At 41.8% G+C, this 72,089-nt stretch overlaps 1 pseudogene; it reads right to left on the bottom strand.

Annotated features, from left to right (window-relative positions):
• Positions 1-32,414: 32,414 nt before the first annotated feature.
• On the bottom strand, positions 32,415-48,354 carry LOC101144057 (large ribosomal subunit protein uL29-like; annotated as a pseudogene).
• Between the last annotated feature and the right edge of the window lie 23,735 nt (positions 48,355-72,089).

Genomic DNA, 72,089 nt, shown 5'->3' with positions numbered 1-72,089 from the left:
TGCATTTACATACAGCAGATTCAGTGAATGGTAAAGATAGTTTTTTTTTTAACAATTATTTAATTTTAAAAAAGTCATAACCAAGGATGATAGCACTTGCTTCCTCTCACTTCTCCTTTCAGGGTAGCGTATCAAAATTGCAATTCCAGGCCAGGCGTCAGCCACCGTAATCCCAGCACTTTGGGAGGCCGAGGCAGGCAGATCTCCCGAGGTCACGAGTTGGAGATCAGTCTGGCCAACATGGTAAAACCCCGTCTCTACTAAAATACAAAAATTAGCCAGGTGCGGTGGCAGGTGCCTGCAATCCCAGCTATGCCGGAGGCTGAGGCAGGAGAATTGCTTGCCCCCGGGAGGTGGAGGTTGCAGTGAGCCAAGATCATGCCACTGCACTCCAGCCTGGGAGACAAGAGCGAGACTCCGTCTCAAAACAAAAAAAAAAAAAAAAAAAAGAAAAAAAATTGCAATTCCAATGCATAAGAGCAAATTAGCAGCCCCCATAGGGTTTGTCTTAATAATCTTTACTGAGTTACAACTGACAACAGTTCCAAATAATTTATTATGGGTACAATATGCCAATAAAAAGAATATTGGCAAACATTTATAGAAACTACAATTTCCATTTCTGCCGTGAAGACCTTCCCAAAGGCTCTGGCTGGCTCTGTTCTGTTGAACTGGACTTCTAGCAGCGGGTGTGGGGAACTCACTCCAGGACTGTGCAGCTTCTCTCAGCCCTGACGGGGAGACGGGGTCTGGGCCTGCACTTCAACTGCAGCCCCGCAGGATTCACGACCGCCTAGGGCTGCTGGAGGACCAGGTGGGTTAGCCCACCCCAAACCTGTGTCCCAGTGCCTGAGGCTGTGAATGCAAACTGGCCCAAGAGGTTTCCTGGGAAAGGATTGTCAGAAAACCAGACAGAGACAAGGCTTATCAGCCTGACTCAATGCCAAATGCCAGGGTCAGCAGGGACACCTGATGCACGAGGGCACACACGCTGCTGGCCACTCTGCCCTCGGCTCTGGCCTGGCGCTCAGCCCTCACATGCTGCCGTCAGAGGCCTGAGCAAGGTACTGAAATGGAGGAAATGTACACATTGAAGAGCAGTCTCACTGCCATCTCTGCTGTGCGGTGAGAGCACACGACTTCAATTCAGAAAACATTTCAGCGTGCTGCCACAAGCCAGGCCTGTGTCCCACCAGCTCCCTTCAAAAAGCACGGCTCGGCCCAGCTTTCCATGCTGGGGGCTGACTTCAGGCCACAGCCACAGTGCCATGGCCCTTGGTAGGCATGTCACTAAGGGTGGGGACTTCAGAGGACACTGGGTCACTCCTTGCGGACCGGAAGCCGGATAACACCCAGTTAGCTGGAGCAGCAGAGGAGGAAAATGGTGACCACCTCCTTGTAGTCAAGAGGAATTTGTTGAACACACGTTAAGATCTTCCTGGAGAACTTTTACACTGATTAAGGGGAATTTAAAGGTGCTTAAAAGGGAGGTAGACGGGCTAGGGAAATTCCAGTCATGAGTGTAACCAGGAGCCTGTTCTACCCACAGCTTAGGAGGACCTGGGAAATGTGAGCCACCTTTACCATCACACACAGCAGGGTTTGGAACCTGGAACCCCTGATGGCTTTGTGGATATTATTCAGAGATTTGCAAACCCAGACAGATTAAAAAAAAAAAGAAGCAAAACTACACACAAAAGCAAGAACAAAAGTAAAAAGACTGCGTCATTATTTCTTCCAACCTCTAATTGAGATTTAGCATTTTCTTCCATTGGGAACATAAGCACTTTCATATTCAGCCACTGCATCTGTATTTCCTCTCACAGCTTCTTTTGCAGGAATGGCTTCATTCTACCACCCTTTGCTGCCATATCAGGACGTCGGGAAGCAAAGAGACGTGTCGGCTTGATCAGCACACAGGTCATTCCTAGAGAGATCAGCTCAGTCACCGAGCAGGCAGGAACAGGCACTCTGGAGGGGAGAGGCAGGCCCAGGAAGATGAGTCAAGGCAGGGATTGAAACTGCAGGATGAGGGAGTCAGCGCCTGGGAACCCACAGGGCAGAGTTAGATAAGAAGAAATGCACGCGGAATCTGCAGTTTAAATGGAGCCTGGGGTTTGTAAAGAGGAGTCAGGCGTTCTTTACCTTGTCAGTTCCGACTGCTTTGTGCACAGCTGACTCAGAGACCAGGTGGGGCTGCCCTCCTAGGTGAAACCAGACTGATTAGAAAGGCGGCTGGGGCCTCCAGATCCTGCCGGCCACACCCTCCCAACATTAAGGGTATGCCTCATCCGTGAAACCAACTCTCCTCCATGAAGGAGAAGTGAAATGTCCATTTTAAAGAAAATCGCTTCATAGTTGAGGAGGCATGATTTTTGCATGCAACAGAGGCAGTGTAAAAGGAGTTCTTAATCAATCTTTGTGCCAAGAACCTCTTTAACAGTCTGGTGAAGCCCGTGGGCCCCTTCTAAGAATAATATTTTAAAATCCATAACATAAATACATCGGGCACCAAGGAAACCAGTTATATTGAAACAGCTATCAAAGGAAACCAAATATCTTGAAATACAGTTATCAAAATATTGAAGTAATTGTGATCTAGTACTACGTGTGCCTCTTGATTAACTCTTTAAGTAACAAGATCTAGTATAATTCAGAAGTACATTGTACTAACGGCAATGACATTTTAAGGCATTTGCCAAAACTGCAAGGTGTTGTGGGGACACTCGCATTTTCTGTTGGTGGCCAAGGGGCGTTTCATGTTATACCTTTATAGAAAGAACAGCGTAGTTCCCTGCGTCTTGTGGAATAGTGTGATGATTACAGGGGGAGTTCCACTAGAAAGCAGCATTCATTGATGTTGCTGATGGACTTAAGGGAGTCAAACATTCCATTTTTCAAATTAAGAGCTGTGATACTGGCTGGGACTGGTGGCTCATGCCTGTAATCCCAGCACTTTGGGAGGCCAAGGTGGATCACTTGAGGTCAGGAGTTCAAGACCAGCCTGGTCAACCTGGTGAAACCCCATCTCTACTAAAAATACAGAAATTAGCTGGGCGTGGTGGTGGGCGCCTGTAATCCTAGCTACTCAGGAGGCTGAGGCAGGAGAATTGCTTGAACCTGGGAGATGGAGTTTGCAGTGAGCCGAGATCATGCCACTGCACCATTGCACTCCAGCCTGGGTGACAGAGTAAGACTCCACCTAAAAAAAAAAAAAAAAAAAAAGAGCTGTGATATTAAAAATGGCTTGGATGCATTGTTTTGGCTCAGAGAAGGGGCTTTGGAGTCAGGCCGACTGCTGTCATCCTAGCTCTGCCCTCTGCCCCCTCTGTGACCAGAGCTAAGTTCCTTTACTTCCATGAGCCTCAGTTTTCTCTTCAGTGGTAAGAGCACCGCTCACAGAGCTGTGGTGAGGCACACATGAGACCATGCTCCGAGGTGCTTGGCACGTGCTGAGTACTCAACATGTCTCAACTGTTTTATTTTGTGTTATTTAGATGCAACATACACAGGCTTAAATGAGCAAGAGGAATCCAATGGGATCCTAACCTGCTTAAAAACTCTCGTGTGGGCGTTTCCACAAATGGACCTCACCACGCTCTACCTTACTGTCCCTAGCAGGGGCATCAGTTAGGGTGAGCACAGGCCTTAGGAAACAGGAGATACAGGTCAAGAAGGAACAGAGAGCAGGAAAGGATCCTCACTAAATATTGGAGACCTTGTGGGGGCTGGCTGGGCTGTGAATCCCAGGAGAGGTGAATCATTTGGGGTCAGAGCACAAGGCGAAATGGAGGAGACACTGCAGCCAGCACTGGCATCACTGGAAAAGAAGTTTTACTTTTTAATAAAAATATTTTCTCTAGAATTAGGAAACAGGATGCTGGTAAGGATAATGCACTAATTATTTCTTTTCTTTTTCGCTTTAATATATTCAAAGCAAAAAGTGCTTCAGAGTTTCTTCAAATAAGAAAAAGTTGGGCATAAAGTGTAGGAAATAAACCATCCCCACTCTCTGGGAGGCCAAGGTGGGAGGATCACCTGAGGTCAGGAGTTTGAGACCAGCCTGGCCAACATGGTGAAACCCTATCTCTACTAAAAACACAAAACTTAGCCAGGCATTGTGGCACGCGCCTGTCGTCCCAGCTATTTGGGAGGCCGAGGTAAGAGAATTGCTCGAACCTGGGAAGCGGAAGTTGCAGTGAGCCGAGATTGCGCTACTGCACTCCAGCCTGGGCGAGAGTGAGATCTTGACTCAAAAAAACAAAACAAACAAACAAAAAACAAAACAAACAAAACAAAAAAGCGGAGTAAGGAATAAACCAAATAGGTGTCCCCTGCATTTCAGCGCTTTTGCTTTCTCATGCTTATGAGATTAAATCATCTAAAAACATAAGTAGTGTTAACGGGGGTAACACAGCATGGGGATTTTCTGTTTCTTTTTATTGCTCCTATTGTAGTCGATAAGATTTTATTTAGACCCGAATAAAGCACCTAGTAATTCTGGGGGCCTGGTATAAAAGACACTTTTCAAAATTGAACTTCATCTTCCCCCTGGAACCTTCTCCTCGGAATTTCCCTGTTTCACCCAAGGCCCAGCTATGATCTCCCCGCTCTTCCCTTCAAGTGATCAAAACAAAACTAGATGTCAAACCAACCAACAAACCGAAATTTATTTTTGGCGTGCTCAGGGTTTCCAAAACAGAAGAGAAATCCCTGTTTGTTCGTAGACTCTGCTGCTCCTGTCTTCACTTACCAAGAGAAACAGGCTGGAGAGCGCGCCTTCACCTTCAAAAGCAACACTGCTCTTGGCATCTTTTGCTTTTCGCTTTGTATTCTTCAGACTGTTAGCAAAATGGAGAGCTGAAGAACCAAGGCCTGGCTTTGATCGCTGTCAGAGTCGACACAGGACAAGCCCTCGCCCTGCCTCCTAGCAGCTCCTTATCACTCCCAATTATTAGCCCGTCACCTCCCCTCTCCCCGGGTGCCGTGTGTCTGCGGGAGTCACTGGGAGAGGTAATGGAGGCGTTCACCAGCTCTGTGTGCGCAACGCCAGGGCCGGCTTCCATGCTGTTACGAACAGCAGCAGTTGCTATCAAGGTGATTTCTCGACAGCAAAGGAATCTCATGTTGTGGCCCTGCCCTCACCATGGCTGGTGCCAAGCAAGGGCTGAACTGTTCCTTGCAGGCAGATTTCAAGGAAGGCGTCGACACCTTTCATGTGCCGACGAGGACAAATCCCTGTGCCCAGATTAGATTTCCAGAAACACCTGTGAATCTTGCCCACACACCTGCAAGAAGCTGGTGTTTCTCTCTATGGAATTGTGACGATGACCTGCCTCCTCCATTGTGCGTTAATAAAAAGCAGCAAAAGTGCCATTCATACAGGCGGCAGTTTTCAAAAGAAAGGGGGAGCTTTCGAAGTGCACGGTGGTGTCTCCCAGGCAACACATGAAAGGAAGATTGCTAAGAATCATGTCAATAGTTGTTAGAGTTTTTTTCTTTTTTAAAAAACAACTCACCTACACTTTTTAGTCTAAAATATATTTTGTCTTGTATCCCAAACTACAAAAAAGTCAACATGATTATTTCAGACATAGATTTACAGGAAAGACTGAGGCAACCATATCTAAGATGGAGACACAGGATGGTGAGTTTCCAACTCGTATAGAAGGGTCAGGTCTGAACTCCTGAACTTCTCATATGCTCCTGCCACATTCCCCTGTCCTTGGAGGCAGGAGTTTCAGGGATGGCTGGCCCCACCAGAGCCCCCAACACCACCTGTCTCCCAGTTCCCCTCTCTGATTTGTTTTTGTTACTTGCCGGTGTTAACTGCAGTCTCTTTTTCACAGAGTTGGCTGTGCTGCCCGGGCTGAGGTTGCCGATGGTCCGCTCTGTGCCAGCTGGCAGACTGGCCGGCTGGCTCGGCAGAGCAAAGTGCTAATTGAAAGGCGCCCTCATCACCCAAGGCTCTCAGTCGTCTCCTTGGAATGGCTGGTGCTTCTGACAATCTTATCAGCCAAGGCTGTGGCCCACATTGGTGAACCGGGGACATGCAAACCCCCAGCTTCACTTTGGCAAGAGAGGCCTGGCATTTGCTGCAATGCCAGGAGGTTGGCATGTGCCTGAGGCCACTGCAAATCTGGCATTTTCACTTACGATCCAATTCTGATCACTTCCCTGGTCAAGGAAAACACTTCGGTTGTAATCTCTGCCTTTTCAATGAATCATTTACTGAGGCAGCTGGGTTTGTCTACTTAGATAATTTAGGGGAAAGTTAAAAGAAGTTCTCCATACATGACTTGTTGGCTTCCAACTCTCATTTGACTTCTAAAAGAATAGCTTTCAGCAGCCCCTAAAAGGGAAAGGTTGAAGGTAGCCACCACCCCCCACCCCCGAGGGAAGATGCCATCCACGCAAAGGGCAGGTCAGAGAGGTTACTGGAGATAATGGAATTTCAAAAACATTGTAAAGGAGCTGTCAGGCCGGGGCACGCTGAGAGGGGAATGAGCTTCGGCTCCCAGCAATTTGATGTCCAGGAGTAATGAAATGATGAGTCTACTTCACACAATGGACCTGTCAAGAAAGATAGTGTCGCTTTAGAGGGCCCTTAGAAAGCTCTTCTTAGTGGCCTTCAAAGTATCAATTTTCAGGTGCTAAGTGGTAATTAAAGCTAGCAAGTTATAGTAGCATTCAGTGAAATTAGATCATGTCAAAGACAACAGAAAGGGTCAAGATTCCTGTTCATTCCCATGAAGGGAACATTCCAACCAAGCCGATGTTGACAGTACTGGAGAGTACTTTTAAACTGAAAGGCAGAATGCATCTTTTCCTTTCATAAAATGTTCCGTTCTTGCTGGTTTAAGATTCTCCTTTGAGGGAAGAGTCGGCTTTGTTTATCTTTGATACTCAGAGAAATAGTTCATTGTTGTAAAAAATTATTTCCCCAGTAAGTCTTTTATTTTTTCGTAGAGTTTAATAGCAGAATTCCCTTTTCTTCAAATGGACAGATATGCTTCTTTCATTTGAGAATTAGGTCATATAAACTCTATTAACTCAGAGTGACTCTACCCCTTCCGTTGCGGTTTTCGCTGTGGTTGCTTATGAAGCTCAGAGCTGGTGAAAATGCCATTGTAACAACAACTATGGTCTAACCTTAGTTTTTAGTACAATTATTAGTGATTCTTACCTTGCTTTTCCTGTTTTCCTATTTTAACCGTTTTATTATACCTGGGCATTTCTTCTAAATATTTGTTTCAGGAAATAATTAAAAAGAGACAAACTAAACCAATAAATAAATAAAATACTTAAATAGCAATAAACTTGGCAACAAACTGGGCTATGCTAGCTCCTGCCTGTGAGGCTTCTGGCTGTGGGGTGGCCGATGGGAGGATGGGTCCAGGGCGCCAGTGGACCAGGCTGGGTGTGGACAGGAAGGTTGTTTGTTTTATCAAAGAGAAGAGAGAGATGAAAGCCAGAGGCAGGAGGAGAGCTGAGGTCACAGACTAAGAGAAGGTAGATCATGCATCAAATTGGAATGACAAGGAAAGGTATAAACAGAGATTAGACTGAGACAGCAGTAGCAGAGGAGGTTGAGGAAATGGAACCAGGAACCAGGTGCAGTGTAGGTGACATTTGACAGTTTGGGAACTAAATCTTTCAATGCTAGGCACACAGGGGTATCTCTTTTATGTAAACTATAGTTTGTCTCCTGGTTGGGGGTAAGAAAAGGTGGAGAGGTTGGGGAGCTTCTTAGATGAGCCAGACCAGGCCAGATCACATCTGCATAACACCCTGATGATGACTGATCAGAGAATGGGGCCACTGGGGCAGACTGGGGGGATCAGAGGAGGGCTGTAGTGGCTGCCCATGCCTTCATCATGGGAGTAGTAAAAATGGGTGGATGGAGAGTCCATACGCCATCTATGCGAACCACCAGTGAACTCTGGCCTGCGGGAAGGGGTTGCTTAGAGTTGCCAGACATGTGGGTTTTCACATGAATGTTCCAAGTTATTAAATGTTGCCTCAAGTTTATGAAACTGTGCAGACCTAAACAATGACAGTAAAGACCTGTCTGTGGACTGGATCCAACTCCTGGACCACCAGCTCGCAATCTCTAAATTACAGAGCTGTGCTTTAGAGTCCACAGAACACAAGGTCCAGTCTGAGCTCTGCCATTTGCTGGTTGTTTGACCTTGGACAAGGGCAATGGAAGTGTCTGGCAGCCTGGGACCTCCTCCCTCTTTTGAACTCTCTTCATCTGCCCCCGTCCTGTGGTTTTTATTGGTACCACTGGATGTTTTTCTGTATGTTTATATACAATTGGCTCATGTGTTTTGAGGTCTGGGAAGACAGAAATTGTGGTTTATATTTCTTTGAGTCTCTCCCCTTTACACAACACTATAACTAGCATATTATGAGGGCTTAACAGTATCTATTGCTTAATGATACCTGATTGGATTTCCAGAAAACATTGAGCATTCATTCTCATACCCTTTGTAGCTTATCTTTTTCCACTCTGTAGCACCAGAAATCATAATTCTGAAAAAACAGACTTTGTAATTTTTTCACATTTTGATTGCCTTAGTAAAAATTACGTTACTTTCCAAGCTGTACATCCTGATCATTTTTTATTTTATTATATTTATATTTTTTAGGATTTCCAGTTTTTTATTTTGCCAAGTACAGCATTAAAAGAAGTGATTTAAAATATCCTATTACTATTTACCGTTTTCACTACTTCATAAATGAAAGATATTTTAAAACTAAAAATTAAGAATAAGAATGACAGAGTTAGAAAACAATTCTTTTCCAAAAAATGTACAATTGAAAATATCATACCCATAGATATGAACATTCAGTAAAACCTAAATCTGACCACACATCACAGTATGCATAAATTCATACAGCTTCTAGACCTCGTCCCTAAAGGTACTCATTCAGGACTGAGGATCTATATATTTAAAAAGCTCCTCAGGTGTTTTGACCCTTTTTAAATGATAGTAAGTAAAATACTAAATTATAAATTTTTTTTTTTAATTGTCCCCCACCTACCAAAATTGAACACAACAAAATACGTTGTGACATTCAGGGAAGACAGAACTGTTCAACGTCTCTGAAATCCCGGGTGTTAAGACAAAAAATTTTTTTAAAAAAAGGTTTCCAAGTATGCAGACTACTTATTTTTATTTCCCTCGGTGTAAAAGGTTGGATTTTTCCTGCTTTCCTCTGTTACATATAGCAATTATAGGGAATTATGAAACTTCTCAATTTCTGATAACATAGCTCTAAATTAATAAAACATAGCATTTCTATCTCACCCTCAAGCAGCATTAGCACAGCCCTAAAAACATATTCCTTAGCACACAGCATGTACGCAGTCATTCCTTTAATTTCACTGCAGCTGCTACCATTCCTGGCTCTCTTCAGACTGAAGGTGTCTACATCAGGATAGGTTAGGTAATGCCCCAACAACAAATGGCCACACCATTTATGTGGATTCCACTATGAAAGTTTTTCTCTTTTTTTTTTTATTTTTGAGACAGAGTCTTGCTCTGCTGCCCAGGCTGGTGTGCAGTGACTCCATCTAGCCTCACTGCAACCTCTGCCTCCTGGGCTTAAGTGATCCTCCCACCTCAGCCCCCCAAGTAGCTAAAAATACAGGTGCGCACCACCACGCCCAGCTAATTTTTGTATTTTTAGTACAAAAAGTCTCACTATGTTGCCCTGGCTGGTCTCGAACTCCTGACCTCAAGGGATCGACCCACCTTGGCCTCCTGAAGTGCTGGGTTTACAGCCGTGAGCCACCATGCCCAGCCAAAAGTTTCTGTTTCATTCTGCTTTATGTTCCTTGTGGATTGACCGAATCCCTGCCCCCTATGGCCTTTACTCTGGGATCTCCATCAAAGAAGTGATCTTTTTCTGGAAAAATGGTGGGTAGAGGAAATAGACAGATATGGTGAGCCACAGGCTGGCTCCTAAAACCTCTGTTCAGAAATGACACACATCACTTTCTAATGCTATGTTGCAGGCAAAAGCACGCAGGGCCAGAATTGTGCAATTCTCCCACAATGAGGGTTACCACAAGAAGCGCCCTGCAGAGAGGGTCACCAGAATATTGGCCGACAGTAATCCAGTCAGCCACAAAGTCCTCTGTGCTCTGTAAGGCTTTCCTATCATTCATTAAAATACTGGTCTAAATTGTCAGACATCCATAAGACTTGGCCAACTGAATAGCCAACTCTTTTTTTGTTAGGGACCTCCAAACAACACTGATGTATTTTTTCGGGAAAATAGATTGGTTCAACATCTTTAGGGAGAAAACTGGTGACTGTGAAAATTTCAGATATGCATTTCTACTTCGAGGCATGTATCCTAGACACATTCATGCGGGCGAGCAGCAGGAAACATGAGCAAGTGTATTCATCCCAGTGCCGCGAATGAATAAAAAACTGTAATATATTGATATCATGGAATTTAAGTGAATGTATAACAATTTAAATGAGATAACTATATATTGTACCTTCATACAGTAAAGCTGAAATGGGTACACGATAATTGAAATGAATAGGAGACACATGTATTACCATGAAATAGACATCAAAAAGGTACTGTGAAACCAGAACAGCAGGATGCGGAATTACATAGTGCAGTACAATATTATACATAAGTCTTTTTTAAAAGCCACAGTAACTTGTGTGTGTGTGTGTGTGTGTGTGTGTGTAACATGGTTGGGAAATACATACATCAAATTCTCATGAGGGTGGTTTATGAGCACCAGGCTGGAGACAGGAAAAGGGAAGGATAGTTCACTTTCTTAAAAATGTTTTCTCACTTTTCTTTAAAAAGAATTAAATACAGCAGAATGTTGGCATTTGCAGATTCTGGGTAGTAGCTGCACAGGTGTTTGTTTTGTTATTTTCTCTACTTTTCTGTAGTTTTTCTTAAACACACAAAGCAAAGAATTAGATTTGCAGATGTTCCGCATGTTTTTGTAATCGTATTTTTTTGTGTGCTGCCTCCTCCACCTGAAGTTTTTAAAGTAGACGGCCTCATTTTTTTGCCACAGATTTCAGCCTTTCACCTGGGTGTCATCAGTGAACTCACTCATATTCATCGTCCAGAACGCAACCCCTCCCTTTTTCCCCACTGCCTGAAACTTTAGTTTCAACCCCTGGTCAGGGCTGGGAAGCAGCATTCCCTCATTTCGTCGCTCAGAGTCACCCGGATTTCATCCTCACATTGCATAGAGTTTACCCCAAAATTCAAACCTACTCTTAGGGACTGAAGGGAAATACATCCAGAGTTGTCAGATATATTTATCCATGGCCCAAGGGAGGAAACGATTTCAATCCCTTTATGCCCATCACACTTGCAAACATGTAAATTATGCCCCTTTCCCAGCCTCTCACCAAGCACATGGTCAGGAAGATTCTGGGACTCATACCAAGAAATCACCTCATGATTTAGGAAAATACAGTTTCTCAATATGGTTTTATAGGTAGCCTAAGGGATGCAGCAGGATAAGAATGAAGGCTTATGTGCTACTCACCACTTTAATAAAAATCCACATTTTCCCCCTATATTGAGGTTAGTCAGCAACACTCTGTCTCTGATAAATCTCTCTGGTTTTGCTTTCAATCCATTGCCTGCTCTTAGTTCTGCAACGCACACTGAGTGTCACCTGACGATCCACTTTCCTAAGCCTCATAGATGGTTCTTAGCAGCCCATCAACCCATTAGAGCTGGCTTCTGAACCTTTTGGCTTTGACATTACTGTTGGAACTCCTGCAGGTAGTAACTTCAGTCTCACAGTAAGAAAACAAGAGGGAAGAAGAGTATAATAAAGATGCTTCCTTCACATGTTGGCTTATGTATGGAGGGAAAAAAGGAGTTCGAAATGTGAGCTGTTGGCGCATTCAAAATAATTTTCCCCATCTTTACCTTTGCTATCAACCAGCAGGGCTGTCTGCGTTAACCAAACTTTCAATCAACACAGTGTGCATCTCGGGCATCCAAAACTCCCTGTGAATCTCTGAGACTCTGGAAGTCTCCGGGGCTGTGTCCTTGCTGTACTGCTCTTCTCAATGATGCCATTGACCCCATGGCGCCAAGCACAGCGTGCAAGCCGATGACTTCAGCCAAGCTGTCTCTCCGCAACTTCAGATTTCCATATCTCACCTCGCAAAGCATCTTCATCTAACCGTTGCACAGACACCTCAAATTCAAGAAGGCCAAAAATTCACTTTATCAGTTTTCCAACCCAACCAACAAAGAGCAAAGCGAAATGAACAAAACTAGCTCTATGTTTTGTATTCTCTCCTTCTGGTCAGTCTCACAAACTGGTGAATTTTTCTTTCTTATTCCTACCTTAGAGCAAATATAGGACGATCTTACTTCCTAAAATATGATTCCAGCTGTGTGTCCTTCAGACTGTCATCACCTTTTGCTTTTCCTTGTTTTTTTTTCTGGAGATGGAGTCTCACTCTGTCCCCCGGGCTGGAGTGTAGTGGCTCGATCTCAGCTCACTGCAACCTCCACCTCCTGAGTTCAAGCGATTCTCCTGCCTCAGCCTCCCGAGTAGCTGGGACTACAGGTGCGTGCCACTGTGCCTGGCTAACTTTTGTGTTTTTAGTAGAGATGGGGTATTGCCATGTTGGCCAGGCTGGTCTCGAACTCCTGGCCTTAAGTGATCCACTCACCTCGGCCTCCCAGCATGCTGGGATTATAAGTGTGAGCCACCGTGCCTGGCCAGGCATCACCATCTCTTGTCTTGACTACTTATGATCCACCCTCCTTGACTGCTGCTCCATTCCAACACCTCTGGTAGCCATATAATTTAATGACACCATCTATCCACTGCAAGCATTTTTGCTAGGGTCTCCACTGTTTAGAGGCTAAAGTGTGTGGTCCTTAACAGATCATGAAAATCCCTCCAGGTTTCCAGTGATTTTAGACCTAACCTTCTTCAGAGCGTCCCACCAAACTCCTAGGTTGGGCATGGGTGCCCAGCTCTTTCTTTGTCCTCTGGCAATAAGACTCAACTGTTTTTGTGTCCCTTCACACTAAAACTTCTCAAACATTTTCTATCCTTGGTGTTGCTGAATCCAATGGTTAGTGACATTTCTCCTTCCTTTTTTTTTTAAAAAAAGTTAGGTGTTTTTTTTGTTTGTTTGTTTTTGTTTTTGAGACTGAGTCTTACTCTGTTGCCTAGGCTGCAGTGCAGTGGCTGGATCTTGGCTCACTGCAGCTTTGACCTCCAGGGCTCAAGTAATCCTCCTCCTACCTTAGCCTCCCGTGTAGCCGGGACTACAGGCGCATGCCACCACACCTGACTAAGTATTGTATTTTTTGTAGAAACGGGCTCTCACCAGGTTGCCCAGGCTAGTCTTGAACTCCTAGACTCAAGTGTCCACCTGCCTTGGCCCACCAAAGTGCCGGGATTACAGGTGTGGAAGCCTGCAGGACGTGGACACTGCGGCACTGCTCCTGTCTCTTCCTGTCTGCCTTGATCTTTGGCAGCCTGTTCTAATTAGTCAATCCATAAATGTGCATCAATAAATGAATGAATTAAATGGATGGAGAACTACTGTTCTCTCACAAAGTAATTGGCCTGTGCTCTCCTTAAGCAGAGAAAATGAATAAAAACAAAATTAAAAAAACTTTAAAATCTACTGGTATTTATGGTTAGCTCATGGGGACAATAAGATATTTCAACTTGGAAGTAGTGATCTGGTATTTTCTACCCCACAAAACCCCCCACCCCCCACACTTCACCTTACATATGTGTATCCTGTATCTGTCTTTGATTATCACACAACTTTTGGGCTCCATTTATCACCTAAGCTCCATACAACAGCACAGAATCCTAGAACTTTACAATCGAACCTAGGCCAGCATTCCTCACTCATGCCCCCTTAATCACATGGAACACCAGCCAGGCAATGGCCTCTCCCAAGCTCAGAGTGGGCTTGAGGGCCTCGGAGGTGCAGGACTGAACTGCCTCATTAGAAATTAGAATTATCATGGTCTCAGTCTTTAAGGCTCACACCTTTAAAAAAAAAACCTGCCAAATTTTGTTTACACTTTTTTAAAAGAACAGAAAATGTTTTCTCCCTAAATTTTTGTATAGCTAAAAAGCCAACTGATGTTGGACAGATTTCACCTTCAGTATACTGCTGGAGGGCCAGAACAAGGAGTTAATGAGAATAGCATCTATGAGGCGTGCCATGACTGTTGGGTGGAGCAGAGAGGGCAGGTGAGATCTTACTTTTCATATGCTATTTTTTTCTATCTATGTTCTCAACTTATAACTATGCCAGCTGGGAACAGTGGCTTATGCCTGTAATCCCAACACTTTGGGAAGCTGAGCGGGAGAACAGTTTGAGCCCAAGAGTTCCAGACTAGCCTGGGCAACTATAGGAAGACCCCATCTCTACAAAAAATTAAAAATGAGATGAGTATGATGGCATGTGCCTGTAATCCTTGCTACTCAAGTGGCTGAGGCAGGAGAATCGCTTGAGCCCAGGAGTTCGAGACTCCAGTAAGCCATGATTGTGACATGCCACTGCACTCTAGCCCGGATGACAGGGCAAGACCTTGTCTCAAAAACCACCCCCAAGCCCCACAAATAAATGACAATGCCACCAAAAGCTATAAACTATGAATGTCTATGTTTTGAATGAGAGCCTAGGTAATGACATTTACTCCAAGTCTGCAGGATGACATACTTAAAGCCATCTTACCTACTTGCCTAAACTTGCTCCTTAACCTTGGACTTGTGAGTCCGGTGGGAAGGAATTAGAGCATTTCTCTGCATGCATTCCAGTAACCAGCAAGAACTTACCAAGCTGACCCCCATCACAAGCAGGTTAGAGGCTGGCTCATGCAGCACGCCAGGCAGAATGACAGGTATGCACCCCAAACACCTCCCGTCTTGCTTCTGCAAAACCTTGTCAGTTCACCAAAAGGTTTCACATGATTGGGCAAAACCACAAATTTTCTAAAATTTTTATACAAATACATATTACATTATCTCCTCTGCAATGACCAGCTGAAGTTAGGCGTTGAAAACTTACACAAAAGTAATTTGCTGACTTTCATAAAGTCAACATGTAGAGATTTCTTTTCCTTTCTCAATGTTGATTGTCAACTTGTTCAGAATGAGCACTTCTAGAATAAAGAAAATTAAGCTGTTCCAAATCATCATTGGGCATTTTTTGTTTAAGTGTATTTTATTGCTACTGCTGCCACTGCCATTTTTGCTGTCACCCTTGTTCAGGTGTAGTTTGGAGGCACGGGGCACTTCCAGTCTGGGAAGGTCTATGTTATGGGTTGAGTCATGTCCTTCAAATAGATATGTTCAAGCCCTAACTCCCACGACCTGGGAATGTGACCTCATTTGGAAATAGGGTCTTTGCAGATATGACCAAGTCAGGGTGAGGTTATTAGGGTGATCCTAATCCAATGCGACTGGTCTGCCAAGTCAGAGGAGGAGACGAAAATGCCAGGTGAAGACAGAGATGGGGGAAGCCCATGGGGCAACAGAGGCAGAGACTGGCGTGAGTGCTACATGCCAAAAATCACCTGGGAGGGCTGGAGACAGGAAGGCTGCTTTTCCTGCACTCATAATCTTAACTACAAGCTGCATACAGGAATAACTGTGAAGTTGAAGCCTGGATGTAAATAAATTAAATATTACTTTGTTTTTTCATTCATTCATTCAACAAATATACTCTCAGTGGATGCTAAGCACACCCCAGGCATTTTGTGCATCCTGTTTCTCTTTGCTTGACCCTCTCCTGTGAATGTAAGATGGTGGTGAGTAGAAATAGTGAGAAGGAAGGAAAAAATAGGTTAGTTAAGGAGAAACCTGCACATCAGGTGTGGATAGGGCGAACCCCTTCCATAGCAGAATGTGGCAAAACTAGCCCATGGAGAAGGAGAGTGTGGTCAGCAGGAACAATGGGACTTGGAAAATTCAGTATTTCAAGATGTCTGGCTTCAAAAAAGAGAACTTTTTGGAAATGTTCAGCAGAGAAAGACATGAGGAAAAGCAAATTTCCAGCTGTTCTCAGACCGTTAGGTGCATTCATGTCCTTCATAAAATAGAAATACAGATTAAAAGGTTTATATGTGAAGATTTTAACTTATATAGTGCACATAATATTCTAAAAAGTTTTTAAAATTACACTTTTTAGAGAGTAGTTGTCAGTTCACAGTAAAACTGAGCAGGAGGCACAGAGATTTTCCGTATTTCCTCTTCCCCCACGCATGCAAAGCCCCTACTAAAAACATCCCCCACGTAGTGGTCCGTTTATTACAGTGGATAAACCTGAACTGGCACACCATCATCACTCAGAATCTGTAGCTTACATTAGGGTTCACTCTTGGTGTATTTCGTATGGGCTTGGACAATGTATAGTAACACATATCCACCATTGTACCTGCAGTGTCACACAGCGTAGTTTCACTGCCCTAAAAATCCTCTGTGCTCCACTGATTCAGCCCACCCTCTCCACTAACCCTTGGCAACCACTGATCTTTTTACTGCTTCCATAGCTTTGCCCTTTTCAGTATCTTTTAATACGCCAAGCAAAGTAGTAAGAGAAGCAAGGCCAAACCCCAAAGCAAAGTGAAATTATTGTAACAGTTGGTATTATATTAAACAATAATATTTCTTTAAGCTCTGCTCACAATACATTTTTGTAGTGGAAGTTAACAGTTTCACAATACCACCTGAGAAATAGATTGTGACTAAATATAAATATATATATATGTATAGTTAATAAGGATTTGTTTCCTTTTCTAATTATTTTGAAAAAACTTGTTTAGAAAAATTATGCCTGAAACACAGAAAAGTTCAGCTTTCTAAAGCATCCAAACATCTAGTTTCAAATTTTTGCTACTTTAAGACATTTGTACCTGTGGTTAATTTAGACTCATTATGTAAATGAGTTACTTAATCTTATTGTTTTCCCAATTTTTTCTCAATATTTATTTTCAGATGTCAGTGCAGATGTTGATTGCTTCCATAGCTACTTTCTAAAAATTAAATGTAAAACTTGAGTACCATGGAAGTTTTAGCTGCTAAAAAAAAATGTGAAGGAAGTACGAATTTACAAAAGGAATTCTGACTTCAGTGGAGTCAAAACATTAAAGAGGGCTTAGCATGGTCGTTTTCATACTAAGGTTTCTTTAAACAGATAAATATCACTTGCAAATAATTATTTTGAATTTCTCTTCTTTGTTGCAGTTTTTGCCATAAAAAAATACAACAGCTGGTTGGGCATGGTGGCTCATGCTTGTAATCCCAGCACTTAGGGAGGCCGAGGCGGGCGGATCACCTGAGGTCAGGAGTTCGAGACCAGCCTGGCCAACATAGTAAAACCCCATCTCTACTAAAAATACAAAAATTAACCGTGTTTGGTGGCACTCACCTATAGTCACAGCAACTCAGGAGGCTGAGGCAGGAGAACTGCTTGAACCCGGCAGGCGGAGGTTGCAAGTGAGCCGAGATCGCGCCACTGCACTCTAGCCTGGCCAGCAGAGCGAGACTCCCTCTCAAAAAAATAAAAATAAATAAATAAATAAATAAATAAAATAATAATAGCCTAAGTTCTAACATTTGTATTTTCATTCTTGGGGAGAAATTTATTACATCATAGAATGAGATCAAGTTTGATTATTAGCTATATCTTAAAAATTAGAAATGGCATGTAAATTGGTTTTGTTTGTAGATAATATGTATTTAAAACCTAAGCTCTAACTGAGCACTTCTTTTTGCAGGATTTATGGGATACCTTCTGCTGTTCTTAGTTCTTTGTAGTAACATTATTATAATGTATTAACATAATTTCCACTATGCATCTTATGGAGAAATGAAGGCAAGCTAAGTGATTTGCTAATTGTAACGAGAGTGTTAGAATTAGGCACATGAGTTTTTATTTTCGTACTACCGCTCCAGGACATTATTCATATGATATTGCCTCTAGTTCATACTTCTCAAAATGTGCACATAAATATACCTACAGCTTGTTAATGCAAATCATTTGTTACAGGTTAACTGAAGCTCCAAAAAGCTAAATATAATGTTTCTATGTTAGAGGGTGCATTTTACTAAAAATTGCTAAAACATTCCTTAATTGTTATACTTTTCCATCTCCTATTAATGTGTTTAATGGAACATTATCAAATTAGAATGTTATCATAGGGTTTGGCTAAAAAAATAAGTAAAATAATAAACAGCAAAGTATTTAGTCATAAGGACATTTTCCAGCTTTTCAGCTGATAAAATAAGTAAGCCTGGAAAGTAGATTAAGAAAATAATCAAAAGTATAAAAATAACAATACACATATGAGAAGAATTAAACATTCCTGGGCCAGCACAGACTTTGATTTTAACAACTAGCCAGCATGAAAGAAAAATTGTTAAGCTGATGAAAGAAATGCATTGCTGTTTCATCACTGCGAAGTTAAGTCCTGTAGTCTATTGCAACACAATTCTTACACCTTGAAAAGCAAGCTGACAGAGTAAGCTGGCACTTCAGTTGTGTCTGACCTCGATGCCCCGGTGTTTAGGCCAGGATAGCTTAATTAATCCGTAATTATCCCATGTTCAGAGATTCTGGTAAACCACTACTTCCTAAGTGACTTTTAAAAACTATTAAAACAACCATTAAAATGATTAGAGACTACAAAACACTTCTACACTTGGAAAGAATTGGAGAGCCTTGCGTTATTTCCCCAGTAGCCCCCTGGCATTGGGCAAAACCTCCTTCTCTGCGGCAGAGTTGAGAAAATGGAGCACAAAGGAACTCACCAGTGTGCTCAGGGTCTGTGGTCAGGGAAGGGTCCTGGTGGGAGCAGAGGCTCTGCAGGATCAGGCCCTGATTTTGGGGTGGAAGTGCGCACTACAGATGGGCATCTGGTAGACCTGGAGGGCACTACCCAGCTATTGGGGAGGGATTTCCCCTGGGCAGTGGGCAGTAGGGCCCAGGATGGCCTCCCATGGAGCCCCTATCCCCAGACCCCCTCCTGCCCCACAGGGGATCTGGATCTTCCTACCGCCCTGATGGCAGTGAGGGTGCTCCGGCGGCTGGCATGGAGAGATGACGAAATGGATGTGGAGTGTCTCAGAGCCCTGGGGAACAGGGAGGGGTGTGTGCTTCTCTTTGTTTCGCCAGCAATGTTGGACAAGAAACTTCTCGTCTGTCTCAACTTTTACGCCAGCTCTCTCCTCTGAAGTGGTTACTCTAAATAGTTGAAACATCTCTGATGCTCACACTTGGGAGTGTAGCTGAGCCAAGCCATTCTGGCTTTGGAAAACACATCGGATCATCCAACCATGGGCGATTTGGGGGAGATACGTGCCTTTCTGAAAGCCATCTAGCTGAGCAGAGGATGTAGCAGGTGTGTCTGTGTTCCCCCAAACTCACATGTTGCCATCCTCATCCCCAAGTTGACAGTATCAGGAGGCGAGGCCTTTGAAAGGGGATCAGGTCATGGGAGTGGAGTCATCATGAATGGGATTAGTGCCTTTATAAAAGTGACAAAACAGAGACCTCTCACTCCTTCCACCCTGTGAGCTTAGAGTGAGAAGACAACTGTCCCTGAGGAAGAGGCCCTCAGCAGACACTAAGTCTGCTGGTGCAGTGAGCTCAGACATCCCAGCCTCCAGAATGGTGAGAAATACGTTCCTGTTGTTTACTAACCACCCAGTCTATAGTATTTTGTTATAGCAGCCCAAACAAACTAACTCAGTGGCTTATGTCTGGTTTGCAGAGAGAGAATCACCAGGCCAACCCAGCACCCCAGACAGATGGGCCACGGTGACTGCCAGCTGGCCCCTGGTGCTCGCCGGCCATGCCCAGGAGAAAAAGCACCTTTGCTTCCCCTTTGGTGTCTTGCTCGTGATGGTGTGCAATGCTTGCTGGTTGAATAAATGAGTGACCCAGTGCATAAACATTTCCCTCTGCAGAGTTACAAAGGCCACATGCAGACCTGCTGATTTCAGCATATTAACAACATCCAGAAACTGCTCTCATGTCTCTTTCCAGGATGTTCAGTCAGTTTAGCTAATGATACCTCAACTGGTTCAAGCGATCTTCACTGAGAGCCTGTTAGGTAGGTCATTTTCCTAGGTCTTGTGGGGGAATAAGTGGATGAAAAGAAGGCTCCTGCCCTTAAGAAACTTATATTCCAATCAGGAAAAGTGGACATACATAAAAACCATAAGAAGTAAAACTGAAAAATGTAGTATAACAAGAGAGTACTTATACATATATAAATAAATGAGCTATTAAATGAAAAAAAAAAAATGAATGAATAGTGGGGCCTTAACCAACTCTGCAGCTTTCACCATCGTGGATCTTCACGGCAACTTGCTCTAGCAGTTGACACTCGTGGTGTCTGTAGCATATTCCATAAAGAAAAGTTTCACAAAGACAAAGAAGGCTAAAGTGGGCTTCATTTTGCACCAATTAGTTGGTGCAAAAGTAATTTTGGTTTTGCCATTACTTTTAATGCATTAAAAAACTTTTAATTGCTATTCCTTTTAATAGCTCAAGTGGGAGGCATTAAAAAAAAAGGCATTTTTCTCTTCTGAAATCCTTCCTGGTCTGAGTCTGTTTTCCAAAGCTGGAATGGGAGACTCGCCTCTTCTGCACCCCTGATGTTAATATGAGAGACACTTACATTCGGCTTGGTTGTCTTGAGGACTACTCAAATTCAACATGTCTAAAAAACAGCTTTTCATTTCAGTGGATTAGATAAATGAATAGTGAATCGTTCATCCTACAATCCAGAAGTCTCAGCCACCCTCATGCTATTCTCCCCCACTTCCCCATATCCAATTTATCATCAAATTCTCATGATTTTAGCTTCTAAACAAGTCCCTCAGCAGTTTCCTTCTCCCTTCCCTGTTGCCACTGCGATGGTCCATGCCGTCATTCTCTGTTGCCTACACAGCTGCTGTGGACTCCTACCTGGTGTCCTTGCACATATTTTGCCTTCTTTGTATCCTTACTCTGTGACCAGAGAGCTGTTCAGCGTTCCCATCTGATCACGCCACTCTCATGCCAGGAGCCCTCTGTGGTTCCCATTTCTCCTAAGAATGGCCAGCTAGGCTCCCAATCACCTGCCTCTGTCTTCTTCTCTGGCCTTGCCTCCCTCCCTTTGTTTTTGCTCCTCAGGCACACTGACCGAATGGGCCATGTCTAGGAACCCACTGTCCCAAAAGCTTTGTAGCCTGGCGTTCCTCCTTCTCCGGATGCTGCAAACCCCAGCTCTCACCCCAGCCCCCTCGCCTGGCTAACTCCGTTCCATCCTTCACGTTAGATTGTTCAACATGTTTGCCATGTTTTTTGATCAATAGGGAAACCTTCTTAATCCTTCAAGACCAGGTCAATACCTCCTCTTATTTGTATTTTAAAATTTATTTGGCCGGGCGCAGTGGGTCACACCTGTAATCTCAGCATTTTGGGAGGCTGAGGTAAGCAGATCACCTGAGGTCAGGAGTTTGAAACCAGCCTGGCCAACATGGTGAAACCCTGTCTCTACTAAAAATACAAAAAAAATTAGCCAGGTATGGTGGCGGGCACCTGTAATCCCAGCTACTTGGGAGGCTGAGAGAGGAGAATGGTTTGATCGCAGGAGGCAGAAGTTCCAGTGAGCCGAAATTGCACTCCAGCCTGGGCAACAAGAGTGAAGCTCCATCTCTCTCTCTCTCTCTCTCTCTCTCTCTCTCTATATATATATATATATATATATATACACACATATACATATACATATATATATTCATGGCAATTATCATGGCTTATAAATATATATGTGTAATTGCTAATCAATGTCAGTTAACCCCATCAAACTGCAGGATTTATGAGGCTAGGACCTACCAGATACTTTGCTCATTGTTTTAAAAAGAAGGCTTCTGCTCTTAAGAAATTTATATTCCAATCAGGAAAAGTGGACATACATAGAAACCACAAGAAGTAAAATAGAAAAATATTTAGTGAGCAAAATATCTGGCTTATTTTGCTTGGCACACTGCTTGGCAAATGATGGCTATTCAATAAATATTTGCTAAAAGAGACCCTAATATATTAGGGGTGAGGAGCATCATTGTACAAGCTACTAACTAAATTCTAGTGATCATTTAATACAGGTCACATAAAAAAGCATAGAGAGGGCTGGGCGTGGTGACTTATGCCTGTAATCCTGGACCTTTGGGAGGCTGAGGCAGGCAGATCACTTTACTTCATTTTCTTTTTCCCTCCCTCTCTCCTCCTTTCCTCCCTTCCTTCCTTCCTCCATCCTTCCCTCTTTCCCTTCCTTCCTCCCTTTCTTTCCTCCCTGCTCTTTTCCTTCTGCACTCCTGTTAAGAGACACATAGGATGAGTTGAGTTTGGACTGGAGTGAGGGTTAGAGACAGGGGTAGGGTGAAACATTGTCTTAGTTCATTTATGCTGCTTTAACAAAATACCTGAAAGAGGGTAATTTATGAACAATAGACATCGTTTTTTACAGTTCTGGGGTCTGGGAAGTCCCAGATCAAGGCACCCACATTGGTGTCTGGTGAGGTTCTTTGTGCTGGGTCCTCACATGGCAGAAGGGCCAAGTCTAGCTGGCTCTCTCCTACCCTTTCACCAGGCTGCTAAGCCCATTCATTAGGGCTTTGCCCTCATAACTTCATCACCTCCTAAAGGCCCCACCCGTTCACACTCTCTCACTGAGGTTCAAGTCCCAACATGAAACTTGGGGCAGAAGTATTCAAACCATAGCAAACCCTTTTCCTATTTCTTAATTACTCAAGTAATCATTTGTTTAGCAAACACATTAAACACTGTGGCCGGCACTGTGCTGGGAAAAGATAAAGTGAATACAGTACCTGTAATTTAGGGAGAGACATAAGGAAGAGTGTTTGCGGTATGAATAGTTGAAAAAAAAAGAAAAGAGACTCGTGTAGGATGCTATGGGAGCATCTTGGGAAAGTGGTGAATTTTCGGGGAGAAGACCAGGGAGAGTGTCCCGAAGAAGGTAAAGCCTGAGCTGAGCCTTCAGTGAGCTCTCAGGTGCCTTGGAGGGAGGAGGCAGGAAGAAGGGGCAGGAACCCAGGTGAGAGAACCACACGCATAAAAGCAGGGGGTGGTGAGTGCGGCTTGTTAGCAGAGCTCTGGTGTCCTTTATGACCAGAGCAGAGCTCAGAAGACAGACCCTGAGTCCTTTACCAGGGATATTGGGCTGGTGATTCTCAGGCACACTCAGATGCAAAGCACAGGAGAGGCACAGGAAAGTGCCTGCTGTGTTTTGTAAAACTGCATTGAGTATTCTGCATATTAAACTCATAACAAATACATAATTCAGTATAAAGCAGAAACCATTTTTATTAAAAAAAAAAATCTGAGAAAGACAAATGGTAGTAGGTCCTGAAGGTTTAGGAACTATTTATCAGGCAGAAGCCTGAAACATGTTTTATTTTGTTTTCCCAGATGAGGAAAAAATGATTTAAGTTTAGCAGCGAAACCTGCATCCTGGCAGGTTAGTGTCTATAGTGAGAGGCCTGCTCCAGGCAGAGGCTGGGCCCCGCTGATTTCAGGAGGCGGAGTTCCTCCATCGGGCTGTGGCTTAGTAGGATTCCTTAGGTTTGGGTTTGGGTTTGGGTTTGGGTTTGGGTTTGGGTTTGGGTGTGCTTTGCTACTTTTAAAGCTCACCGACGTCTGTGGGAACTCCTGCCCCTCGCAGTCTAGCAGCACTGCCACTGCTGGGTAACGGGATTATTAATATTTCACCTAAGAAGGAGGAAGCATCCTGGAACAAGACAGAGGAAAGTGCCCCTTTCTAGCAAGAAAATGACTTTATTTTTGTTTTATTTTTGTTTTTTGAGACAGAGTCTCACTCTGTCACCAAGGCTGGAGTGCAGTGTCATGATCTTGGCTCACTGCAATCTCTGCTTCCTGGGTTCAAGTAATTCTCTGCCTCAACCTCCTGAGTGGCTGGGACTACAGGTGTGCACCACCACATCTGGCTATTTTTTGTATTTTTTGTAGAGTTGGGGTTTCACCATGTTAGCCAGGTTGCTGTCAAATTCCTGGCCTTAAGTGATCCACCTGCCTCAGCCTCCCAAAGTGCTGGGATTACAGGCGTAAGCCACCACACCTGGCCTAGGAAATGACTTTTAAAAGTGCTGGAGAAATCTTATCTACTCTCAGACTGTAAGAGAGGCATACAATACTTACAAGGGGTAGATGATGAAAGTGTTTGTTTATTTATTGATTGATTTTTTCCGACTATAAAAGAAGCATGTACTCGTTATAAAAAGATTAAAATATATATACAAAGCTTTAAACATAGAGAAGTCTGTAAAATAAAAAAGTGAAATTTTCTCATATCACCCAGAAAAAACCACTGTTAAATAATTTTCCTCAGATTTAAGATAATTAATTTATGAACACGTAAATATTATAAATAATTTTAAACCAAAATGGAATCTTTCAACTGCCTTCTTTCCCCCCTTCTTTACCAAGTTCCTTGCATAACTTTCCATGTCTGTACATAAGTCTAGTTTTCTGTTAAGAACATTATTATCTTGTTTGGGTACTTTCAGTTTTATTTGATTTTTGTTTTTAATGCAGAAGATCAGTAACTGGGGAAAAAAACCGTATTTATATATCACAAAATCTAATTTTATCCTTCAGGATTTTTTTGTTTGTTTCACGTTAAGTTAATGGTAAGAATAGTTTTCAAAAGGAGAAATCATTTAATGTTTTATGTGGCAAAATGACCCAAAATTGAAGGATGACTGGTAATAAACCCACTGGTGTTTATTTTCCAGGGAAAAGGTACTTTCTGTTGAGAAATTATTTTTATATTTCATGGATTTGTTCTTTTTCCTTCTCTTATTTGCTAAAATTAAAGTTAAAAAAAAAAGCATTTGCTGGTACTGGGTAATTTAAAGAGACACCTGCTCTGTGTTATGCATTTGTGATTATAGAAGTTCCTACGAGGCTGACCCGAAATGGGCACTCCATGTAAGTGCCTGTGTTGGCACTCACCCAGCAGGAGCAAAATTGTTAGGGATGGGATTTTAATAAAGAAGTAGTGGGAAGGCCATGGAGCACCGCTGATATCTGGAAGCAAAATAAATAACATATTACAACCCTGCAAAATATCTTTTCTGAGAAAAATTAAAGTTTTCTCTGTGGCTTAAAGCCTGCATGCACCACCCATGGGGCCTCAATATGTAATTCTAATAGGCAAGAGTTTCATCTGAACAAAAACTAAACTAAAAGACAATGGTGATTATCAAACTGTCTTCATTTGTCTGGGCTGCTGTATTAGTCAGTTCTCACACTGCTGTGAAGAAATACTTGAGACTGGGTAATTCATAAAGCAAAGAGGTTTAATTGACTCAAAGTTCTGCATGGCTGGGGAGCCCTCAGCAAACTTACGATCATGGTGGAAGGCGCCTCTTCACAGGACGGCAGGAAAGAGAATGAATGCAAGCAGGGGGAATGCTGGATGCTTACAAAGCCATCAGATCTCATGAGAACTCGCTCACAGGAACAGCATGGGGGAAATCACCCACATGATCCAGTCACTTCCTCCCGAGTCCCTCTCATGACACATGGGGATTATGGGACCCAGAATTTAAGATGAGATTTGGGTGGGGACACAGCCGAACCATATCAGCTGCCAGAACAAAAATACCATAAATGGGGTGCCTTATAAACAATAGAACTTTATTTCTCACAGCTTTGGAGGCTGGGGAGTCCTAGATCAAGGCACCCACAAATTCAGGGGCTGTTGAGGGTCATTTTCTGGTTTACAGACAGTGCATCCTTTTTATGTTCTCATCTGGTGGAATGGGCAAGGGAGCTCTCTGAAGTCTCTATTATAAGGGCGCTAACCCCATTCATGAGGGATTCACCTTCATGCCCTCATCACCTCCCAGAGGTCTCAGCTCCTAACTCCACCACACTGGGGATTAGTTTTCAGCGTACACATTTCAGGGGGACACAAACATTGTCTAAACACAAACAAAAGGCCAAACGCAGCAAGGCGTATGCTGTGCTAAACTGAAGTGAGACATGGTGGCTTGAGAGGGGCCAGCGTGTGGATAGAGGTTTGACCTTGTCTTTACTGAGTGCTCCTCAGAGGCCGCAGACTTCTTTACTCCCCGACAGCTTCACATACACTGTTCCCTCTTCCTGGTTTCCCTTTCCTTCTACCCATCCTTCAGAGTCTAGCTTAGATTTCATCTCCCCTGTTGACCTTTTCTAATAGCCCCTGGAAGAATCCTTCCCTCTTGTGTCTGTGTTCTTGCAGCGTTTTGTTGTGCCACCTGCCTTTCCACATCATGACTCTTCTCCTCCACAGTGGGTGAGTGTCTCACGGATGTGTCTTCCTCATGAGCTCACCCCAGCTGCCCAAATAAGCTCCTGGGACGGAGTGGTGGTGCTGTGATCTAAGACTGGATGACTGGTGGGGACCAATAGGAAGGAAGAGTCAGCTTCTGCACCCAAAATAATAATAATAATACCTATCTTGGCTGGGCACAGTGGCTCACGCCTGTAATCCCAGCACACAAGGAGGCTGAGGCAGGCGGACCACTTGAGGTCAGGAGTTTGAGACCAGCCTGGCCAACGTGGCAAAACCCTGTCTCTACTAAAAATACAAAAATTAGCCATGGAGGCACACACCTGTAATCCCAGCTACTCAGGAGGCTGACAGGAGAGTTGCTTGAACCCAGGAGGTGGAGGTTGCAGTGAGCCGAGATCGCACCACTGCACTCCAGCCTGGGCAACAGAGCGAAGAGTGTGTCTTGAAAACAAAACAAAACCAAAAATCCCATCTCCTTCTATCTCTTAGTCATGATTTCACAAAGTACTCTAAGTACCTTGGAATGAACAAAAACAAGAGCTATTATTACAGAACACATTTGAACATGTTTCTTCTTTGAACCACAGCATCAAGTGGAGCCCGTGTCTCCTTGCTCCCTTGCCTGATGCTTTCATAGCTTCTCAACCATTTGGTAAAAATAGATTTTCTTTTACAGCTCATCGCCCATGACCACTTTTGGGGAACTCTACATATTTTGATGTTTATTTGCTGTGGTGTCAAATTTTTATTTTTGTATTTAATTTTGAATGAAAATTCTGTGTATTGTGTGTCCTCCTTTCAGAGCATTGGCCTTAATACAAGACTAGTTTTGTCTAGAGTTGCATTTTTGGTTGGCTTCACAATGCCACTTAGAACATCAAAAGTCAATAGGGTGGTGTCTTGAACCAGGGTGAGATCATGTACCGCAGGCTCAGAACTGCAAGCCTGTGATTCAGTTTGTGCATGGGCAATTTTCTGTACTGTTTAATAATAGTAACACAATGAGTCCTAGGAGCTCTAGTCTTCAGGGCATGGAATCACTGTCATAAGGTCTTGTTCGACATTTTTCTTTGAAATATTATGTTTCCCTCTTTCGAGCATCATTAAAGTTATACCTTGTTCCAAAGTCCAAAGAAGACTCTAGTTGACAATAGGTTCGCAGAAGCAGATGGGATATCGGAGGTTGTGTGGACAGCGGTTAAATGAGCAGGTTTTAGAGAGAGACATAGTGGAGTCAGGTCTGAATCCCAGTTCCAAACACGACCTTAAAATTTGTTGGCTGTTGTTCCTTGGGCAAATTGATTACACTTTCCTCACCTGTAAAATGAAGACAATACTTCCTATCTCATGTGGTTGTCATAGGAATTAAATACTGTACTTCTGTAGCTCAACCCACCAAGCAAACCAGAAAAAAAATAAATAAACACAGTACCTAGATTCTAGTAAATGCACGATAAATGCTACCTGAAATTATTGATGTAATTAAAAGATGTTATCCCTGCCCTCTCTGCTCTTGTGGTATGGTATCATGTTGCCAGCCATACGCAAGAACTTCAGACTACTCTTGTGCCTTGCCTTCTGTGTATACAGCCTGGGTAATACTCTTCCCTTGACTGTGGGCTGGACCAAGTGACCTACTTCCAACAAAGAGAAGATGGCAAGGTGATGGTAATTCACTTCTGAGAATGAGTTACAAAAATTTGTGGCTTCTGTGTTGGGTGTCTTTCATCCTGAGTGCATGCGTCTTGCTCTCCCTTGAATTACTCATCCCGGGGGAGGTCAACTGCATGAATGAGCAGGAACGCACATCCTTCTGTCTCTCTCTAGTGTCCCTTCAGCTGGGCCAGAGGCAACCAGCTGACCCACACAAACTGGGAAATAAAAACTGTGCTGCGTAGGGTGCTACGTTTTTGGATTCTGTGTTATGCAACAATAAATAACTGATATAAAGCCGTAGCTGAAGCTGTCCCAGGTCTCATGGTTGCTGGCCGGGCCAGCACTCTGTGGAGATAGATGAAAATAATACTATAAAATTTCCCCTGTTTTTTTATTTTTATTTTTATTTTTGAGGGAGATGAGCAAACTCGTAAGTGTAGCCCTTCATACTGTCACCCGTGCCTTTCTCTGCTATAGGTAAACAAAATGCCATCCACACTGAAGTTCTTGCATCTCCTTGCAATGCTGTGCCATCTTTTACATCAGCACATGTACCATTCCCTCTGTATGGAGCTCTCATACACCTTTTCTGTAGGGAGACTCAGGCTTCCCCTCAGATCTGCGTCACGTTCCCACGGCAGGCTGTGCATCTCTTAATGACAAGTCTGATAACTGTTGCTTATTTAGCATGTCTAGTATTTGGTTCTCTCCACTAACTGTGAGTTTATTCAAGGACTGTATTTCTTCAAGCCATTGCAAGCACTTGGCCAACAGGTCCTGCATAAATGTTTTTTCAGTGAATAATGGAATGACCGCGGCTCTCACACAGCAGATTTTTTTTCTGCATCCAAGCTCTTATGAAGTGCAAATAGGCTTTTCTTTATATTGTCTTAATATGTGACATGAGGGTTGTCCTTGCAATATAAACAGATCTGAAACAGAAAGAGCAGCTCAGTTACCTGACTTAGAAACAGGTTGGAGCAGAACAGTTTGGTCGGTAGATATCTATCAGAGAGTGATTGCACTGGGAACCATGTCTTAATCACACAACTTGGGGTTCAGGGGTTGCTGGGAAATGCAACGGTTAGAACAATCTACATTTAATTTGTGAATGAGGATGGAGAAATGGTGGTTTCTGTGCAGTCATTTTGTTCTCTCCTATTTCCTAAGAGGCTTGATACTTCCCTTTGTAGAGTTTGCAAATTTGAAGAATGATTATAACATTTGTTTTCAGATTGGTTATGGGTTTTGACCTAGAAACAAATTGGTCAGAGCCAGTGGCAGGGTTAGGGCCAATACACATCACTATGACAACTGCCATGTTCATCTCAGGTCTACCAAGAGATCCTTAACAGAGCCCAAATACAAAACTCAATACTAGGTACCACGTTTTGTTGTAAGCATAACATATAAAACTGACTTTTTATAGTGTATGTAATTGCAAAATTCTGATAGACTAAGATCAATAACAGTTTTCTTTCTCACTTTCTCATTGAAATGTGTGACAAAGAAGAAATACCTGAGATACTTGGATGAAAGTCACTGCAAATACTTCAGGAACTCAAAACACCAACAGAATGAATTAGAAACCTTCTTTTCTGCTGTGGGACCCAGAGCCAAAAATACTGGTCAATTTTCTAGGACGGGAAAAGTAAAACTGAGAGCAAAACTCTATTACAGAAAGGAACTTGGAAATTTGGCAAATATTTGTATAATTTCTACCCCCAATGAGATCTGGTTATGGATTTTATATTGATTAAACCAATGGAAACATTTGAAACTACCGACTTCATTTGGCTGGGGTGGGGGTGGGGGAAGCCTGTGAAAAAAGCAGTGGACTAACTTGGAACTTCTAGCTGAAGTGGGTGAGGCTGAGGGGAAGAATAGACATGAGAAACCATGTCTTATTCATCTCTGTGTGCCACACATAGTAGGTGTTCAATAAAATCACTGAGTGCATGAACACGGACCCTTAATTCTTAGTCCCAATGAAGGTTTCATAATCACTTCCAACTAACTTATAGTTTAGATCACACGTTTAACAAATCTGCTTTAGAATATCATTTGCAATTATGTCTTATGAAAATATGACATCAGATTTCACGGTTTTATCCTGGTCTGGTGCATGTTCCTTGGTTGCCGTAGTAACGAGTTGCCATGGATTACGCTGCAGGAGTTGCAAGGGTCAGCAAAGACCAGAGCTCTGTCATTCTTCATTCAAAGGCAATCGTCCCTGAAAAATGTGACTTGCTTCAATATTTAAGAACAGGGCACTGATATTAAACAAGACTGATACTTCGGTTAAAAACCAATAATTAACCTTGTCTTCAACTCTATGTCACACTTTAATAGCAATTTCATAAAGTGGACATTCCTCTGTCTTTCATTCTTGAAGTCCTAGATAGGTTTTAAATAATATGTCTCCTGGAAAAGCACACGGGTAATCGTTGCAATTTATTTTATGTCATTATCTAAGTAAGCCCTTGAGACCTTCCAATTCCAGCGCTTCTCTCCAGGGTAATTGCATGCATCTTGGGGAGATGCGAGATGATGTTAATATTCAGAACACCATCCCTTTGAAACGATTCACAGCCTACAATGGAACACTGTCTTGGTGGCTTTCTGCAAAATATACTTTTAGACAAGTATAGGGTATTTCCTTTCTAAAGAATAATTTTTTCTCAAAATCATAGTCTTTGATGTCGTGGGTTTACAATATGTATCCTGAAGACCAGTTTTAATTTTAATGTGGAGACTATGCCACTGGATTTTGTTATAATAAAACCATTCAGGTTATAAATTAAGACCATTTCTGAGGCACATAAAGGCTATTCTTTTCTTAACACTTCTCACTCTTTCTTCCTCACTAAATCATTTTAAATTACTGTATTGCCTTATACACTGTAGAACAGAACATGCTTTAGTTGCTTAAACTTTTTAATACCAGTGGAGTGAAATTTTGGCACACATGCAAGAAACATGTAAAATATTACTGTCTTTCAACACAAAGATTAGATGGTTCTCAAGATTTCACGTTGTTAGAAAACATTATCTCTCAAAGTGGTCAAATAATGCTAAATAGCTATTTCTTATAACAAGACAAAGTTGGAATATACATATATATTTCATTCATATGTATAAATTCAAGTAGAATTATTTTTACATATTTGAAACTTTAGTTGTACATTAAAAAGTGAATTAATTATAAAAAAGTAAAAATATATTTAAAATATTTAAAATATAAGAATCTAGCTCTTTACTAACTACAAAAAGTTTAACACAAGTTTTAACAGGCTGTGTTCGGCCAGGCACAGTGGCTCATGCCTGTAATCCCAGCACTTTGGGAGGCTGAGGCAGGTGGATCCCGAGGTCAGTTGATCGAGCCATCCTGGCTAACATGGTGAAACCCCGTCTCTACTAAAAAATACAACAATTAGCCAGGTGTGGTTGTGGGTGCCTGTAATTCCAGCTACTCAGGAGGCTGAGGCAGGAGAATCGCTTGAACCCGGGAGGCGGAGGTTGCAGTGAGCAGAGACAGGGCCATTGCACTTTAGCCTGGGTAACAGAGCAAGACTCCATCTCAAAAAAAGAAAAAGAAAAAACAACAACAAAAAACTGTGTTCAAATTCTCCACACATTTATTTTTTTAAAGGATAAAAGTGATTTTTCTTACCTACCTTGTTTGGTTCTAACAATCAATAAACTTTTATGCGATGCCACATTCATTAAGAGTCAGACAACATTACTGATGTTAGGAATGGAAATGATTCCAGTTTGCTCAGTTATTAAATACATTGATTATATGACAGAATATCATTTTCTTTGAAAGAAATAAATTTTTTATACTTTTTATGGAACACAGAAACTCTAGGCAAGATATTTGATTTACTGGAGTGTCTAATTATAGTTATAACTGAAAATATTGTGAGTGAGTTATGCTGTAATTTACCCAACTTTTGAGTTTGAATCCATTTTGCAGCAAGACTGCAGAACACAGATAAGCTTTGGAAAATAAATCTCAAATTCATTATAAATGATGATCTCTTCCTTATTCACCACTTCCCCAGTTCTCCCTGTCCCTACTCAACAAGTTTCAATGCAGACAAGCAGATTGACTATATTCTAATTAATAACCCAAAGACCTGACTCGTTCTTTTAAATTGCCAAAGTTGCTTTTGCTCCACATTCATCTGGTTTCAGAGAATGAAAATAATCCACAATTTAAATGAGTATATGCTAATATTACTCCTGAAGTTCTGAAACGCCTAGCTTTTCTAGATCTAGCTTTCACAGAATGAGGGATATAAGGGTTGCAGTTTCTTCTTGATAATTATATATTTACATTAAACATAGACTCAAACTGTGTGTTCATTCTTTAAAAATTAGCTCCAACAAATGTGGTCTTTGCAGCGCTCACTCTCCTTCTCCTCGGTGCTCCTGCTGGTGTCTCTTCTCGTGTACCCTACACTCCCTTTGATGTCAACGGGAGATCTTGAGGGGCAGAAGGAGGTTATTGAGAGGCATAAAAAGGAATCAGAAAATCAAATTGAAGGTTTACATCAATTAGTTGAGAACCAAATCATAGAGTGCACCAACTATTTATTCATTACACTGACATATTTACCAAATGTATGTTTGCCCTTATTTTAATTATGGGCATTATTATTTTATGATTGTTTCTGTTTTTCCTTTTAGGCACGGACTGGCTTTCCATATGGTGAAATCATGTTTTTAACATGTTAGTGAAGAAGGAGAAAGATCAAGCACTATTTTTTAAATAAAAGATTAGCAATTCCGTAAAATCTTTCTTTACTTACAGGAGATAATTTGATTGTAATCTAGGTAAAATTCACAGGATTGAGCAAGCACAAATTAAGATGCTTCTAATTCAATATTATTCTTTTAAAATTGGATGCTTTTATCTTCTCACTCTTCTTCCCTAACTATCCTTTTTCTTTTTCTGCGAAGCCGCTGGAGTGGCACTTCCTGAATGACATTTTAAGAGGACTTTCCAAATAAACGGCGTAACAAAGAGATCAAGCCTGCCGGGAAGCCAGAGCAAATTTTTTTTTTTTTTTTCATGAAATGAATAGTTTTAACTATGTCTTTTCTGCCTACTCTGTATAACCTTCCAGCCTCCACCCCCCACACAAATCCTAAGGCAGCAAACAAAACACTGAGACCCACTTCTTCACACCTTTTTACCAAGAAGGTTTACAATCAGTTAGGTCTCCAAGCAGGGGCATTGTTCCCCTGTACTCAAACAGCCTGGGTCCCCATCCTCTGCCAGCTCATTGGTGTGAGAGATAAGCAGACCTCTTAAGGCTCAATTATGATCTTGTTTTCACTCATGCCTCCAGGATCTATAGCAATGCCAACAACAGCTTGAAAAATGGACCCGTTTTCAAAGAAGAGCTAGCTGTTGCTGTGACTGATGACTAGGGAACCTCTGGTTATTCAGGTTTTCAGAAAGGGTCAACTCTTCACTTCCAGCTAGTCTTTTCAGTACCTTGAAAACGTTAAGAAGCAGTTATGTTAGCATCAATTACACTTCTTTAAACTGCTAGGATAATTGCAAGCAAAAGTCAATGATCTCATAGGTATACCACTTTCATATTGTGAATGAGCCAGTTTGAAAAATCTTAAATCAAGGCATTTCAAACATTAAAGTTATTTTAATTCAGAGAAGACTTTTTTTTTTTAATCGAGAGTGGAAATCTCTGGTGGGTTTCTTGAAATATTGGTTTCTAAAATTAAAAAATACCTGATAAGTGAATTTGTACCGTCCCTTACAAAACAAACTTTTGATAGTCCACAAACTTTTAGTGGAAATGAATATTTTATGAAAACAAACAAACAAATGTTTCAGTTAAAATGTTTTGAGCAAAACTCCATATTCTCTTTTATTCAACTGTCCCTTCCACAATTATAATAGTTCCCTCTTCTTAAGTCGATATTTATTAGGACACACATAATGTTATTAGTAAGACACAGAAGCACTGTCTACCTCAGAATATCCTTGCAATTCTACTTTTGAGACTGTTGATAGTGCAACCACTTTAGACTCTTCAACTGAGCAAAACTCTGTTTCTTGGTATGAGGCAATCAGCTTTTCTGTGAGCTCAGAAATCTCTTCAATCTAACCTTGCCTTCAAATTTACACTTTATAGAAAAACCAAAGAATATATGTATTGCTTGAAGCTGTTTACCACAGTTTTTACTTGAAGCACAATTTCATGAATTTAATAAGTATTGTCTAATGGTAGATTGAAGACCCAAGGCATGACTTAAATAGATATATATTAAGATTATAAATGGGCCACGATCGCTGAACTCTTGCAATATAGTGTAACAGTGACACCTCACAGGAACAAAATAAAGACTTATAGTGAGAATGAAGCTGGCAAAATTGACCTCTGATGCCCATATGCCACTCTCACCAACTTTATGACTTTACTGCTTCCCTCTACATCTGCTCCCCTCCCCAGTGATTCTCCTAATACACACACACACACATGCACACACACACATGCACATACATGTGCACACACACATACTTTCTCTCTCTCTTCCAGTTCCAATGTCCTGTGGCTGCATGCTATTTTCTTGGATCTCAGCTGGTTCTTAATTGCATGCGAAGAAAGCTGATTCTTTTTTGTAAGTAGAAAGGGATTTAATTAAAGAAATATTGGGTGGCAGAAATATTGGGAGGGTTGTAAAACCTGATCCAAGGCTAAGCTTTGTGGGATAATGCCCACATCACCCCTCAGAGTTTGCCTGATAAGGACACCGCCTCCACTGAGCTGCTCCAGTACTGCTGTCCCCACATCTTTCCTCTACACCAGGAGCTCCCCTGTAACTCCTGTGAAATCACTGCGGCTTCCACCAATGACACAAAGTTGATTGTGTTAACTCCATCCCCTGCAAACATAGGGATGCAGGGCCTGTTGCCTTGTGTTGCCAGCTTCTTTGCATTAAAGTCTTGTGTGTGTCTATTTGGCTGCAGAAACTTAGATGATATGCTTGTATTCTGGTTGCACAGGAGATTGGAGAAAACTCAACTTCCTGAGCTCTACTTTGGGGAGCCAGGATTCTCAATGTTAGAAGGTTCCCAATCAAAGAGTTCTCAAGAAGGTAATGGGTCTAAGAAATTTTCTCTATAGGTGTTGAACAGCCTTGCAATACCACAGGCTGAATGACCCATCCATCCATCCATCCATCCATCCATCTATACATCCCTCCTTTCCTTCTTTCACCCATCCCTCCCTCCCTCCCTTCCTCCCTCCACCCATCCATATATCCATCTATTTATCCATTCGTCCATCTACACATGCCTCCTTCCCTTATTTATCCCTCCATTCCTCCCTCCATTCATTCATATATCCATCTCTCTATCCATCCATCCATCCATCCATCCATCCATCCATCCATCCATCCATCCATTTGTTCTATATTTTAACAGCCATTGAGCATCTGGAGTGTGAGAGGGAAGCTGCTGGAAGCTCTGGGTACAAAAACAAATAAGGTGCAGAAGCAACTTGGAGGCACTGATCATCTAATGAGGAAGAAAGACAGGAGCAAGGCTGGGTGGTGCGGGCTATGGCCGGGATACCATGCAGACCGGGGTTGTGGTATCAGGCAGGGAGGAATGCCCCACAAAAAGCCCATGTGTTCCCCTGTACTTCTAGCCATCCTCACAGTGAGGTGCGGCCTGGCGACCAGTTCTCACCTGAGGACCTCAAGAGGGCTGGGCTGCAGCACCTGGTGCTTCTTGTTCCCTTTCTTCCTTCAACGTGGACACCTGGGAGACCTGTGTCCAAACTGATGTGAATGCAAAATGGAGGGCAGCAGGCAGACCTGCCCTGGGCTCTTCCTAAGCAAGATCTCATACTCTGTGTGAAGCCATTGAAGACGGCAGTGTCTTTCGGTTGTTGCAGACAGCATTAATTACCCTAATTAAAATTAGGCTGCACGGTAAATCAGGAAAGGTAGAGTTACCCAGAAAAAGGTGACTAGAAAATTCCCCCTTTCAACAATTCAGTGTAGCAAGTCAGACAGAGGAGTCTGGAGAGGAAATCAGAGGCCAGCTCTCAGAGGTCTCAGATGTGTCTTGCTATGAATTTGTTTTTTTCTTGAGGCTCGGGGGAGTTACTGAAGAATTTTAATACCTTTTCCACCTTTCCACCTGGGGAACAACTTACCAATATCCTTTGCAGCACTGAGCTAATCTGATACACTAAAGTCTGCTGTGGCTAATAAAAAAGGATCAATCTTTCAGCCTTCCTGACTTTACTAGTTCAAATATGCAGTGCTTTAAGTATTATACAATTAGCCCACGAGGGTCTGCCTTGTGTAGGGTAAAGAACAACTTGTACTGAACATTGCGGTGCTCTTCAAATCACATGGAGCATCTCATTTACTAGTCCAGCTTTGAGAAGACCAAGATATAACAATAATAAATTTATAGACCTTTTAAAAATGATGCTGAAGAAGTTCAGCCAATTCTCAGTGGCGCTCACCTAGGTCCTAAAGCATTTTACGAGGACTGTATGTTTTTCGCATATAGCACATGAACTATAGAAAATGAGTTTTTATCCTGTGGGAGAGGAGAAAGAGATCAGTATTACAGTTCTATTTTATTATATAGAAAAAAATGCATAAATCCTAAATATTGGGAGTGAATGTTAGAGAAAAAGGTATAATTTGCAGTGTTTCATTTACTATCATAAAAAACCACAGAATGTGAAAATTAGTCTAATGTACATATGCGATTAAAAATCTATGTCTTCTTGATATTGTAACTTCTACCTGTGGTTTCAAATCTTCATTTTATTATATCTTTCTTGAACAAGTTAAAAGTCATAGTTTAGCAAGTTCGATGTCCTCGGAATTTTCTATTTAGCTCTATTTAGAACAATTAGTAACTCCTCTAAGGGTTAACACTGGAAAATTCTTTACATTTAAATTCTAAATTACAACATCCATTTATTCAAGACCTTATGTAATTGGAGATAAATGAGTTTGCATTAGTTTGCTAAGGCTGCCATAACAAAGTACTATAAACTGAGTGACTTAAAATAGCAGAAATGCATTGCCTCACAGTTTTGGAGGCCGGAAATCAGGATGTCAGCAGGGATACATTTCCTTGGAAGACACTGGCGCAGGATCTGTTCCCAGCTTCTCTCCTTGCTTCTGGTGACCTCAGGCATCCCTGAGGTCTTGGAGATGGTGGAGATGGTGGTGGTCTTTCCACTGCGCCTCTTCACACCATCTTCCTTCCATGCATTCTGCCCCATGTGTGGATTTCCTCTTTGTTTAAGGACAGTCATACTGGGTTAGGGTTCACCCTGATGACCTCATCTCAGCTTGATTATCTGCAAAGACCAGACACTATTCCCAAATAAGGTCACATTCACAGCTCCTGGGGTTTGGACAGCACCATCTTTTGGGAACACAATTTGACCCATAACAATGTGTGTATTACTCAACTTTCACTAAGTTATGCTGGGTTACAACCCCAGAATCTCAAGGACTTAGCAAAAAGACTTAGTCTGGCTCTCACGGGATGTCAGTTGCAGGTACATGCGACATTGCCTGGCTCTGCTCTGCCTGTCTTCATTGCGGATCCAGGCTGAAGGATAAGTCAAGTCACCGTGCCCAGCCTAATTTTCTTCTGGTAGTTTCTACAGCCCAGAATCAAAAGTGGGGACAACTCATGGCTTAGTTTCTGACAAGGTGGGTTTAGAGGATGTGTGAATTCTGAGTGCTGGGAAACTTTTAATTGAAATGGTTGAACAGATGTGGTCTCAGGCTGGGTTGTCACAAAAATATCATAAGGCTTGGATGTCAGTGAGCGAGGGGTACACTTCTATTACAAGGAAAACAGAATAATTTGTAAAGATAGCCTACCATGATGTACAAAGACTATTTTTTAATGTGAATGAAAGAAAATAATAGCTTTCCTTCTTCTGCCACACCCCACAATATTTGTATTCATTAACCAATTACTTTTCTGATACTAATTTAGAAAATTGAACTCAATTTATACAGATACACCTAACACTGCTTACATTTACCACTCAATAGATGATGTTAATGAAGTGCTAGGATTGTGCAGGAATTTAAGCATTTTCCCTGGAAAAGTTTTGGAGGTTAGATTACCATCAGAAGCAGGTTAATTTATCAGTTACTTCATAGGTGCAGAATGGTAAAAGGGTTAAGAGTACAGTTTCTGGAGTCAGAGTCCTAGAAGGTCAAATCCCTGCTTTACCATGTTCTAGTTGAGTAGCCTAAGCCTCAGTTTCTTCATCTGCAAAATAGGAGGAATGGAAGCAGCTGCCTGCCATGAAACACATTCGTGGAAGTGGCTTAGTGCAGTGCTCAGCAAGTGTTCTTACAGCTGTGGGGATTGTTTCCTTCCAGTCATTCATCCAGCAAATACTATTAGTCTCTTTATGCCAGTTGCTGCACCCAGCACTAGTCCCTGTAGTGGTGCCATGTGGGTGGCATAGACTTTCTTATTCTTTTTTGTTGTTTTTTGTTTTCTGAGACAGAGTCTTGCTGTGTCACCCAGGCTGGAGTGCAGTGGCGTGATCTCGGGTCACTGCAGCATTCCGCCTCCGGGGTTTCAGCGATTCTCCTTCCTCAGCCTCCCAGGTAGCTGGGATTACAGGCATGTGCCACCACACCTGACTAATTTTTTGTATTTTAGTAGAGACGTGATTTCACCATGTTGGCCAGGCTGGTCTCGAGCTCCTGGCCTCAGGTGATTTGCCTGCCTCAGCCTCCCAAAGTGCTAGGATTATAGGTGTGAACCACTGCGCCCAGCCGACACAGACTTTCTCTCAGTGACTGTGATAGTCCCAGGGCTGGCAGGGGGCAGAGGCGCTAGGATGGAACAAGAGATGATGTCACCAAATGGTGTTGACAGCCATGTGCAATAAAAATACACATGTATATATGTGAACAACAGGATCACACTCGCTGTGACTGAGACAATGTGGGAGGCCACAGGAGCTGAGACTGGACGAGGAAACAGCATACGCCAGGCTCACTCCTCTCAGCTGTCCGCCAGGCTCAGTGAGTGGATGGTCAGCATAAAGTTGTAGCATTTTGTATCAAATTGAATGAGTTATTCTTTCATTGAAGCTGGTACATCAAATTTATGCTAATTAGGCCGGGTGCGATGTCACGCCTGTCATCCCAGCACTTTGGGAGATGAAGGAGGGTGGATCACTTGAAGCCTGGCCAACATGGTGAGATTCTGTCTCTACTAAAAATATGAAAGTTAGCTGGGCGTGGTGGCGGGCACCTGTAGTCCCAGCTACTGAGGAGGCTGAGGCAGGAGAATTGCTTGAAGCCGGGAGGTGGAGGCTGCAGTAAGCCAAGATTGTGCTACTGCACTCCAGCCTGGGCGACAAAGTGAGATCTGTCTCAAAAAAAAAAAAAAAATGTTAATTAAATGTTTGAAAGATGCAGCTCCCTTGTAATGTATCAAAGTTGTGTTGTTACCATTAATCACTATTCAAAGGAAAAGCCTTCTGTGTTTTGTTTCTGAGGGGTGGTGGTAGCAATGGGATCTAATCTGAATAATCCAAAACCCCCAAACCTACTTTCGTGGAGAACTTGTAGGGTCTGTGGACCACAGTGGCCGCTGCTGCCTTACAGGGTGATGCTCACGCCATGGCCTGGACCCAGAGTCTGAATGCATGACCAGGTGAAGGAAAGGGGAAGAGGGAGGCCACCAGGGGAAACATCAGGCACCTCCGAGGCTGGTTCTCTATGAACAGAACAATGATCCTCTGGGAAAAGAAAGAAACATTTAGAACTATCTTTTTTTGGGTGGTGGGGGATGGAGTCTCGCTCTGTCGCTCAGGTTAGAGTGCAGTAGTGTGATCTCAGCTCACTGTAACCTCCGCCTCCTGGGTTCAAGCGATTCCTCTGCCTCAGCCTCCCGAGTAGCTGGGATTACAAGTGCCAGCCACCATGCCCGGCTAATTTCTGTATTTTTGGTAGAGACAGGGTTTCACCATGTTGGCCAGGCTGATCTCAAACTCCTGACCTCAGGTGATCCGCCCACTTCAGCCTCCCAAAGTGCTGGGACTAAAGGTGTGAGCCACCGTGCCCAGCCTAATTTTCTTCTGGTAGTTTCTACAGCCCAGAATCAAAAGTGGGGACAACTCATGGCTTAGTTTCTGACAAGGTGGGTTTAGAGGATGTGTGAATTCTGAGTGCTGGGAAAATTTTAATTGAAATGGTTGAACAGATGTGGTCTCAGGCTGGGTAGTCACAAAAATATCATAAGTAAGTGGTCATAATACCTTGTAATTGATTGTAGTTTCCAGTTTCTCAGGGGCTCATGAGAGCCCCTGTTTGTTTGTATTTTACATCCAGAAGGGGACTCATGGGAGATGAGAGAGGGGATGAGAATCAAAGGTCACACTGAGAGTAAACAGGAGTGAGAGTAGGGGGTTGTAACCGGGGGTGGGGGAGGGGGAGAAGAATTTCTGAGTTTAAGATGGTGGAGATGGGGTGGCTTCAGGTAATGCTGAGGTCTAAGGTGTGGCTGTGAGTTTTGGTGCTAGAGGAGGGTATAGCTGAAGGCCACTGGAGGTTGTTGAAGAGTGAAGCTAGCCGTTTGCAAAGACCATTAAAATAAATGGCTCCCAGGACACTGCAAAGAGGAGAGTGATGGGCCAAGTGTGCAGATCCTCAAGGCATGTGGGTGAGGAGCAGACACCGGTGGAGATAGCACTGTGGTCAGGGAAGTGCTAATGGAATGGTGTGGACTTCAAAAGAAACCAGCTGGGGCAGAGAAGAGATCAGAGGTCAAGAGGTGACAGTAGCCTCTATTTTGGCAAACTGTAAAATGGGGGAACTCTGAATTCCATTTGAGTTAGTAAGAGAACAGCACATCAGAGGAAAAGAATGGTGTTGTTCCAGAAGTTGTTGACAATAGATTGAGGAAAAAGATGCTGGGCTGATGATAAATGCTAGCAGACAAACAAACAAACAAATTAAAACAACTGCAAACAGATGGGAGGTGGCAGGAAATTAGGTTTAACGTATTAAGATGCCTGAAGATGGATGGCTTCCAGGCTGATGGATTCAGTCTTCCCTCTTCATTCAAACACCCGTGTTCTTCCCGTTTTCCCTTTTGCTACATGCACTGTTTGGCTTGTTCTCAAGTTAATTCTTCTTCCATAGTGGGGAGAAAAGTTGTGTTAGAAGTGACCAAATCCTCTAGGAATTTTAGGAGGCCACACCCAGATGAAAGGTAGGTTCCTTCCTGGTTGTCTGTATCAACAAGGAAATGTTTCCCAGATGCCTTTAAATTTCTTCTGATGTCATCATTAACTACATCTGCATCACACGCCTATTTCTAAACCAGCCACTGCCAAGGAGAAAGGGATTGCCACCACTGACTTTGCAAAGCAGTTTCCCATGAGTAGACAACACGTTGTATGAAAAAATTGAAATTCTGTTAAAAGGGAGAAATTGTTGAGTAGACAACCAATAGCATCTGCTATATTTTACATTAAACAAAATAATCCCACAAATGTCATTAAAATCTGACTACGTGTATACGCATTACCAATTGGATAAATAAAAATAGAATTGTAATCTACTTCAGTTTAGCTTGTGCTCCCGCTGAGCCACCAGAATTACTGTTGCTAAAGTTACAATCATCTGCTAGAACTACTAGGTCCTTCACGGTAAGCATCGTTCTTGACTTTTCAGCAGCAATCTGTGATTTGAGTTTTCCCGAGATCGTCTTTTCTCCTGGCTTCTGAAACATCGCACCCTTCTGCTTTTCCTCTCCCCCCTCTACTTACTCTTTATATTTTTTTCTTTGCTTGTCTATTCTACACTAGTTGTTCTCAACAAGGGGTGATTTGGGGCCCCAGGGGACATCTGGCAAAGCCTGGAGGCATCTTTGGTTGTCATAATTAAGAGGAGGCTGCTAACATCTCGTGAGTAGAGGCTGCGATGCTGCCGAACATCGTGCCATGCACAAGGCTGCCCCCACAGCAACGGTTATCTGGCTTCATATATCAGCAAAGCCAAGACTGACGAAACCTGAACCAAGCTTCCTCTAACAGGGCTCCTCAGGCGCCAGTGCTGGCTGTTCTCTCCCCATTCTACCTTCTCTGCTCGGATCATCTCATCTTTTCCCACAGTTTAAAATACCATTTATATACCAACAGAACCAATTTTATTATATTTTCAGATCTGATTTCTTTTCTGAGTTACAAGTCTAGATGTTTAACTACTTAAAAATTACATTTAGGTATTACACAGGCATCTCAAACTTAGTATTTTCAAAACTTATTTGACCATTCATCCCAAATTCACTCCTCTTCCTCGATTCTTCATTTCAGAAGGAGTTATTATTCACCCAGCTGTGGAAACTGGAGGCCCATGAGTCCTTCCTGAAGCCACCATTTCCACAACTATCACCACATTTGTGGTCCAACACTGAGACCTACTTCTTTTAACTCCAAAATTACCTTGGCTCAGGCCCCAGCTGACTGCCACCTCCCTACTTCCGGCACTGACACCTCCTACTTTTTTTTTTTTTTGGTAGACCATGGGTCTTGCTATATTGCCCAGACCTGTCCTCAAACAATTCTCTTGCCATGGGCTCCCAAAGTGCTGAGATTACAGGCATGAGCCCCTGTGCCCAGCTCACCGTCACCCCTTAACTGGCCTCCTGGCATGGCCTCCGTGCTGGTCTCCAGACATTCACTTCTACTGCCCTCCAATCTGTTCCCCAAATAGTATCGAGGCAGGCCTTGTGAAGCTAGACCATGTCACACCCATTGCACTTGTGATAGAAAACCTAAAATCCTCAAGTCAACCTATAACCCTCCTCTCTGGCTTGTCTTTGATGTCTCCTGTATGTGTTTCCTAGAGCTCCCACATTAAAGTTCAGTACCAAAAACGAGGTGCCTTCCACAACAGAAATGTATGATGCCCATGTTCTAGAGACTAGGAGTCTGAGACCAAGGCGTGGGCAGGGCTGTGGGGGAAGCGTCAGTTCCAGACCCCTCTCCTGGGCCTGTAGATGGTCTTCATGTTCACATGGTTGCCTCCCTGTATGCATGTCTGTCTCCAAATTTCTCCTTCTTATGGGGAAACCAGTCATGTTGCATCAGGCCCTGACCTAATGATCTCGTTTTAACTTGATTAACTCTATAAAGACCCTGTTTCCAAACAAAGATCACATTCATAGGTACCAGGAATTAGGACTCCAACATAGGAAGTTTGGGGAGACACAACCCAATCCATCACACCCCTGTTAATTATCGAGGATTTCTGTATCTGTTTCTTCAGTCTAGAAAGCTCGATTCCTTACTCTCCACTTCATTAGCATCTATTTCATTCAGCAGGCAGGACCCAGGTTAAATGTGGCTTCTTCCAACAGGTAATCCTTGATGCCTCCTCTAGGTGAGGTCCCCTGTGGCATTCACTCATAGCACCTTCTGCTTTGACTCCCTGTGCTTGTAGCAATTCTAAATTATATATTTAGGTGGGGATTCTTTTTTGTTTGCTGTGTTCCTCTCCTGCATGGTTTATAAGTTCCATGAAGACTAAGACCATGTCTGATTTGTTCATCACTGCATCCCCAATGCCTACGAAGTGGTCTACAGAAAAGTACTTAAACATTATTGACTGAACGTGAATTAAAAATCATTCTTAGTCCTCTTCTCTTCCGTCTCCACTTTTGATGCCATTTTTTTTTTCTCAGAAGGAACAGTTTTCACATTTTCTCACTAGTGTTTCTAGGTAAACCACAGCAAGCTGAGCACACAAAGCTGTTGACGTGGAAGCTGGGGAGGTGGGTTGGATTCCTCACTAGCCAAGTGACCTTTTACCACCCCAAGGTCCATGATTTACGTCTGTTTTTCAGAAAGACCACTAATGACTATGTCCTATGAACATTTACGTTGCCTTTTTATTAACCCACAAAGGTTACATCTTTGAATGCCAAAGTTCTTTCAAATGAAAGTTTACGAAAATTGTACCCTTGCCTGCAGTAAGGCCAATGCATATATAGATTGAATAAATGCATGTGAATTTTCTTTGCTTTTTCTTGGTATTGTATCAATTCAGTTTGATAACACAAATTATTTCACACTGATTAGAAGAGACTCACTTTCTCTCTCTATATATATATACACACATATAGATACACATATATACACATATGTACATACATATACATACACATATGTGTATATATATCACATAGGAAAACAAATATGTTGTTACTAATAAACACAAGTAACTTAGTATAAAAGCTTTCCAATGCATAAAGTCCATGGAAGGAGGTTTCCTCTGGGGGGTGGAGTGGGGCTGGAATGTTGGCATGCAAGGCAGGTGCAGCATAACTGATAGCAATGTCTTCATTTGGACCGGAAAAGTCAAGGAGAAAGAGTTGTACCAGTCTTTCAATAGCTTCTACAGATCCATTAAACTTAAAATAGATTAATCTCCAGAGACAGTCAACTTCCCGAACACAGCAATTACAGTGAAAGATGGCAAGCCCAAGACATCCATTTAATGGAAACCTACCGCCCAATACAGCTGCCTCTAGTTCTCATCCTGTGCAGGCTGCTTCTCCATCTCTGCTGCCAAACTATTCAGTGCCAACGTGTTCTCCAGCCTTAAAAGGCGGAGAGGGATGAATTTCTGAACTTTGCAGGATGTTCATCTGGAGATGAGGCAAACTTAGGATACTTTGAAAAACATTAAATCAACTTTAAAAAAGGAAACAAAGCCTAGGAAAACAAAATATGGGTTAGGTGACATATACCAAGACAATTGGCCTATGCACAGTTACTTCGAAGACACTGGAACAACGCTTAGATCAAGTAGCTCCAATTTACCCAAGGAATGAGAGCAAAAACACATCATTATATATTTTTAAAAGTCTGTTTTATGAGAAATATATTCTGAAATAATATCCATCAAGTTAAAGTTGGATTCATGTTTAAGTGGTAGACTTGAAAGAAACTTTTATAAGCTACATAGAGTTTGGTTAGGTATAACATATTCATCCATGTTTAAAATTAATATTTATTGGGAACCATTTAAAGGACAACTTATCTTCCAAAGATTGGAGGAATGTCAGAACTGAAATGGTAACTTACAGACCATCAGATCTTGTCCCACTTCCTCAAGAAATGGAGATCTAGAGAGAAGACACTCATTTATCTGTGCTGTGTTATAGTAGTTTGTTATTAAAGAATACTATTTTTCTCCTGAAAATAAATTCACAAAGTGCCTAACCTAGGTAGCAGCAATGTCCCAGGGAATCTGGCTACTCTTCAAAGACTTTGAAAGTTGTGTGCATTTTCTGCTGGGCGCACAGCCCTTCTGGAACATGTCAGTATGTTATTCTTCAGGGCATCGTGCAAGACCCGTTGCCTATGGCTAATAGTCTCAAATGTGTATGGATGGATTGGAATTCTCTGCTGACCATAAAAAGGCATGTGTGTTTTGGTTCAATGTACTTTTAATAGTTAGAGATCTCATGAAAATAAAAAATGTTCTAAAGTTATAAAGATGTATGTGAATATTGCAGTTAAATACAATAGGCAATTGTAAATAATTTAACTTTAAATAAAAAAAAAACCTGACAGCCAAGTCTAAGATTAAATAGAATGTTTACTTTTCTCCCCAGTTTATAATTCTCTGTTCTCTTCCAATTCCTCATTTACAAGCCAAGTTCCATACTGTTAGCCAATAATTTTGTATTTTATATTCAACACATTTAATTTTCCTAGAGCTATGAAATATCATTTACAACTTTCCACAACTTATTTGACTATTTCTTATCAATTTTGGATCCATAATTGCTTTCTCACACCTCTTGTTGATTCATCAGATTCTGTCTAGATGAGGCAGTCTTATTGCTGCAAAGCTGTTTAGTCATTATATTGAATTAATGCAACGATACGCCCCCTGCACCAGAGTTCTCAACTAGGAGCTTGTATTTACAGCTTCCATTGCTTCCTTAGTGTCATCTTCTGGTTATTTATTTATTTATTTACTGAGACTGAGTCTCGCTCTGTCACCCAGGTTGCAGTGCAGTGGCGCGATCTCGGCTCACTGCAACCTCCGCCTCCCGGGTTCAAGCGATTCTCTTGCCTCAACTTCCAGGTGCCTGACATCATGCCCAGCTAATTTTTCTATTTTTAGTAGAAACAGGGTTTCACCATGTTGGCCAGGATGTTCTCGAATTCCTGACCTCAAGTGATCCTCCCACCTCAGCATCCCAAATTGCTGGGATCACAGACATGAGCCACCGCGCCTGGCCTGTGTCATCTTTTTAAACACCATTAAAGAGAGGAAAATGTCTAAAGCTGTGAGTCTATTTGCTGTTAGCACCATTGGCAGCACATGGAAAGTAACACCTATGTTTCCTGAGTGCTTTCTATATGCTACTAACATTTCTAGGCTTTTTAAATGTTTTTGTTCGTTTGATCTACATTTTAATAAAATTATTACCATCTTCTTTAATAAGCCATTTAAGTTTCATTATGTTTGAATAGAATACGTGCTTAGAAAAAAATCAGTTTGGTTTCTTCTCCTAAGCCCTCAGACTCAGTAAAGAGTGATATATGGTAATGTCTGGTTGAACTCATATGTTAAAAAGAAAAACACCAAAAGTTTGTGATCTTGTTCTTGGCAATCTCCTGCTCAGGAAACATCAATTCCCAGTGCTTGGGTTTCTAAAAATGATAACCTCTGAGGCATGCACCATTATCTGAAGAAGTAGGTTTAATTTGTTTAAAGTTTCAACTATTACCATGTTGACAGTAGCCTAGATGCTCGTCTCCCAGTGTCAGGCAGGACTGTAACAGCTGAAGAGGCCATCCAGTGCTTCTTTCTCATTTTATGAGTCTGAGACTTAATGGAGTACTGTGTGGGAACTTGGCAAGCACTGTTTTCACCTGGGGTGGTTGTGGAGGGTTATTCCATTAGTTGGGAGTGGTTTCCAAGGAACACTTGCTGTCAGATTCCCTATTGTCAGTGACTCATTTATGTGACAACCCAGCATGCTCCTGGCAGCGACAAAGTCCTCGGGGTAGCAGTGCTTTGGGGCTCACCTCTTACCAACAGGTGTGGGCAATAGCAGAATCCATCTTGCAAATTAAATGTGCTTAGGTATTTTTCAATGTTACTGTTATCACTGTAAGTGGCAGAAAGGGGAATTGAACCACTATTCGTTTAAAAACTATTACGAAATATGTATTATTGCTAATCAATAAATAGGATTTTCCACTGCTTCAGTTACTCCAGGAGAACAAGGCAGGGAGTTTAGGCATCTTCCTTTGCTCCTTCAAACCCCCAAAGTTGTCTTCCGTCCTGTAAAAGACAGCTTGAACTTACTAATCACATAAAGCCTGGCAGTATGAAAGGTTCATGCACTTTCTCAAAAGGGCCTGCCCTGTGCCAGGGGCTTGTTGAGGGTTCACATCTTTTTTTCTATCTTTTAATGAATCTTACTATAAGCAAAGCAGTGGGCTCTGAGCCTGGAAGGGGAGACACAAATAAGAAATAAGACACAAACTTTGCAGCAACGTGTACACCAAGCCATTCACACGGCACAAGAAGTTGCTGATGTCTTGACCCTGGAGGAAGCTTATTCGCTGTCATTGCAGCCGGCCTCCATATTTCCCAAGGTAAAGGAGCCTCACATTTCCTAAATACGTAATATATGTTCATATTCGTTTAGCAGGGCTTCCATAACAAAGCATCACAGATGGGCGCCATGAACAACAGAGATGTGTTTCTCGCAGTTATGGAGGCTGGAAGGCCACGATCATGTGATGGGCATGGTTTTTTTTTGTCTGAGGCTTCCTCCTTGGCTGGTAGAGGGTTGTCTTTCTCCTGTCTTTTCATGATCTTTTCAGTGTGTGTGTCTGTGTCTTTTTTTTTTTTTTTTTTTTTTTTTTTTTTGCCGCAGTGAGTACAGCCGCTCCTAACGCTGCTGCTTCTTGGTCTTCAGGTTCTCCTCGGCTTGTTGAGCCGGCGGCGCCTGGCGTGAGTCTTCTCAGGCCTCAGGGTCAGGGGCTCGCATCTCTTGCCCTTGCAGAATTTCCTGATGTTTTCTTTCTGAGTCTGGTTAATAACGGTGAGAACACGGGCAAGGGACTTGCAGACAACTCGAATCTTAGAGAGCTTGGAGGCCTGGCCGCCTGTCACTTTGGCGACTTGCAGCTGGGACCGCTCCACCTTCAGGTCGCCCAGCTGTTTCAGCAGCTCCGCCTCCTTCTTCCTGTGAAGGTCTCGAGACTTGATCTTGGCCATTGCTGCACAGGCCACCCATTCATCATATATATAGACACATATATACATAGATATATAGACACCAATCACATTGGATTAGAGCACACCCATATGACCTCATTTAACCTTAATTACCTCTTTAAAGGCCCTATCTCCAAATATAGTCATGTTCTGAGGTACCGAGGGTGAAGGCTTCAACATGTGAATTTCGGGGCACAGGGTTCAGCCGATAAACTATGCCAAGCCTTTTATACATATTATTATCTCATTTACTCATGACAAAATTCCTCTATGGGAAATGCTATCGTTGACCTTTGCAAATAAACAAATCAGGGAAGTAGAATAGAAAAATGCAGAGATTTCGGGCCTTCTAATGGGGCTGATTTCCAATCCAAGCAATTCCTTGTAAGCTATGTGAACTGGGCTAACCCACTTAAACTCTGAGCTTTATCACACAAAAAATGAAGATGAATTTCAGTGAAGAATCAGCCTTCCCCAACAATACAATGCTACCTGTCTATAGTTAGACAAAGAAAGTTAAGATCTCAACTATTCAAGAGATCCTTACTATTTTTCTTCTATCGATAAGCAATTGATCACTTATAAATATGAAATGTTTTACCAGACAAATATTGGGATCCTTTAAAAATGTATGTTGTTTGTTTTATTTTCAAAGAGGCTTCTCAAGCTTTGGTAACTTATTAATAAAAGGCCCATTCTCACCTCCAGTACTGATGATTATAAGGTGCTCTCTCCTATATCTGACTCATGGAGCAAATCTTTATGAGCAAAGACAGTGTTTTCCTGGAGGGAATAACTGGTTGAACTCGTGTGTTTACAAAAATGCCTGAAGTTTTTTTTTTTTTTTGCTCACTGCAACCTCTGTCTCCCTGTTTCAAGCGATTCTCCTGCCTCAGCCTCCCGAGTAGCTGGGATTATAGACACCCACCGCCACGTCTTGCTAATTTTTGTATTTTTAGTAGAGATGGAGTTTCACCATGTTGGCAAGGCTGGGCTCAAACTCCTGACCTCAAGTGATCCGCCCTCCTCGGCCTCCCAAAGTGCTGGGATTACAGGCATGAGCCACCACACCCGGCCCCAAAGCCTGAAGTTTTGATGAGGTAACAACCTAAAGGTTGAGGATTCCAGTTTCTGATAGGATAAGCATCTCCCTCCTTTTTTTCCATCTTTTTTTTAATGATAAACTTACTTTGAATTCTGAGTGTGTGGACTTTCTATACCACAAATATTCTACCTCTTAGGGGTGCTGTACTGACTCAATGAAATGATCTGTGAATAGCAAATTGCCTGGGACACTGTCAATATTTTGGATGTAAAATGATGGAGGATAAATAGCTGGTGTCCTGGGATGTAATCTCTTCAGTTTCTCTGAGAATCCTCGTGTCTCAGAGCCAAGAACTTTCAATAGCTGCCGTTGCTGAGGTTTTATTATTTTGGAATCAATGAGAGTTAAAATACAATGAAACAAGATGAGGTTTTTCATGTGATAATTCTATTTCCTTACAAAATTGGACAAAAAAATATTGATTAAGATTCATAACAAGGCTCATCATTACATAAATTTCTAAACTTCTGATTCAAACGAGGTACCACGAAGCTGATTACTTCCTGCAAAAAAATGGGAGGCGAACTTGTACATAAGGGAAGAATTATTCCTTTTTCTCTTCTGGCTTCTGCCTAAAATGGAAATTTTCCTGAAATTGAAAATTTTAAATTTTCTTGTTAATTGCAGTCGCTACCTCTGGGAATGAACCTTAGATGCTCCGTATTCCCAAGAAGGCTCTTTCTCAGGGGTTTGTAGAAGAACTTGGGCTAGCTGTGGTTCTTTTGCACTCAGCTGAGAAGAAGGGAGTGGTTGCACCCTACTTCCCAGGCCTTCCACAGGCCTGGTGCTGGCGGGTGGGCGGGTGAGCAGGCAGGCTTCTCTCAGGTGACGGTGACAAACTCTTGCAAACGTGCAATAGAAAGTGGAAGGGGAGTTACCTTCCAGAGACTGGGTTAGCTTAACCTTCCCCTCCCACATTGTACTTTTCACTATAAAGAAGTAAAAAGGTCAGTCTTCCCCTTGGGACTGGTCTCACCAGTCACTTCGATAAAAGATACTGTCTTGAGTGAATTTCCAAGCCCCGGGCTAAGTCTGGAGGTCAGAAAGGGTCAGGAAGGCCCCCCAGGGAATTCATTCTCCAATTCCCCTCCCCTTAGGTGTCGTTAGGTTGGCCTTTGTTTGCATTCAGACTTCAGGAACCTTTGTTTTCAGCTGGGCAGGGCTTTTTGCTGGGGTCCCACATTGTGATGTGTGTGGTGGGCTCTGAATTTTAGATGTGTCTGTTCCATTTGGTTTTCACTCTTTTGACATAGTTCAGTATCTGAGTCATTCATTGCCTTTCCCTGTATTTGAGCTCTGATTAATAGCTGATAGGACGAATGGATAACACTTACACAGTGTTTACGACGTGCCAGGCGCTGCTCTGAGAGCCTTACAGATATCAACTTATTAATGGAAATTTTCAGGTTTCCAGTCTGCAGGATCTTTCCTATCAGGGCAATCCATGTTTTTAAATTCAACCAATGCGGGTAAGAGGCTCACATGGTGCAAAGCATAGATGCAAAGAAGAGGAATTGAGTGGCTACCCTTCCCCAGCCTCCCGTGGGAGAACGTGAGTTTACAGGTAAGTGTTTCCTGTGGTAGGTTTTGATGGATGTAGAGAGATACACAGATAAAGTACGAAGGGAGGCTCAAAGGAGAGGAGGAAGTCACATTGGGTTGTGATCATCATGAAAGAGCCACTTTGGGGAACAGCAAATATTTCAAATGGCAGCAGTGGGAGGGGAGCATGAGAATCACGTGCCATGTGCAGGCACCAGAGGGAAGCTCAGGCTTGTTCAGGGGCAGTGACAGCCAGCTCCTGACCTCCAAAGCTAGAACAGTAGACGGCCTGTCTAAAAAACCTGGGGGTTTTCCTAAGGGCAAATGACAGAAGAGTTGTTTGTATTAAATGTCAGGAGGATAAAGTGTAGAGCCAGGAAGAAGAGGAAGCTACTGTAACAGTCAAGCAGAGAGGGAATGAACCTGGAGACGGAGCAGTGGCAATAGAAATCAAGAGAGCTCAAAGCGAGTTTGGGCTGCTGAATCTCACAGTAGGAGGCGAGGAAGAAAGGAAGAGCCGCCACTGTTCCAGAACTTTTAAGGCTGGCATAATTCTGTCATTAGTTACAGAAGCTGCGGATTTAGGTGGGATATATGCGTGTGTCACTCCGCACAGGGGAGGATAATTGTATTTGTTTTGGACATGTTGAGTTTGAGGTCCTGTTGAGACGTTAGGACAGTAGAGGCACGCCAAAATGACCAAGCCAGCGCTCTGCCAATGAAAGTCTTATCGCAAAATAAATGCACAGAGTAAATATACTCATTCAACTATGTCATAGTCTTACTTCTACAAACAGACCAAAAAAATTATCAAGAGTAGAGTTCTTAAAGAGGTCTGTAGCAGCCGGGCACGGTGGCTCATGCCTGTAATTCCAGCACTTTGGGAGGCCGAAGCGGGCGGATCATGAGGTCAGGAGATCGAGACCATCCTTGCTAACATGGTGAAACCCCGTCTCTACTAAAAATACAAAAAAATTAGCTGGCCGTGGTGGCGGGCGCCTGTAGTCCCAGCTACTCGGGAGGCTGAGGCAGGAGAATGGCGTGAACCCGGGAGGCGGAGCTTGCAGTGAGCCGAGATCCCGCCACTGCACTCCAGCCTGGGCGACAGAGCGAGACTCCGTCTCAAAAAAAAAAAAAAAAAAAAAAGGTCTGTAGCATGACCTCACCTAGTTATTTTCTAATATATATACGTATGTGTGTGTTTTATGTCATTTACCTTTGAATAATTCACATGAAAATAAAGATTACATATGTGTGTTTAGCTACTGCTAAATACAGAAAACACAAATTACAAACAGGCATAAAACAAAAACAAAATCAAAACTGTAACGGACTCACCACCCAAAGGTAAAAAACTATTAACACTTTACTGTATTTTCATTCTTTGATAGTTTTTTCAATGTGTAAGTTTTCCCCCACGTATTTGTAATCATAATTGTAATTTTTAAATCATTAAATCTGATTCTGACCTGCTTTTAAATCAGCTGTTGTACACACTCCCTGTGTAATCATCTCCCATTAAATATCTTTAGGGAACTTAGAAAAAAATTATAGTAAGAAAGAAAATAGAGCTGATAGAATTCTACCTGTTCTTTGGGCAATCCCCATAACTTTTTTTGTTTTGTTTTTTTTTTTGCTGCTTTGCAATTTTCCAATGTTTGGACTTCTATTAAATTAAATAGAAGCTACCAGCATCTACTTTTATTTGTTTATCTTTGGGTGTTTATCCTCAGAATGGTCAGTAAATTTACATTACTTATGAAAGTGGAGTATAGCCCCAGATGCTAACAATAGTATAGTTTGTTATAATTCCACATTTATGTCCAATGTACATTGGAAAATACTAAATTTTCTGCCAAGCTTCTATAAAATCTAAGGAGTATAGCGGAAATGCTTTGCAGTTTCCATCATTAAGGTAGATGAGATTAAAAAGAAATTAAACCCAACTCAAATATTCATAAATATTTTGAAGTTATTAGGGTAAACAAGATTCCTTTCTCATGCCTTTTCTACTTTCAACCAAAGGAAAAACACACTCAGTTCTCTTTAGTTTGTTTATATCTGAGGATACTGACCCTAGAAGCAAATACCAACCACACCTGTGAGACTGTTCCTAGGCCATTTGACATCCAGGTGGAGCTCATCCCTGGAGGAAGTTAATCTGTAGGGATCGACTTAATTTTCACTCATCTCTTCAGACTTTGTTTGCCTTGGAAAGCATCCTGAGGGACAGGATCCTTTAGGAAGATTTTCAAGAAGCCCCCTTAAGAATATTTTTTCCCTGCAAGGCCAGGAAGTGCCATTTTGTCCAAAATAATTGGAATTCAAACCTCAAAAGGGCTGAATTCATTTGAAAATTTGAAGTGTCAATTCAAGAAGGTTTTGCATTTTGTAATGTTTTCTTATCCATGGCATAAGGAAGCATACAATTTGAAAGTTAGACTTGTTTAATTTAAAACCCATATTCTAGTTTTGTACCAGTGTTTTATCTGGTAATATTTAGTCCTAGTATATGTAGGCTGGGGACAGGATGGAGTCCAGTATGAATACCACATACAAATTATATGTTTATAATCACATATATGGCTATGATTTTTTCATTTTATAAAAATCAAGTTATTTTCTTATTAATGATAAAAACATCCTAACACTTTGTATAATAAATTGCTTTTTGTGAAGTATTGGAAGATAACTCTAGGAATCTTTTTGTATTCACTGGAGGTACTGCTATTTAAACAATATCCTCCCCATTTATGATCAGAGCCAAAATGTTTTTAAAACATGATGCAAAGTATTACAATGTCTCATTATGGGGTTGAGGTTTCCTTTAACATCGTGTTTATGGATTTGAGAATCAAGTAAAGACAATAATTGAAGGGTTGTCTCTACTCAGCAGTTGAGATGGGAGATGAGGGAAGACGGTGTCAGCGGAAACCTGGTTACACGCAGTCAGCTCTGCCCTCCTCAATGAGAAGGAAGGCAATGCCCAAGGGTTGCCTTTGTAAACTACTCTCTTGCTTTGTTCCTCAAAATTTTAAAAAGATTTAAAAAGTGTCTACCTACCCATTTTATTTTAATGCTAATTTTGAGCGGGCTAAATGGGACATTTTGATGTGTGGTACCGTTCACATACATAATGGGTTCAGGCTGTCTCTGTGCTTTGAAAAGTCAATGTCTTTCGTGTGCCTGATTGGTCAACTTTAATTGGGGAGGTGCTCAATTCTCCATTTCGTTAAATCCCCACCAACCAAGAACAAAAGTGAAACTCTTAGTTATTATAAAAATGGAAAAACAAAAATCATTTAAAGTTATACCTCAAAGAAACTCATCCTGAGAAGGACAAACCTGGGGGCCAAGATCACATATTCTATGACAAACAGCAATGAAGATGTCCACCAGATATTCAGTGATATTCAGAAATGATTCTGATATTCAGAAATCGTTGGAAATAGCTAATGCACCCAGGCCTGAATACCTAGGGGATGGGTTGATAGGTGCAGCAAACCACCATGGCACACATATACCTATGTAACAAATGTGCATGTTCTGCGCATGTATCCCGGAACTTAAAATAAAATTAAGAAAAAAAAAATTGTTGGAAGTATTGGGAATAGCTGCTTGTTATTTAGCACTTCCCTGCCAGGTTTCTTATCAGCATTATCTAATGTAATGTTCATAACCACCGTGTGGAATAGGATTTATTACTAACATTGGAGAGTTGAGAAAATAGACTTCAAAGTTAAATAAACTTGGCCCACATTTCCCAACTAGTTAAGGGGTGAAGCCCTGACTTGAACCCCACAGCTCCTCCTTACACAAAGACCCTGATTTTGCTTAATTTTTATTCTCTTTCTTTGTGCTTTGGGATCTAGCATTCTGAATAATTTAGTAACCATTCAAAAACAGGTATCTTATCCAAACTAAAAATAATTACATACAGGAAAGGTAGTGTTTCTATATACTAGATTTCTTAAGAAGCAAATTCTTTTAAAAATTTTTTTGGAGGGATGAGTTGAAAAACGACCTCTTGGGTAACTATGCTTACTATCTGGGTGCAATCTACCCGTGTAACTAACCTGCACATGTACCCCCGTCTTTAAAATAAAAATTGAAACTTTAAAATTTGACTAAAAATGATGTTTTTCAAGCATAATAAATATTCTCACATTATCTAATCCTTTACATAAATGAAAACTAAAAGCAGCTTGAACTTAGGGAATAAAAGGAAGACACCAGGGTTTTCCCCTTTCCCAATAAAGCAGAGAAAAGCTGCTTCATTCCACCACTTGGGAAAGACATCACTGTAAAATCTTTGGGAGTGGTATCAGGCTATCTAGAGAGCTTATATTTAATCAGTCGCATGTGACTTCCCTCACAGTGGATGAGCTGTTCAGCTGGGTACTGAAGGGCAACCTGCCAGTCTCTTTACTCATCCAGCCTTAGTTTTCTTTCTGGATTTAAGAGATTCTGGAGTCTTAATGATATTCATCTGTTATCACTTTCAGCTTAAACAGCTAATCACAGTGCACGTTATGTTTGATCAGTTCTTCTTTCCCGGAGAACGTGAAAACAGAGCAAGACGCTGGCACCAGGAGACGTCAGGAGAACCCGGACTCTGATGGGGTAGTGTCCCTGCACTGTATTTTATCAAATGACATATTGATCCATGCCTGCCTAGGAAACCAGTGGGGGGCAAAACTGCTGAAAACTTTCAGTGCTTTTCAAATAGGCAAAGACATTTACAAAACAATATCTTTGTAATGACTGTCAGAAGCGCATCACTGTCTTTATGTGGAGAGAGATTTAGAATAATTAAATATAGTAGTCAGTGGGACAGAAAATGGAAAATTAGTAGAATAAATTAAATACATTTTCTCATTCGGAAAAGAAAACAGATACCTTTGGTGATTTGGACCCACACTCTTCAAGAAGAGACAATTAACTCTTTTTCAATTTGTTTCCAAAAAAAGATACTTAATGATGTAGTACCCTATCTTGCAATTCAACTCAGAGCATTTTGTCAATCCCTTGATTTAATGACAGATGTTTAAACCTAATGGCATTGCAGAACAAACTTTAAGATGGCTACAAACCAGATGTTCTCAATATTGTCATTTTGAGAAGCAAAAAAAAAAAAAAAAAAAAAAGAAAAGAAAAACTTTGTTTCACATTGCCATGGGCAAAAAGAAAACCTGTCGAAGAAGCTGCGGGATGACGCAGAGCCAGAGCGTGAGGAGGGATCCTAAATTGTATTTGTATTCCAAAAACGAAAGCTCACCCACTGCAAATGAGGGTTTTCTGGAAGTTCAAGAGATCAAGTTCACTTTTCGTATGACATGCACGTTATTTTGAGCAAGTGAAATGTGAGTGTTCCTGTCGTCATAACACGGAGACGGTAAAAAGCTGGGCATTCACAGATGCGAGGCCAGAAGTTGACACGCAGCAAAGGAACCTCAGACCTTTGCATCTTCAGCCACACCTGCTTCTCCTGTCGCTCCCCGGGGTAAAGCAAGCGGCTCGGCAGTCTCATGATTTCTTTCCCTGACCAGCCGGCAGTAGTTGGGGGAAATGGTAAGTCACAGCTGTTACTAAAAAAAAAAAAAAAAAAAAAAAAAGAAAAAAGAAAAATCAAAGTTCTGAAATTCATGTACCTATAATAAGAATATAAATACCAGGTACTTTTGCCTACTTAGCTGATTCTAGTTGTATATTTTGTCTCCTTTCCCCTGATTTTTCCTCTTCAAAGCAACTTCTGAAGTTCATTTTAACCAGACTTCTCTTATAAAACAAAAGGAATTTGGGGACAGGTAACTCTTAGCCCCAGTCTTTGCCCCGTCTGAATCTGAAGGCTTTTCTAGTTCCCTGATTTAGAAAAACAACTGTCTTCGTGGCCGCGGTTGTTTCCTGCTTTCTGCCTATTCATCACTGCACATTATTAACCCGGAGATATGAAGCACCTCTCACCCGCCCAAATTGTATACTGTTTCTAATGTAGATAACCATCTTTATAAGGCAAAATGAAGAATCAGTTTATTGCAAAAATAATCATTTAAAAAAATTTGTCAGAATAGGCTAGTAAGAATCAACTCCCAAATGTCAGTGGATTAAAATAAGAAAGGTTCATGTACATCCTGGGTGGTGGCATTGTCCCTTTGTTACCCGGGTAGTCAGAGTGGCCACCATCTTGCACATAACTGGTTGCTGTACCAGAGAAAAAGACAGTTCTGCAGGGATTTGCACCCCCAGGGAAACACTCAGCCCAGAAGTGACCCATCACTTGCAATGCATTGGCTGGAACCAGTCACGTGGTCCCTGTCAGTACCAGGAAGTACTGAGAAAGAGGGAGGGAACAAGAAATAGTCTGCAAATGGCAGGTAATTGTTATCAATCACAGGGAGTAAACCCAGTGAGCGCTCTCATACCCATCCTGGCTTTGAATTAACTTATGCTGCCTTTCAGTGGTTATTCTCAGAAGTGTTAATATCTATTTTGGTGAGCATGCGTGATCATTAGATCTTTTTGTTTCCGTTTAATGAAAAGTTAAAAAAAGGCATAAAAGATTTTGTTCCTATGAATGTTTAACTTCATAAGCTTTAAGGAATCTCAATAGTCGTAGGTTGATAGGACTACATTCCATGGTCTGGGCAGGTAGATAAAATCTAGTGCAAGAAATCTCAAAAGACTTCTAAAATCTGGCAAAATTCTGTCAGCTCTTTCCCATAGGAGGTTCATAATCTTGTTTCATTATTTCATTTCTTAAAAATGGTATGAAATTCATAAAAAGTACCTAGAGAAAGATGAGTTAAAATAATACATTGTTGTATGAAAATTGACTCAACTCTTCTGCATAGCTCCTATTGGGTTAAAATGCTAATTATGATATTTTCACTTTTGAGAACTTCAGAAAGATTTCTTTTGTGCAACTGTTGCCAAAAAATCAGCATGAATGGGGAGCTTTCTCTGAGCTCTGTGTATTGTACTCAGTGTAACAGAGAACAGCAGGACAGCCCTGTGGTGGGCTGCCTCATCTATTTTTGTTTCACTAACTACATTCTAGTAAAGACACATAATAATTGCAACATAACAGAAGCTTTATGTTCCTACATAATGATGAAAGAATATCAATAATGTAGGCTCCAAGGCAGAGAAGAGACTCAGTGCTATTTCCTTTTCAGTCTGGAGGAAGCCAGAATGAACTATCAATGAAGGTTAAGGTCCATCAGCCTAGAAATCAATAGAAAAACAAGTCATTGCACAGCACAATTCATCCAAATTGCAAGGGTCTTTATGAAATCTTTAGGAGCAGAAATATATCTTTCCAAGTACACTTTGACTTTGGAACATTTTCAGTGTACCAGATAGCAAAACTGTACTTTCCTGAAGTGTTATAATATCACAACAGCCCCTAAGTTAGGGATTTGAAGTTTATTTTATTAGTACTAAGCAAACCCCAGAATAGATAAAACAGTTTTACGGCCTACATCTGGTTGAATAATAAAACATACGGCTGTACAGTCAAGAATCTGCAGCTGTAAGTTACTATAAATACCCAACTCAAGATAGTGACAGAGGTACTCACACATGGGATTCAGTAAGGTTTCTCCCTCTACACATCAGAGGTTGAATATTCACAATTCTCAGATATTTGGGATAGGATTCCCTAATTAACCATTTTTTTTGTTATAGCTGTTATTTCATTCTGATTATTTTACTTTATTTGTTATAGAGCTATTGTAGGTTCAGGAAGGGACCAACATAAACACTTTTATTCTTTATTTGACATTTTATATTTGTGTCACAATTCTCTACAGCTGGTCTGCAGCTAAATCTTCCTGTTGGCTTTAGAAGAATATTCCAAGGAAGAATAAAAATTTCACCTAGGTTTCTTCATACTTTAACAGTTACTGTGTTGAGAAGTAATATATAAGAAACGTAAGGTGTTGCGGTGAGGAAGCTGTGAAACTAAAGATGTTTGAGAGAGAGACAGTGGAAGAGAAAAATCATATCCCTACATCTGTTAAATTATTTCTATGTCACTAGCTCTGAGCACTACACACTGGTCATATATCTATCAGAAAAACAGGGAGCTCTAAACAAAATTTATCCTCAGGCCCACTGCATAATAAAAATGAGATACTTGCATATCACAAAATTGTACTATATCCTAGCTCCTTATTCCAAAGAACTGTCTTTAGGCTGCAGTAAGCAGGGGAAGCAAAGAGCTTTAGTGAGTTACCCTAGGTCTGTGCTGATGAAGCGAAGGGCCTGGCAGAGGTGGTCTTCTTCTTTCTTTGTGGAGGTGGGGTCGGCGTCGCTGGTGTGAACATGCAGCCTCTGGCTGATATGGAAAGTAGCAGATTAGGAATTTTTGAGCCACTTTGCTCAATGAAGGTGGAGAAGACCACCAGGCATGCTGTGCTCCAGGCATGGTTCTGGGGGCTCTGGATACATCAGTGAGCAAAGCAGAGATCGGAGGCCTTGCATGGTTACCTCCTCATAGGAGGGGGTGGGACAAAAAATAAAAGCCTGACCCGTTAGATTAGTAAATTAGAAAGCATAATAGAAAACCGGGTGCAGTGGCTCACACCTGTAATCCCAGCACTTTGGGAGACCGAGGCGGGTGGATCACGAGGTCAGGAGTTTGAGACTAGCCTGGCCAACATGGTGAAACTCCGTCTCTACTAAAAATACAAAAATTAGCCAGGTGGGGTGGCACGTGGCTGTAATTACTTCCAGCTACTTGGGAGGTTGAGGCATGAGAATTGCTTGAGCCCAGGAGGTGGAGGTTGCAGTGAGCTGAGATTTTGCCACTGTACTCTAGCCTGGGCAAAAGAGCAAGACTCTGTGTCAACAACAACAACAACAACAACAAAATACCATATTAGAGCGTCATGAGTCCCATGGGAAAATGAAAAGAAGGGAGCGGGTAAAGAGGATTGGGAATTGGGATGTTCCAATTTAGAACAGAGAAGTCAGAGAAGTGACGGAGAAGTGCCATTTGAGTGATAATTTCAAGGAGGCAAAGGAGCCAGCTAGGCTGACTTCTCGGGAAGATCATCCCAGGAGGAGCATCAACCAGGGCCACGTCCTTCCTGTGATCTGTCCTGTGATCCTTCCTGTGAGCATGTGCCCGGCTGTTAGAGGAACAGCGAGCGAGCTGGTGTGGGGTGAGCAGCAGTGGAGGGAGGCCTAGGAGATGAGGTCAAAGAGACAGCAGATGGAGTAGGGACAGATCATTTCAGAAATGGGAGACACTACAAGGGCTTGGCCTTTATTCTTAGTGCTCTTTAAGTCATTTGGCAGCTTTGAGGAGGGTGGCATGCACCAACTTATATTTTTAAAAAATCACTCTGGCTGTTGAGTTTAAACTCAAAGATTAAAACAGGGAAACCACTTGGGTGAGTGTTACAGACATCCAGGCAAGAGAGGATCTTGGACTAAGGGTGAAGCTGTAAAATCTGGGAGAAACATCAGATTCTGCTGCATTTTGAAGATAGAACCAACAAGACTTTCTGATCAATTGGATCAGAAAGAGAAAAATTAAAAATGATCCCATCAAATGTCTTTTGATTTTACCTGTGTCATTGGAAGATGGAGTTGTCATCAGATGAGATGGAAAAGTTGACCCTCAGGCTGATTTTTTGGGGGAAGTTCAGTAGTTCAGTTTGTGTTGGGTGAGAATTGAGACATGGCACACCGGTTGTTGAGGATCTTTATTGGAATAAAAATTTCTTTTTTTTTCTCTCCTGCCTTGTGGTGCTGATGTAATAAAAATTTCTATTTAAATGATTTATTTACAATTTGGAAAATGAGTTGATTTAGTTAAATAACTGAACGGTAGTACTAAGACATAGTGTCACAAGAGTCGTAAGGGAATGGTTGTAATTTGGGAACTCCGGTGCAAATCACACAGCTGGTACTTGCAGAGCTGAGTTTATGTCGTTCCTTTATGGACTATTCTTCATGACATACGTGGACTTGACACAAACACATAGTACACTGTGTGAGAGACTCACAATGGCAAGCGATATTCAAGTGAACTTTGTCTTTGATATTATACAATGTGAATCTGGGACCAACTTGTTCACATACTTGTGGGTTGAAAAAAGATCTGAGTGTTTTGCTTGAGAGCCATCAAGGTGATTTTTAGTTATCTTAGTGGAAATGTAAAGAATCAGGAAGGGTGTCGTTTCAGTTTGTTTTGGATTGGTCAGCTGAGATCTGCAGAATGACAGTTCTGGGGGCTACAATTTGAAGAGAACTTTGGCAAAATACAATGTGTCCAGAGTGAGGCAATTAGGATGAAAAATGATGTGAGATCCTATGGCAGGAGGAATGAAGGGAAGAATGAGGATGATACATAAGATTAAGAAAAATGTCTCTAGATGTTTGACGGATAAAATATAAGCTTTGTATTTAGAAGACAGATGCAACTCCTAAGGGCTAAAATAAATGGGAATTGCAAGGAGGCAGAGTGCGTCTCCAAAAAGAGCAGGTGCTTCTCACCAATGAAAACATCTGGGAAAGGAACAGGCTTGCCTTGTGAGCATGGAAAACCCTATCACCAGGAAGAATCCAGCAACTGTTAGATACCCACTGTCCGGGATTTTCATTGAATCATTGAAATCTAGAATTAAAAAGAGCGTTACAAATCCAACACAGGAATTCTACGAAAAGAGGAGTCGGGGTATGAGACTCCATGAAGCTGTCCAGTTCCCAGGTTCTGTTACTCCAGGGTCTCTGTAAGTGCCCCCACTGGGTTGCTTCCCCATTTGTGCTACGAAGTACAGGACCCAGGCCTACCACAGGCTGAGTGTGGAAGGTTGCCGGGTTATTCTCTGCTTGGCCCATTTCTGCATTCTCAGACTTCTAAATAGTTGAGTTGTAAGCTTACCAAAAGTCAGTTACATTTGTTCCCAGAACTGTTGATGCTTGCTATTGTAATTACATGACTTAATTCACTGTAAGGTAAACCAGTGATGTCTGAATGTGAGAAGGGATTTGTTATTTCTGTGAAATCAAAGCAATTGCTTCAGAAGATGGCCGTGAGAGAAGAGTGAAAAGTTGCTGTTGAATTAGATGTGGGGGAGAAAACTCTTAAAAGATGAAGGGAAAATGTAAGAATCTAGAAGGATTCTCCACTAATAATGTACTTCTTTTTTTTTTTTTTTTTTTTGAGACCGAGTCTCACTGTGTCACCTAGGCTGGAGTGCAGTGGCACTGCAAGCTCCGCCTGCTGGGTTCAAGCGATTCTCTTGCCTCAGTCTCCCAAGTGGCTGGGACCACAGGCGCCCACCACCACACCCAGCTAATTTTTTGTATTTTTAGTAGAGAGGGGGCTTCACCGTGTTAGCCAGGAGGGTCTCGATCTCCTGACCTCGTGATCCGCCCGCCTTGGCCTCCCAAAGTGCTGGGATTATAGGCGTGAGCCACCATGCCTGGCCAAAATGTACTTCTTGATGATCTATTTTAAAGCAGATGAAAATGAAAATTATGTGCGATGTTATTATGGGCTGAATGGCATCTTCCACAAATGTGTATGCTGAAGTCCCAACCCTCTAGTGTCTCAGAATGTAACCACAGGGTCTTTAAAGAGGTCATTAAGTTAAAACGAGGTCTTTAGAGTGGACCCTAATCTGATGTGACCAGTGTCTTCATAAGAAGGAAAAGAGACACCAGGGATAGGGATGCTCATACCCAGACCACGTGAAGAGGCTGCAAGAGGGTGGCCATCTGCCAGCCAAGTAACAAACCTGCCAACACCTTAATCTTGGACTTCCAGCCTCCCGAAAGGTGAAAACATAAATTTCTGTTGTTTAACCCGTGCACTTGGGGTCTTTTGTTATGGCAGCCCTAGCAATCCAGTAGAGATGTGTTCTAGGGGCGTTTTATGCAAAGAGACAAGACAAAATACCAATCAGAAGACCCCACCTCAGAAGTTTGGTGAACAGATGTTTACGTGTGAAGTGTTTAAGATGTGTGCATCTACTATTTGTTGGGATTCACTGCCTGACCTTCCGTTTTGATTAATGGACCAGGAACAGGTCTTTTTCCTTCAGACTGGAAGGTGTCTCCTGGGCTTGATGTCACTCTTTTAGTTGTTCGTAAACATTTTATCAAAGACCTATGTATCACGGAACTTCTCTGTCACGCACTGCATCATGGCAGCATGACAGAAGTCACAAAGGATTTACTAGGTAGATGCCGTTTTCATCTTCAGATGCTAATAATAAATAACATGAGTTGGACACACAAATAACTCTCATTCGAGCCATTAGGGAGATGGACCAAAACTGAGGAACATAAAGTGTCGTAAAAATTCTCGGGAAGATGTGACCATTTCAGTTGAGGTGATCACAGGTCACGTCAATTCATGTTTTATGGCTGAGGGTAAGATTTGGGCTAGTGGAATAGGTAGGAAGCTTACTCTAAGTAGAAGGATTGGTGTGAACAACACGCTCTGAAAGGCTGCAAGACATTTCTGGAGTGGCCAGTGGTTCAGTCCAACAAAGGCAACATGGTCTGTGGAAAAAGTTAAACTGCAAACCAGGCTTTCCCCAGTCCAGCTGTGCCTATCAGTTCCAGCCTAACTCCTACCCCTCATTACCATCATCTTTGGCTCCAGTGCCAGGAATCTTGCTATCTTCACGTAGGATATGCTTTGTCACCTCCCTGCCTAGCTTGGCTTAAATCTATATAAATTCAGCTCAGTTGTCAACTCCTCAGGGAAGTGGCATGCATTTCCTGTTTCTCTTATAACAAGTTACCACAAACTTAGTGGTGTAAAAGAACACAAATTTATTATCTTATAGTTCTATAGATTGGAAGTCTGACAAAGAGACATCCAAAACACTGGTGGCCCTTTTGCAGGGCAAGCTGACATCCGCATGGCAGGAGAATACCAGCCTGAGTGGGGAAGAGGAGAGGAAGCAAGGAGGAAGGGGAGGAGAAATGCCAACACTGCCAAGTTTATGCGGATTTTTGTTTTTTTTTTGAAATAGAGTCTCACTCTGTTGCCCAGGCTGGAGTGCAGTGGCTCGATCTCCACTCACTGCAGCCTCTGCCTCCTGGGTTCAAGCGATTCTCCCACCTCAGCCTCCTGGGCAGCTGGGATTACAAGTGCCCCCCACCACGCCAAGCTAATTTTTGTATTTTTGATTCAGATGCATTTTCGCCATGTTGGCCATGCTGGTCTTGAACTCCTGACCTCAAGCGATCCACCCACCACGGCCTCTCAAAGTGCTGGGATTACAGGCGTGAGTCTCTGTGCCGGGCCACATTTTGGTTTTGAGCATCCCCTGCCCCACGGGCTCTTCTTAATTACAAGTGTTCAGTTCACCCCTCTGTCCTTTTAGGATATCAGCAGTAGAGTCCGTTCCAAGATTGTCAATTATTGTGGTGACGTGAGAACCTGTACAACCCATGTCCTGTTTAGCACAGTTGCTCGCATTCACCAAAGTTTGTTTTCCAAGTTCCTGATGGCTATGAACACTGTGGTTTTTTTTTTTTTTTAAGGATTTTCACACATGGAGGGAGAGGTATTTCTTAGAGAGATTATCATTTTATTGTGCATTAAAATACAAATACTTCTACTTAAAAAAAAGTCTGCCCCAGTCTCACTGGGTTCCAGGTAATACAAGACTGGCTTCCTGTCTGAAAGGGTGAGGGTGGAGTCAGTCTCTTGCCTCTTCCAGTCTCTAGAGGCTTCCTACATGTCACAGGCAATGGCTCCTTGCCCTGTCTTTGCCAGCAATGACAGGTCCCCCAGGCGTCCCATCACCCTGACCTCCCCTTTTGCCTTTTGTTCACTTAAGAATCCCTGTAATTACTTGGATCTGCCTGGATAATGCAGGATAATCTGTTTTAAAGTCAGCTGGTTAGTTCCCTTCATTCTGTCTGCAGTGATAATCCCCCTTTGCCATGTAACCTACTATATTTACAGTTTGGGGGGATTAAGGCAGGAAACCTTGGGAGGGCCATCTTCTGTCTACCCCAGAAACCTTTCTTACCTTTCTTGCCGTCAACGCCAGGTAGAACTTTTGCTCTCAGAATAGCTCACCTTCAGTGCATCTTGAGCTTGATACTTACTGTATAAATACATTTTAAATTTTCATTGGAGTTTAAAATGCAAAATATTTAATTATAAGTGTATTTATCATCTCTTCCATTATACTTTGTGAGGGAAGATGCTGCCCCTTTTATCTTATTCTTGCTTTTGTGTCCCCAGTGTATTACACAATAAAGAGAGAGTCAGGGGTGGGGGGAGTAAGGGGTGAAGAGTTCCCTGCCTGACAGAATGATGTGCAATCTGTTAGATGAAAACATTTCTTAATTACTCATTTGCAAACTTTTGAGAAAGGAGATAGCTGAGTGTTGGCATTTGCAAGAGAGCTTTTTATGCACTCCAGGCAGTGGGATCCTAAGAATACTGTACCAAGTCTACTGCTAAGAACAAGGGGGCAGCAAACAAATTAGCAAGAAAAAAAACAATCCCATCAAAAAGTGGGCTAAGGACATGAATAGACAATTCTCGAAAGAGGATATACAAATGGCCAACAGACATATGAAAAAATGCTCAACATCACTAATGATCAGGGAGATGCAAATCAAAACCACAATGCAAAACCATCTTACTCCTGCAAGAGTGGCCATAATCAAAAAATAAAAAAATAATAGATGTTGGTGTAGATGCAGTGAGAAGGGAACACTTCTACGCTGCTGGTGGGAATGTAAACTAGTGCAACCACTATGGAAAACTGTGAAGATTCCTTAAAGAACTAAAAGTAGAACTACCATTTGATCCAGCAATCCCACTACTGGGTATCTACCCAGAGGAAAAGAATTCATTATATGAAGAAGATACTTGCACACTCATGTTTATAGCAGCACAATTCGCAATTGCAAAGAACATGTATGTTCTTACTTATAAGTGGGAGCTAAGCTATGAGGATGCATAGGCAAAAGAATGACACAGTAGACATTGGGGACTCAGGAAGAAAGGGCGGGAAGTGCGTGAGGGATAAAAACCACAAATTGGGTTCAGTGTATACTGCTTGCGTGACAGGTGCACCAAAATCTCACAAATAACCACTAAAGAACCCACTCATATAACCAAATACCACCTGCTCCCCAAAAACCTATGGAAATAAAGACTTTTTAATAAAAGAAAAAAGAAAAAGGGAGCAGGATGCAGAGGAGACCATGAATATGTCTGCAACAGCTCACTTTTGTACCTTTTCTTTCTTCTCTTAGCAAAGGAGGGATGAGAAAGCAGGTAAAGAAACATCGTGATGTTATGGAGAGGCTGGATTCAGCTGAGCTGAGCAAGGGCTTCTTGGAGGCCTTGGGACAGGCATGTGTGTGCCGCTTCACAAAGCAATCCCGAGGTAACAGTCAGGTCAGGCATCAGAAAGCCAGGGGCCTCTGCAGAGGCGAAACAATAAGAAGGCAGCATTTGCCTTGGGGCTCCACACTCCGGTTCTCACCCCCTTCCCGGAACCTGCCTTCTCGCTGTCCATCACACAGTCCTGCTTTTCACTTGATGCAGAAGAACTGGCCGAGTATCGCCGCCTTATTTAGACATTGATCCATTTATGTGACTAAAATAACCCACATAAAGGTACAAAAGCAGCTGAGTCATTTCCTGAAATGATTCTGTAGCTATTCTCAGTCCGTTACCTCTCAGAGATCTACAGGAATAGGCTCTGTCTCTCCCCGTGTCCACAGTCAGCCGGGAGGTACATGGAGCAGAATCCACATCCACCATCCTCAAATTTATTATCTCCAGAATTCATCTGCCGACTCTTAGCCCTGAGCGTTTGAAACTTGGAACCTCTCAAAGGTTCAAAACTGACCCCCAGATCTAAATGGCTAAGATGACTCTTGCAGTGGATAACTGTCAATCTGTTCTGACCATTGCTCCATTGCCTCCCGTCCCACTTTTCCTGTGGTGGGGTGTTTTTTGGCTCCTATTTTTGATAATAGAAATCATTTTGTGAACACATGCTCTGTGTCAGGCATTTCATATTCATTATTTCTACCTTAAAATTCTTGCAAATAAATTTTGTTTTTTTAATCTTATAGCTAAAGCAGCTTCCGCAAGAGTGCATAGTTAGTAAGCAACTGGTTTATGTTATCTAGATCAAACTCCACAACTGATTTTACTTTTCCAATTGTTCCAGTGTGTTGGTGTGGTGAGCAGGACAGGAGGGAGGGAGGTGCGTGGTGCAGGGAGAAGAGAATTCAGATAGGTCAATAGCAACTTAAACAAACTGCTCTTTCTGAGTTCGCTCAAATGGGAGCTTATATGGTTCCCATTAAGACTGTGTTAGAAGCATCCTTAAAATATTTACAAGGAAATCTTAGGTGACATCTGGGACATATGTTATTGGACGAGTCAGAGAATTTCTTCTCCCATTCCTTCATTTGGGTGATTAAAACTAATCTTTACAATCAGCAGGGTGGGCTGAGTTTAGAGGATGCCGGAGACTGGCAGTGTTCAAATCATGCTCGTCTGGGTTGATCCTAGGATAGCCTTCTCTCCACCAGGCTCGATGGCCACCTTGGTCTTGGCCACATTGTGTGCTGGGCCTCTTCTTGGCTGGTTTTGGTGCTTCTTGGCCCTGATGTCCTTAATAAACACCAGTAGGGTGCTACCATCCATCTTTTTCATCATTGTCTCTGTGCTTCAAGAACTTGATGAGGGTATGGTGGTTCTCCGTGGAGGGCTTGTCCAAGGACACACGAGCTGCTTGTATGATACCCGGGGCTCCCACCACAGAAAAAGTGACTGACTGTGGGCCTTTCAGGGCTGTGAACACCTTTCAGCACAGGCTTCTTGACCTTCAAAGCCAGCTTTGGCTTTGATTTTGCAGAGGAGGGGCGTGGTGTCGGGGGTTTCCTTCTTTCCTTTCAACACCATCTTCATAAAAAGGATCTCTCAGTCCCAGATGTTTTATGTCTTGTAGAATCATTTGCCCTGAGCACAATAAACATAAATAAAGTATACAAAAGGCTGACATCACTTTTATGATGTTCTGAGGCAGAACAAATTCTGAACAAAAAAAGTAAGAACCTTCAAAATGTAGCAACCTGGGAAGCCAGCAAGAAAGCAAACTGTTTACAATAAGAGCTGCTCAATAGAATTTGTCCTCGCATTTACCCTTCTTGTAGGAGACCCACTGGGTCACTAATTACTCAAGAGTCAGGAATGCAAACGAGATTGATCGGCATCTAATTCCCGGGAAGATGACAAAAATGGCTTATCAATACACTTTTACAAAGCAAGGAAAACAAATGAAACGCAGATTTGACAAATTAGCCTTGAGATTAGTGCACAGTGGGATCACTTCAGGCATTTAGTTTTGCCTCTTGCCCAGATAAAATCCTACTGGGAGTTACCGCTGCTTTAGCATTTGCGGGATGGAATCCTAAAAGAAATGCAATGACATTACAGAATTCATGGCTTTTGCTTTCAAAGCAGCAGTTTGAAAAATAAATTTGTGTGTTAAACATTAAGATGAAGTTTAATACCTACTTGTTAGAAACCTTTGAAGAGAGAAAATAGGATACTTTGTTCTGGAATAGATCACTAGCTTGAATTTGACATTACTTTTATCACATTTCCTTTGAAAGATGTTTCTGACTTAACACTTGACCTCTTTGAGAAGATAAAAGTCCTATATCCTATTGACAAAAATGTGTGTTTGTGTAAATGAAAATACATTCCGTAATCACAAAAATATGGTTTAATGGTTTCAAGATTATATGATTTAAAATAAATTTCAAAACATCAAGCTTGATACTCTACATTTATAAACATGTTTTCACGTATATCGCACAGGTATGGTACATATACAGTGTCTTTATGTAATAAGTTATATTGTAATTTCTTTGCCTTAAAATTTTCAGGATGAAACCATCCTAAATGTATGTTCACATTCTATTTGTTTGGGGCAAACAAAAAACCACAAAGAAGAAAGAAGGATATTTGTTTCATTTTTAGAATTTTTGAATGAAACATTAGAGTTATTCTATCCAAATAAGACACCTAGAAATGTATATTTAAAGAAAATACTGATCCCTGGGTTCTTCTCCCAGAGGACCTGATATAAATAGTCTGTTGTGTGGTACTGGGCCTCAAGATATTTGAAAGCATCCCATGTGATCCTAATGGTCACCTAATGAGGTGGCGAAGTTGAGAACCAGTGCGTTAGAGCTATACGTTTTATTTGCTATTTATAATGTAGTGTTTCCGAACCTTGGGTACTCAGCACATGCATTTAGTTCTACTTCTATACTATGTCCTAAGCCAGCACTTCTCAAACTTTAGTGTGCCACTAGAGTCACTTGGAGGGCTTGGGCCCCACTCTCTCATTCAGTAAGTGGGGGTGGGACCTGAGAGTTTGCATTTCTTAATTCCCACGTGACGTTAGTGCAGCTGTTCCGGGGCCACACTTTAAGAATCGCTGTCTGAAACAGAATCACCTGGGGTACTCTTGTTAAACTCGCTATCCAAAGTGAGTCCTTCTACCAACGAGGTCTCGACTCAGCAGAAGGGGATCCTGCTTGCGTTTTCATCTAGCACCTCCAACAATTCTGACATTTGCTAGTTTAGGAAATCCTGTGATAGTGTACTGTAGTTAAGTCCATGTATTTCACAAACGTATGGAGTTGAAGCTGTCTAACATCGAATATCAAATCAGTGATATTCAAAGTACAGGTGAGAAGCCTTCTACCATCTTTTTGATCAAAGACATGTATCCAGATACAAATTCCTTGAAGGTATCAATATTGAGTGAGTCATGATCCTGACAGATGCTCATGAGCTTTGAATGAAATAATTGTCTCTTGAGGGTGGAACCTAGATCTCTTTTTCTCATTATTGCCAGTCATTAACGGAGTGCCTGGGACAGAGCAGGGGTATGTAAATGTCACACACAACAGAGTTCACTGATGTTTATATCCTGCTCTGTAATACAATAGCTTGTCTTAGCAAAATACATTTTATTAGCAACCTGCATATCTGCTAATTTAAGCAATTCTGATTCAGGATTCCATATTATCTTCATTTTCCCACGAGGAAAGGGGGCTAGCGTATCATGACAGGGTGGCTATCACAGAGTCCTCACTGGATCCACCTGTCTTCCATCAGGCCCAGTGCGTTTCCTTCTGTCTCATAATGATGCCCTCTCATCAATGTTCGAAGCTGCCAGGGGTGTCCCTTTTCATGGCACTGACTTAGGTATTCTCAGGAGGGTTTCACTGTAATGAAAAATATATCAATGTTTTACATGGTATGGTATGTTAAGTAAACTAATCTGTTAGATTTTTTAAAAGAATGTATACATATTAGGAAAAATGTGCAGCCAGCATACAAAATCCAGGATATTTTACTAGATGCTATTTTGCCAATATTTTATCAATATGTTATCAATTATACCAATAGTTTTCCTGAGGTTGACGTGGACAATTAGATTTCTAAAAAGTGGTCTACTTTAAGGAATTATATTAAGAAATAATAATGTAGGTGTCACTGCCATACAACAAAAGTTATGTGAATGTTTATGTTGGGGAAGCATTGCTTTGTATGATAAACAGTGATTTTTTTTTTTAGATAACATGGTCTTTAATACCGTTTAGAAAGTGGTGCGTTGTCAGAGAACATGTACATGATTGACAGTTATTTACTGAGGAAGGTCTAGATTTCCAATATTTCTTGAATTGTGTGTGTGTGTGTGTGTGTGTGTGTGTATGTGTAATTTCCCTTTGACTTCTAAGAGTTTGTGTTATAGAAGCTTGATGAAATAGCCATGATTAATTACAACCCTTTTTATGAAAAGGATTTCAATGAAAAAGCATATTTTCTTTTCTTCTCTTTTTTTAAAGGAAGAGGTTTCTTTCTATAATCAAGACAATATATTCTTTTAAAGTGGTATTTCTTGACATTTATAGTGCTGGTGACAAGGTCATAATTTCCATCGTAATGAGATGCCTTTTAATAATGCATAACCCCTAATGTAGAAAGCAGCGCAACATCTCACAGGCTGCGTTCGTGGTGAATATTCCTGCCGAGGTCTGGGAGACTCTGTAGGTCACATGTTGACTTAGCAGCTCCAGCGGCCTTTCCTCTATGGTGTGCCATAATCCAGGCCTCTTCCAACTGTGTTTGAATAGACCGAGATGCTATGAGCCAAGAATTCTGGACTTTTCGCTTTTATTTCAGAGAATGGTTCACTGTGAATAAAGGCTCCCATTGAATTCTCATGAGTTTTTAATGGTCATAGCTGAGAATGAGGAGGAGGAGATAGGATTGGATTTTGATTTTAGAAACACTCTTGGGCTTTTGTTTTCCCCAGTATTTGAATAATATCTCATGCAGAGGTATTGCCACTACCACAAGGGGAGAAAGAAAGATTTCATCTAGTTGTATGCACACACACACACACACACACATAAAGTGATTAGGAAGTAATGCATACATATAGTAAAAGTTTTTTAATACGTAACATTTTTAAGAAGGAAATGAAAACAAATCACTCATTCTTTCATGGCTGTATCTGAGCCTCTGTGTGTGTCACTGCACTGGCTGTGCCTCCTGTGGACATTATTGCTCACCACATTTGTACCTGGCGGTGTAGCTGGAGTGTTGTACTAGATGTTGTCAAATATTCTTTTAAAATGAGGTTTTGATATTCTGCAGATAGGAATAACAAAGCTTTCCTGTGAATTTCTAAAATCCACTTGACTCTGAGGTTGACTTGGTGTGGATAAAGCCACTCAGATAGTATTAACATGTCTTTTAAACACATACATGAGCTATAAAAAGTGTGATTTGGAAGTGCCCAGCACAATGACGGGAGGTCATAGGGTTTCATCTGTATTTATTGAATAACGAAGGAAAACATCATTGTAACAGAATAATTGATACATATTATTTGTCAAGCTGTGACATAGTAGAGGCATATTTTAGGTAAGCACCTTCTATAATGTAAAAGGAATGCAGTTATTACTTTAAGATGGCCAGAGTAACTAAAGCCAGTCCCTGTTCACATCGTTGCTTGCTGCTGTGATTTAAGACATTGTGTAC

Source organism: Gorilla gorilla, chromosome 14 (genome assembly GCF_029281585.2).
Source record: "Gorilla gorilla gorilla isolate KB3781 chromosome 14, NHGRI_mGorGor1-v2.1_pri, whole genome shotgun sequence".
NCBI lineage: Eukaryota > Metazoa > Chordata > Mammalia > Primates > Hominidae > Gorilla > Gorilla gorilla.
The sequence above is the reverse complement of the archived record's forward strand: the minus strand, read 5'-3'. Positions and strand labels throughout refer to the sequence as shown.